General features: G+C 46.1%; 1 long non-coding RNA gene across 2 annotated transcripts; it reads left to right on the forward strand.

Moving 5' to 3' along the window:
• Positions 1–27,274: 27,274 nt before the first annotated feature.
• On the forward strand, positions 27,275–54,461 carry LOC115099470. 2 transcript variants are annotated; one of them, XR_003858786.1, is made up of 6 exons: positions 27,275–27,340; positions 41,888–41,977; positions 48,132–48,221; positions 51,580–52,493; positions 52,629–52,837; positions 54,175–54,461. It is a non-coding gene; the product is annotated as an uncharacterized LOC115099470 (long non-coding RNA). The 2 variants fall into 2 exon arrangements; XR_003858787.1 differs by lacking the exon at positions 48,132–48,221.
• The last annotated feature ends 17,628 nt before the right edge of the window (positions 54,462–72,089 follow it).

The raw sequence follows: 72,089 nt of genomic DNA on the forward strand, positions 1-72,089 counted from the left end.
TCTGCTCCACACTTCAAACATAAAGGCGACTCACTGATCCCTATTCTATGCGCCTTTTCAGTAGTTATATACATTTGCCAAATAAATTTGAAGTGCAACTCCCTCAGAGATGCATTTTCAGTTATAACCCGACTATTTCCCAAATATGATTTAACCGTACCCTGTGTGATCTCAAGCTCCTTCACACCAGCCCACTTGCCCACAATTTCTCCAAAAGCATTGGCACCCAGCAGCCCCTTACAAAGTTTAGTAAACATTGTACAAGACATTTTCATTTTCACTTGAAAACCCAGCAACCTGCTTACATGCGTTCTAATAGTGGGCGACAAGGTGTGTAGACTCATGGTTTGAACATAATGGCGGAGCTGCAGGAAGGCAAAAAAATCTCTGGATGGGAGGTCAAAGACTTGTTGCAGTTCCTGAAAACTACGTATGTGAATTGTATCCGGTTGCAATATATGCATAATATGCGTGAGGCCCTTACTAGCCCACCGCTGGAAGACAATGTGCTCGGACCCAGGGAGAAAGTGAGGATTGGAGCAGATGGGCATGAAAGCAGTCTGTGGGGCAGAAATGCCCATGATTTTGCAAAGATACCGCCACGCTTTCCTGCCCATACGCACCAGCAGTGACTGCTTGCAATGTAAGGGCAAATGCACAGCTTCCAATTGCATCAGAGACGCTGGAGAAGAACCATGGAAGCTAGCCTGTAAAAATTCCGTGGGGGAGAAATATTCAGTACCCAAAACCCAATCTCTAATATGGCGTAACATACACATCAAATTATACTGTTTGAAGTCCGGACACGCCATGCCTCCTGCTTCCTTGGCTAAGTTAAGATATCTAAAGGCCAGCCTTGCCTTCCTGCCATTCCAAATGAAAGTTCTAAGTGCCCTATGTATAGCATTAATATCTGCGTTCGTTAACCAGATCGGGAGCATTTGTAATAAATACAGCCATTTAGGCATTTCCACCATTTTCAACAAATGGATCCGGCCTCCCAAGGAAAGCGGCAAAGATTGCCAGTTAGTCAACCTCTGCCTCATTTTAACCAACAGGGGCTTTACATTGTCCTTATAAATATTGTGTAGGGAATTAGATACCTGTACCCCCAGATATTTTATGTTCCCCCGTGCCCACTTAAGAGGAAAGGGCGATCCCCAAGATTGTTGAAGGTGGCCAAAAACATCTAGGGCCTCAGATTTGTCAGTGTTGATCTTCAGACCAGTAAAGCGTCCATATTGGCGCTGCAAAGCCAGCACTCTGGGCAGCGCAATTTGAGGATGAGTCAGAAAGATTAAGATGTCATCAGCGAAGGCAGCTGTTTTAAAATCTTTACCGCCCACTGATAAGCCAGTAACCAAGGGATCAGCCGCTAGATACCTAAGCAGGGGGTCTATAGCTAAAATATATAAAAGGGGTGACAAGGGGCAACCTTGTAGTACTCCCCTCTGCGGAGTGAAGGCCTGAGACACCAGGCCATTAGCCCGTATGTGTGAGGTCGGGTTAGAATATAATAAGGAGATATAAGAGAGCAGTTCTCCATGCAACCCGAATCGTTTCAAAACTGAAAAAAGATAATCCCAGGAAACCCGGTCAAACGCTTTTTCCGAGTCAAAGCTGACCGCTATGGATGGAATATTGTGCGTCTGACAATATGAGATAGCTGCCAGGAGCTTAACAATATGGGTGCACGATGAACGCCCCTTTACAAAGCCTACTTGAGACATGGAGATGAGATTAGGAAGTACCAAGCTCAACCTGTTGGCTAACACATTAGCTAAGAGCTTTAAATTACAGTTCAGCAAAGAAATGGGACGATACGAGGCTGGCTGCTGCGGGTCTTTACCCGGCTTGGGTAGTATGGTAATATACGCTTTGTTAAAGTCTGAGGGGAACCCATGACCCTCTAAAGCATTCCTGTAAAATGAGGTCAAGGGTCCAGTAGCCCTCTCCCCCAAGATTTTATAAAAATCGTAAGTATAACCATCTGGACCTGGGGCTTTTCCAGATTTGCTCTTCCGAATAGCCTCTAATAGTTCTTGTTCAGTAATGGGGCGGTTAAGGCATTCTCTTTGGTTATCTGTGAGAGTAGGGAGCTCTAATCGTGCAAAAAATTCCTTCTCATCTACTGAGTCCCCCACCCTATCCTCCGTGTAAAGATGGGAATAAAACGTGCGAAGAACTTCACAAATCTCTTCCCCTTTAGTAGCCCATTCACCAGTGGGGGTTTTAAGTTTCTCAATGTAAGATCTACTGTGTCTCGTGCGGATCAAGTTCGCTAAAGTTTTCCCCGCTTTGTTGCCATAACGAAAAAAAGAGTGTTCCTTAACCTGGAAAGACTTCAGCGCTCTTTGTTGTAACTGCGCTTGTAGGACCCCGAGTGTTTTATGATATTGTGTCCAGTGAGCCTGGGTAGGATCCCTCACCAAAGCCTGTTTGTCCCGCTTTAATTGCTGTTCGAGTTCTATAATACTAGCTGTAAGTACTTTGTTTCTATGTCGTAGAAACGAGATTATCTCTCCCCTCATGACTACCTTTCCTGTCTGCCAGAATAGTTCTGGATCATCCTGGTGCTGCTGATTGTAAGTATTATATTGATCCCATTTATCTACCAGGTAATCCCTGAATGCCGTATTATCCTTAAGGTAAGTAGGGAACTGCCAATAGTTACTTTTCGGCACATTATCCTCCCAGTTAAGTGTAGCCCAAATTAACGAATGATCTGAAACTCCTGGAGAATCTATTCCAGTGGAGGAAACAAGAGGAAAAAAAGACGCCTCTCCCAGTATGTAATCTATTCTGGAGAGTGAGCCATGTGCCTTAGATATATGTGTATAATCTCGTTCCTCAACATGAAGGACTCTCCAGTAATCCATAAAGTTCAAATCTCGGCATAGTTGAGCAATCAAAGAGGGTTTGTTAACACGACTGGCCTGCGAGTGAGGTCTGCTCGATTTGTCTATAAGGGGATCATACACACTATTGAAGTCCCCCACTAAAAAGCGTCTCCCTGTACCAACCGTATGAAACAAATTCCCCAGGTTTGCGAAGAAAGCAGAGGAAGGAGAGTTCGGACCATAAATGTTACCTAAACAGATGTCCTTCCCATTAAGCTTCCCAGTAATTAAGATGTACCTTCCCTCAGGATCCACAATCTCTTTCGTTAGTTGAAAAGAAAGACTTTTGTGGAGCAATATGGCCACTCCCGCCTTTTTCCCCAAGGCTGCAGAATAAAAACATTGGCCTACCCAGTCCCGCTTCAATTTTTGGGATTCCATGGCAGTCAAGTGTGTTTCCTGTATACATACAATGTGGACTTTGGAGCGCTTTAGAAATTGTAAGACTTTTGTTCTCTTGATGGGGTGTCCTAACCCATTCACATTCAGACTCGCCAATTTAATGTGGTTTCTACCCATCACTATTTGGGGGGACTGCGTCACTAAGATAGAATGTAATAGACAGATGGTGAGCTCCCCAGCCTAAGTCCACCATCCATATGATTAGCCACGCCCTCAAGCTCCTAGAGGTCCCAGAGAACCTGAAACAGAACTGGTAAATCAATACAAGTAAATAGAAGGAAAAAAAAAACAAGCATCCCCTGCTGCTGAAACCCCCCCTTCCCCCTTCCCCCTTCCCCAAACCCCATATCCCTCTTTCCCATCCCTCTCCCTATCCCTACTCATTAAGCAAACTGCAATAGAATCCACTCCAATCGGTGGATGCTGCGGAGGGCACTCCTGATGCGGCATGCCCCCACCCCCCCGCACCAACATCAACTTTGTCCCATCACACAAATATAACATGTTAACCCAAAATGATGCCGTTCAAGACTAAACGATGCAACTGAGAAATCTGTCCACGTCAGCAGTCTCCTCGAAGTATTCCTCTCCTGAGCAATGGCCCAAAACTTGGCAAAGAACGGGCTCAAAAGAGAGGAGGTGTGCACATAAATCCATGTAGTCCCTGCTCGCCCAGATCTACAGTGGTCAGACTAGGTTGTTGGAAGTACCGAGCCGGAACGAAAAAGAGGAGCCAAGGAGCTCCGGTGGTCGAGGATCAACTGTGCCAAATGTCTCCAAACCAAAAACACATGCGCCTGCTCATGCAATGTCAGTTTCTGACGCGGTATTTTGCATTTTTTTTTTGTTTGTGTTTCCTGATTTTTTTTGTGTTTTGTTTTTGTTGTTCCTCCGGATTTGAGAAAGGAGTAACTCTCGCTCCTGCAGGGAAGCCAAGTCCATATACTTTAGCTAGGCATAACACAGATGATAACCACTTCTCGCCTTGAAGTAAATGGCAGCTGAGTGAGTGCTAGAAGGCGGTGTGAATATTATGCCGCAAAGCCATTATTGTGCCATGGAGATCAGAAGGTGCCTGTATCCGAAATGTGAGTTCGAAAAATCAGTAGGTAAAAGCCCACAATCACACTCTCTGGCCTCAATAAACAGGTGAGAAATAGCTGACGGCTCCTTGCTCTCAGTGTTGGAAGCGGGGTTATGTGGCCTTGGCCGCCACGTTATCAGCAGCAAGGCCAATTCCCTGGATGGTGAGGCCGGCTTGATGAGACTGCTGGGAATACAGGGTTACCACCATGTCAGGGCACCAATATATTGAATGGAGCTCAAGCTAACCTGCCTGGAGCTTGACAGCGCCTACTGACCTTAAAAAAGGAAAACAAGAGCCCGGAAACGCATTCGCAGGTTTAAAACGTGGTAAAACTGAAATCCTGATATCAGTCAACATCGGGTAAAGATAAATAGATAGAAACGCAAATTCTGCTTACATCTTGGCCATAAACTCTTTAGCAAGGGCCACATCAGTGAAAGTATGCTCCTTACCGCCATGCCGAAATTTCAGAGTCGCCGGGTACGCCATCTGGAACTGAATATTTTTATTGAAAAGGTCCGTACAGAGCGGGCTAAACAGCTTGCGTTTCTGGGCCAAGGCAGCCGAGAAGTCCTGGTACAGTCTTATTTCAGCATCCTTATACTTCAGCGTTGGTTTCGCTCTGTAGGCTTGGAATATTTTCTGCTTTTGAGACCAATTTAATAACTTAGCAATTATAAAACGGGGGCGACTATCACCATCCCTCTTCCGTCCCAGGCGATGCGCGCGCTCAATGTGGAACGTGCCGCCCAGATCTTGTAGGCCCAAGGCAGCAGGCAGCCATTCTTCCAATAGAGCTTCTAAATTCGTTTCGCCTGCTGACTCCGGGAAGCCAGAGAATCGAATATTATTTCTCCGGGCTCTATTCTCCAGGTCGTCAATTTTTTCGGATTGCGCCGCTACCGTAGTTTCTAGGGCCTGCACCTGGCTCCGCGTGGTGTGAGAGGAGTCCTCCAGCTCAGAAACCCTGTTTTCCATTTCCACCAGTCTCGGCGGGATTTCCGCAAGGGATTCTTTAAGTTCCCGAAGTTGGGTAGATATATCTTCGAACCGCCCATCCAGCGCTGCCACCACCGCATTAGTAACGGTCATAGTTAGATCCGTCGGGAGGGCCCCGGTACCAGGAGTGCTCGGAGGTGTCGGCTTGGCAGGCATATCCGCCATTTTGGGCGCCGCTGTCCCCGGTTTATCTTTCTCCTTTCTTCCTCCCTTTAAGGGCATTGTACCCACGGTTTTAAGCATAAACATGTCTATAGACATTAAAGTGTATTACCCGATATTGTTGGCCTTATTTGAGGTGCGTTTCTAGTCGATGGATGCTGATTGCGGAGGGGTGAAGCACGGAGCCAGAACAGAAACGTCCGTTCAGCTACATCACATCACGTGACCCCCCACTGTCATCTATTAACATAGCTTTGTGCATCAAAAGAAGATGAAAAATAAAAGAAATAAAACTAGAAAAAAGAAATTGGCAGCCGGACCCATCACGAAAACCGACGCCGATAAACCCGGTGTTGGTTTTCGTGACTATTGTTTGCCGCTAAAAACTGACAACGATAAACTCGGCGTCGGTTTTTCTTACTGGTGGACAGCCATGAAAACCAATACCGATAAACTCGGCATCGGTTTTCAGCGGCGAACAGTAGTCACGTAAACCAATGCCGGGTTTATCGGAGTCGGTTTTCGTGGCTGTCCGCCGGTAAAGTAAACCGTCACCGATAAACTCGGAGTTGTTTCCCTTACTGCCATACACCAGTCACAAAAACTGACGCCGAGTTTATCAGCAACAGTATTTGTGACCGGCGTACGGCAGTCATGAAAACCGATTGGGTTCGCGTTAGCAAGGAAGAGCTAGGGGTGCCCACTTTCTAGGCGACTTTATTGCATCGGCCCCATGATGTTTTGCAGTTTTCATGACACTTTCTGCTACTTTAACCCTGTACAAGTGCCTTGGGGATTTTTCCTGCAACATTTGGTGCTTTATTTTCCCTTCATGATGCCTTGAGCAGTTCATGCCACACTTGGTGTCTCTTTAACCCCATTGTGATGCCTTGAAACATTCATACCACTGTTGTTGGTGCTATTTGCCCCTCTTTTGGAGCCTTGAGGTATTCTGGTCACTCTTGTTTCTGCTTTGCTCATCTCAGGGTGATCCATATTCAGTAAGACTTTATTGGACACGTTATCTGGCTACAATTAGCCAAATAACTTGTACTGTATTGTTATGGGAGTCTCTGTTTAGTGGACCCTTGGGCCGACCTGCTGGAGACTTGGAAAGGTGGACAATGTCTCTGGTACAAAGCAGGCCGGGAGGCAGATGTTCGGGCAGGACGTAGATGCTCTTCACCCTGGAAGCTGGCACTCCCCCGGGAGGAGCCTGTAGGAGCCCAACCGCTGGGACTTAGGAGGCTTCACCCTTGGAAGCCGAAGCCCCCCCGGGAAGAGCCCATAGGGGCCTGGCCTCTGGGACTTAGGTGAGTTGTGGATCAGGACAGGTAACTGGAACCAGACTAAGACAGTAGCAATAATGTAAGTGGGTTTGGGTTCTGGAACCAGGCAGGAACTGTAGCAAGACATGGGTACTGGAACCAGGCAAGAAATGTAGCAGGATTTGGGTACTGGAACCAGGCAAGAACTGTAGCAAGCAGGCAGGCAGGAACCAAGCAGGTACTGTAGCAGGAACGGAGCGACGAAGCCAAGCAAGTCACTCCGGGGCACAGCGCAACAGGAAACCGGGAGGCTAACCTGTTGCAAGGCGAAGACTGGATGGCCGCGGCCGGCTTATCAAGGCCGTGGCGTCTGACGTCAGGATTTGGGCGGAGTCACCACTGGCAGGAAACGGCCTAGAAAAGCGCCCAAGTGGCGCGCGTGCGCGCCTAAGCGCAGGGCATCTACGGAGGAGCTCGCAGTGGCGCAGCCCCAACAGGGATGCCGCCATCCAGGCCGCAAGCTAGGCCTCAGGGAATGGGAGCAGGTCCAGGAGCCCGGAGGTAAGGGTCTGGCTGCGGTGCTCGCGGCCAGAACTGCAACATGGATATTCAATGGGATAAACGTTCTACTGAATATCCCCGATTTAAGTTAACAGTAGTCAGACAACAGTAAACATAACCAACTTCTTAGCTATGCCAGAAGCATCAGGCCTGGGTTGCATTAGGAGGCTAACGCAATCTGCGCTAAAGAGAAAAATAAATTTAAGGTACTTCAAGGATGGAGGGTTAGGGTTGGGGTGGGCAGAAAGTGCCTGTAGTGAAAAATGCAAGGACAGATGTGACCCAGGGTTCATGCCAATAAGCCCTCACCCCTTCCAAGATTTTATACCTCGCTTTGGGCATTAGAGTGATAGGGTGGGTAAAGAGTTTCCAAAATAAATAAACTCAGTCATGATCCACTTCCTCCCTGCCCCAAGAACAAACCTCTAAAAACACATAAGTGGATATCACACTTTTAAATATTACAATTAATAATCAAGATACAAATTCTGTGTCACCTCAGAAACAGCATGTTGCGTCCGTCGGTCTGAGATGGCTTCGACCTTTGTGCCTCTCCTTTCTCTTTGTTCTGCCCGCTAGCCTCGGGAAGATGGCCACCGCCGCGTCTGCATGCCGCTCTCTCTCCGGCGTCCCCGGAACGGCTATGGCAAAGCCTCACACCATGTTTCTCCTGAGGGCCTCCTAGGGTGCGCATGCGCATGCCACCCATGTCTTTATCCACGTCATGGCAGGAACCTCGGGGGCGTCCCCCTTGAGTGATGTCACGCCATCCGGGTATTTAGCCTGCCCTTGTTTGCTAGCTATTCGAGCTAGCAAGGATCGTGATTTGGATTGTGAATGGATGGAAAGACTCCGGTCTGAGCTACTCTACCGCTTCCTTGCTACCGCTGGAAGCTCTCTCTGCCCTTCGGGGTATTTCTCTAACTTGGGTACCTGCTCCTCGGGGGCCCTTTACTTTCTTTCAGATGCCTTACTGGGATCAGGTACTCGTTCTTCGAGGGCCTGCTCTCCCTGCCTTGGTGCCTGTAACCAACTACTTTTGCCTGCTGGAATCGCCACCTATACAGGTACCAACTTAGTGAGTAATCTAACTTTGTCAGTCTATCTCATCTACAGCTCTGCTGCACTGGGAATCTGCAACCGGATCTCCCTATACTATCTCTGTGAGACCAGTCTCCTCTGCCGAGGATCCCTGGACTGCTATCTCCGGATCACCTCACTTCTGCCACCTCTGGTGGAACACATCAGCTGTATAATAAAAGACAAATAACTGTGTTTGTGTGTCCAGAGTTTAGCCTAGTACTGTGACTCCTCACAGGGCTCCTCCTTGTGGGCGTGGTCACCTCCACAGTACCCAAGAATCCACTCAAACACCTCAAAACCATAACACAGACTTCCTCTGCTCTAGGTGCATTGAGAAACAATACAAAACCTTGCAGAAAATATACTTCAACTCTATAAAGCAATCTGCCTTCCCAGAACATCATTAATTACCAGACTCAAACACCAAAAATCCTACTTATGAAAAAGCAGCACTGCAAAAATTACACAGGACCTAGAACATGAATACACCTCCTCCTGATAAAACAACTGGACTGCTATAGATACTTACACAAAAACTACAGACTAGCAGAATCTCTCAGTTGAGTCACACATGAAGATCACAGACAGACTCTCATCAAACACAGAATATCTGATTACACGTTAGAAACATGCAGGCAAAAAATGAAATAAAAATGCAAAGAAGTCAATCTCTGCATGCAATGCAACACTGGAGAAAGGAAACAAATATGCATTTCCTTCTATCATGGGTGAAATACAAGAGATACACTATACAATACAAAAGGTCCATATTCCCAAGATGACTTATCCATTCACTAAAATGAAAATATATATTTTTTCAACCTTTGTTGTCTGGGCATTTTATTTTTCTAATCCAGTACCAGTCTTTTCCATCTTCCTTTTGTTTATCTTGCATAAGCACACAAAATAGTAGGGATGTGAATCGTGTCCTCGATCGTCTTAACGATCGATTTCGGCTGGGAGGGGGAGGGAATCGTATTGTTGCCGTTTGGGGGGGTAAAATATTGTGAAAAATCGTGAAAAATCTAAAAATCTAAAAATCGCAAAACCGGCACATTAAAACCCCCTAAAACCCACCCCCGACCCTTTAAATTAAATCCCCCACCCTCCCGAACCCCCCCAAATGAGTTAAATAACCTGCGGGTCCAGCGGCGGTCCGGAACGGCAGCGGTCCGGAACGGGCTCCTGCTCCTGAATCTTGTTGTCTTCAGCCGGCGCCATTTTCCAAAATGGCGCCGAAAAATGGCGGCGGCCATAGACGAACACGATTGGACGGCAGGAGGTCCTTCCGGACCCCCGCTGGACTTTTGGCAAGTCTCGTGGGGGTCAGGAGGCCCCCCACAAGCTGGCCAAAAGTTCCTGGAGGTCCAGCGGGGGTCAGGGAGCGATTTCCCACCGCGAATCGTTTTTGTACGGAAAATGGCGCCGGCAGGAGATCGACTGCAGGAGGTCGTTCAGCGAGGCGCCGGAACCCTCGCTGAACGACCTCCTGCAGTCGATCTCCTGCCGGCGCCATTTTCCGTACGAAAACGATTCGCGGCGGGAAATCGCTCCCTGACCCCCGCTGGACCTCCAGGAACTTTTGGCCAGCTTGTGGGGGGCCTCCTGACCCCCACGAGACTTGCCAAAAGTCCAGCGGGGGTCCGGAAGGACCTCCTGCCGTCCAATCGTGTTCGTCTATGGCCGCCGCCATTTTTCGGCGCCATTTTGGAAAATGGCGCCGGCTGAAGACAACAAGATTCAGGAGCAGGAGCCCGTTCCGGACCGCTGCCGTTCCGGACCGCCGCTGGACCCGCAGTTTATTTAACTCATTTGGGGGGGGGTTCGGGAGGGTGGGGGATTTAATTTAAAGGGTCGGGGGTGGGTTTTAGGGGGTTTTAGTGTGCCGGCTCACGATTCTAACGATTTATAACGATAAATCGTTAGAATCTCTATTGTATTGTGTTCCATAACGGTTTAAGACGATATTAAAATTATCGGACGATAATTTTAATCGTCCTAAAACAATTCACATCCCTACAAAATAGTCCAAATGGTGTGGAGACAAATCCAAACACTGCAATACACGCCTGCCTGAATTTTCTGTCATTCATCAAGCTATCAATATAAATTGTCAAATAGACCTCATACCTGCATGCAACACATTTGTATGGTTAAAGCCATGCAATATTTTAATCACAGGTCTAGAAATATTTCAGGCTAAGGCAATAGATTTTTTTAAAGAGTTTTTATGCAATGACATTTCCCTGTTACGCTCAGGCTTGTGAACCCTTGGCCGATGGGAGGATGGTATACCTTTCGGAGGATCCGTAGGTTCTCTCGTCGGGTGGCGAGGCAGAGCAGAAGACGGGACAAGCTGACCCTTGGCACTGGAGACTGAAGTGGTGGTGGAGACAGAAGAAGGGACGAGAAGAGGAGCTAAGTCTTCACCCCTGGAAGTCTGTGATCCCCCCAGGAGGAGCCCGTAGGGACCCAGACTGCTGGGACTTAGGTGGACCTTTGAGAGGTCAGGCGTCGGTGCAAGAGCTCACTGGAGCTTCATCCTGGAAGCCCGCAGTCCCCCTGGGAGGAGCCCGTAGGGACCCGGGCCGCTGGGACTTAGGTGGACCTTTGAAGTCGATGGTCTTTAAGGAGTCCTAGGTCGAGTGCCAGAGGGTCGTCGCTCACCAGTCTGAAGTCGTGCACCAGAGAATCACCGCTTGCCAAGCCAAAGTCAGGAACCAGAGAATCACCGTAAGCCAATCCAAAGTCAGGAACCAGAGAATCACCGTAAGCCAATCCAAAGTCAGGAACCAGGAACACCAAGACAAAACAAGACGAAGAATCCAAGCTCAAGGAACTCACCAAAGCAAGCACTTTAGACCACGTTGGAGGACGTTGCCAAGTCAAGGAATGAGCAGAGGAAGCCTTCCTTTATACTTCCCCTGCTCAGGCTGATTAGGCACAGGTGCAGCTGGTTAAAGGGATCAGGTCCCTTTAAGTCTAGGAAGAGGGCGCGGCCTCGCGCCTAAAGATGGTGGCGGCCATCTTGGATTTCCTTCGTGGGGGAAACGCTGCTGGACGCCGCGAGGAAGGAGCAGGGGCGGCTCCTCCTGCGGTGATCAGCATGGGGCACCCGTGCCGGAGCGAGGGCCTAGTATCGGGGTCCTCCCCCGGGATTCCCGCGGCGGGTCGCCGTCGCGGGTGAGGTAGGGGGTCCGCGGCTGTGGGTTCCCACGGCTGTGGAGCACAACAGTACCCCCTTCTTTAGGGCGCCTCCCCGGAGGCCTGGATTTGGCCGGATTGTCCTTGTGGAACTGCTCCAGCAGATTCCGTTCCAGGATGTTAGCCTTAGGTTCCCAGGAGTTCTCCTCTGGACCAAACAAAATTGTTCAGAGTAGTTAAATCACAAGCAGATTGTGATAAATTGCAGGAAGAACTTGTGAGACTGGAAAATTGGGCATCAAAATGGCAGATGAAATTTAATGTGGATAAGTGCTAGGTGATGCATATAGGGAAAAATAACCCAAGCCATAGTTACACAATGTTAGGTTCCATATTAGGTGCTACTACCCAAGAAAGAGATCTAGGCATCATAGTGGATAACACATTGAAATCGTTGGTTCAGTGTGCTGCGGCAGTCAAAAAAGCAAACAGAATGTTGGGAATTATTAGAAAGGGAATGGTGAATAAAACAAAAAATGTCATAATGCCTCTTTATCGTTCCATAATGAGACCCCACCTTGAATGCTGTGTACAATTCTGGTTGCCGCATCTCAAAAAAGATATAATTGCGATGGAGAAGGTACAGAGAAGGGCTACCAAAATGATAAGAGGAATGGAACAGCTCCCCTATGAGGAAAGAATAAAGAGGTTAGGACTTTTCAGCTTGGAGAAGAGATGGCTGAGGGGGTATATGATAGAGGTGTTTAAAATCATGAGAGGTCTAGAACGGGTAGATGTCAATCGGTTATTTAGTCTTTCGGATAAAAGAAAGACTAGGGGGCACTCCATGAAGTTAGCATGCGGAACATTTCAAACTAATCGGAGAAAGTTCTTTTTCACTCAACGCACAATTAAACTCTGGAATTTGTTGCCAGAGGATGTGGTTAGTGCAGTTAGTATAGCTGTGTTTAAAAAAGGATTGGATAAGTTCTTGGAGGAGAAGTCCATTACCTGCTATTAATTAAGTTGACTTAGAAATTAGGCACTGCTATTACTAGCCACTGCTATTACTAGCAACTTAGTTTTTGTGTACTTGCCAGGTTCTTATGGCCTGGATTGGCCACTGTTGGAAACAGGATGCTAGGCTTGATGGACCCTTGGTCTGACCCAGTATGGCATGTTCTTATGTTTCTTTGTTCACTATTTTTCCTGGCACTGAAGTCAGGCTAACCGGTCTGTAGTTTCCCGGATCACCCCTGGAGCCCTTTTTAAATATTGGGGTTACATTAGCTATCCTCCAGTCTTCAGGTACAATGAATGATTTTAATGATAGGTTACAAATTTTTACTAATAGGTCTGAAATTTCATTTTTGAGTTCCTTTAGAATCCTGGGGTGTATACCATCTGGTCCAGGTGATTTACTACTCTTCAATTTATCAATCAGGCCTACTACATCTTCTAGGTTCACCGTGATTTGGTTCAGTCCATCTGAATCATTACCCATGAAAACCTTCTCCGGAACTGGTATCTCCCGACATACTCTTTAGTAAACACCGAAGCAAAGAAATCATTTAGTCTTTCCACGATGGCCTTATCTTCTCTAAGTGCCCCTTTAACCGCTCGATCATCTAACGGTCCAACTGACTCCCTCACAGGCTATGTGCTTCGGATATATTTAAAAAAGTTTTTATTGTGAGTTTTTGCCTCTACGGCCAACTTCTTTTCAAATTCTCTCTTAGCCTGTCTTATCAATGTCTTACATTTAACTTGCCAACGCTTATGCATTATCCTATTTTCTTCTATTGGATCCTTCTTCCAATTTTTGAATGAAGATCCTTTGGCTAAAATAGCTTCTTTCACCTCCCATTTAGCCATGCCGGTAATCGTTTTGCCTTCTTTCCACCTTTTTTAATGTATGAAATACATTTGGATTGTGATTCTAGGATGGTATTTTTGAACAATGACCATGCCTCTTGCACACGTTTTACCTTTGTAGCTGCTCCTTTCAGTTTTTTTCTTACAATTTTTCTCATTTTATCAAAGTTTTCCTTATGAAAGTTTAGCTTGAGAGCCGTGGATTTGCTTACTGTCCCCCTTCCAGTCTATTCAGATTTGATCATATTATGATCACTATTGCCAAGCTGCCCCACCACCGTTATCTCTCTCACCAAATCCTGTCCTCCACTGAGAATTCGATCTAAAATTGCTCCCTCTCTTGTCAGTTCCTGGACCTATTGCTCCATAAAAATGTCATTTATTCCATCCAGGAACTTAATATCTCTAGCATGTACCGATGATACATTTACCCATTTAATACTGGGGTAATTGAAGTCTCCCATTATTACTGCACTATTAATTTGATTAGCTTCCCTAATTTCTCTTTACATTTCACTGTCCGTCTCAGCATCTTGACCAGGTGGACGGTAGTATACTCCTACCACTATAGTCTTCCCCAACACACAAGGGATTTCTACCCATAAAGATTCAATTGTGCATTTAGTCTCATGCAGGATGTTTATCCTGTTGGACTCTATGCCATCCTGGACATAAAGCGCCACACCGCCTCCCGGGTGCTCCTCTCTGACATTGCGATATAATTTGTACCCCGGTATAGCACTGTCCCATTGGTTGTCCTTCCACCATGTCTCTGAGATGCCAATTAAGTCTATGTCATCATTCACTGCTATACATTCTAATTCTCACATTTCACTTCTTAGACTTCTGGCATTAGCATACAAACATTTCAAAGTTTGTTTTTTGTTTGTATTTTCATTCTGCTTTTTAATTGATAGGGATAAGTTACAATTTTTTAGCTCAGCTGAGTTTTTAGTTACAGGCACTTGGACTACTTTTCTTATAATTGGAACCTCACTGTCGGGATTCCCTAATTCTAATGCATCATTAGTATCCTTTGAAGATACCTCTTTCTGAACCATGCACTGCTGAGCGACTGTCACACTAACCCGAAAAATGAATTTTTTCCGAAATTTCGGAAAAAATTCATTTGTTTTTCAGTTCTGAACTATACTGAATTAGGCAATTTCATTGAAATGTATTAATTCGGGAAAAAGGAAGCACACCCCTAGTAAATAACCAATTTACATTAACTTGTTCAAATCCTTTCATTATTTTCTATCATATCATCCCTCGGTCACCACTTCTCCAAACTGAACTGCTCTATCTTCTTTAGTCTAACCTCATAGGGCAGCCATTCTATGCCTCTTATCATTTTGGTCACCCTTTTCTGCACTTTCTCCAGTGCAGCTATATCCTTTTTTGAGCCATACTCAGTATTCAAGGTGCGGTCTCAACATGGAGTAATTCAGAGGCATTATGACATCCTGTTTTATTTTCCATTCCCTTTTTAATAATTCCTAACATTCTGTTTGCTTTTTTGATCACCACAGCACACTGGGCAAACAATTTCAATGTATTATCCATTATGAAGCCAAGATTGTTTCACTTCCTCCTGCAGCCGGAGCCATGGGAGGCCGCTTACCTCCGTGGTGGTGCCGCCGACGTCACTGCTGCCCCGTGACCCAGTAAGGCTACAGCCTGCCTTCTCCTGCTTCCGCGGCAGGAGCCGCCAACTCCGTGGGTCCTTGCAGCCCGGCCGCCATCTTGCCAATGCGGCAGGAGGCCGCCGATATTCCTTGCCCCCTCCGGGGGGAGGGGTCCTCATTCCCGCAGCAGGAAGCCGCTCCACAGCCTCCTCTTCGCAGCTGGATGCCACCGACGTCATCAGGGCCTGTCCCAAGGCCCAGCTCCTGCTCCTCTGCTGCAGTTGGCAGCATGGCCACTGTCCGGGGTCCTGCCCCTTCCCTCCTAAGGGGCAGGCCCATGGCTTCTTCTTGGATTTAAATGGCCAGCGGCTATTTCACCCCAGGTCCCACCTATAAGCTCCTTTCAGGGAGTTACCTCTCTGTTCCTACTTAAGGACTGCTTGCTCAGTTCCACTTCACCTTGGCAATTGGGTCGTACACTCCAGTGTAACTAGTTTGCCTTCCGGCGTTCCAGTGTCTTACTCTTGTGTCTCTTGTTCCAGTCTCTCTGTTCCAGCGTCTCCCATTCCAGTGTCTCCCATTCCAGTGTCTCCTGTGTCTCCTGTTCCAGTGTCTCCTGCTCCTTTGTCTCTCCACTCCTGGTAGAACCCTTCAGACTGATCTCACGGTACTGACCTTTGCCTGTTCTCTGACTACTCCTGCTCACTGTCTTACCTGACCTCTGCCTGGAACTCCGACTACTCTTGATTGCTGCCTGACCTGACCTCTGCCTGGAACTCTGACTACTCTCTGATTCCTGCCTGCCCTGACCTCTGCCTGAAACCTGACTACTCTTGATCACTGCCTGACCTGACCTCTGCCTGGAGCTCCGACTACTCTTGACTGCCACGTGGAACTTGACCTTTGGCTTGACCTGACTACACCCAGATTGACCTCAGTTACTGACCCTGCTTTGGCTGACTATTCTGGATTGATACTCTGGCCTTGATCCTCGCCATACACTCTGACTCACTCTTCTGGCCTCCAGCAACCTATGGTCTTGCCTGTCTGGACACCGACCACGCACCCTTGTTCATGGTGGGCACTCCCTTGAACTATCTCTCTAGGAGACCCTGCGAGGCCCACCTAAGACCAGGCAGCTGGGGTAACCAAGGGCTCAATCTGAGGGAACCCCGGGTTGCTATTGGCGAAGCTCCAGCTAGCCTCTGTCTCCTCCTGTGCTCTGCCTCCTGGTGGCAGGACCTCTCCAGGTCTGACCGGAGGGCCGTACCAATCCTGCACTAGGCCAAGGATCCACTACCAGTGCAACAAAGATCTTTTTCCTGGGTGGTAACTCCTACCATAGAATTAGAACCTAACATTGTGTAACTACAGCAAGGGTTATTTTTTTTCCCTATATGCATCACTTTGCACTTGTCCACATTAAATTTCATCTGCTATTTGGAAGCCCAATCTTCCAGTCTCGCAAGGTCCTCCTGCAATTCATCACAATCCGCTTGAGATTTAACTACTTTGCATAACTTTATGTCATCCGCAAATTTGATCATCTCACTCATTGTACACCTTTCCAGATCATTTATAAATATATTAAAAGGCACCGGTCCAAGTACAGATCTCTGAGGCACTCCACTGTTTATCTTTTTCCACTGTGAAAACTGACCATTTAATCCAACTCTCTGTTTCCTGTCTTTTAATCAATTTGCAATCCACAAAAGGACATCACCTCCTATCCCATGTCTTTTTAGTTTTCTTAGAAGCCTCTCATGAGGGACTTTGTCAAACGCCTTCTGAAAATTCAAATACACCACATCTACCGGTTTACCTTTGTCCACATGTTTATTCACCCCTTCAAAAAAATGTAGATTTATGAGGCAAGACTTCCCTTGGGTAAATTCATGCTAGCTGTGTCCCATCAAACCATGTCTATCTAAATGTTTTGTGATTTTATTCTTTATAACAGTTTCCATGATTTTTCCTGGCACTGAAGTTAGGCTCATCGGTCTATAGTTTCCCAGATCACCCCTGGATACCTTTTTAAATATAGGTGTTGCATTGGCCATCTTCCAATCTTCAGGTACAACAGATGATCTTAGTGATAGGTTACAATTGTTTACTAATAGGTCGGAAATTTCATTTTTTAGTTCTTTCAGAACCCCGGGATATATACCATCTAGTCCAGGTGATTTACTACTCTTCAGTTTGTCAGTCAGGCTCACCGTGATTTGGTTCAATTGATCTGAATCATCATCCATGAATACCTTCTCCGGAATGGGTATCTCTCCAAAATCCTCTTCAGTAAACACTAGGGATGTGAATCGGGCTTCGAATGATTGAAAATATCGTCGATATTTTCAAAATCGTTAGAAATCGGGGGCTCCCCCAAAACGATAGGAAAACCCCTCGATATTGTTCGTGGGGGTTCTCTTATCATTTTGGGGGAGGGCGGGAAAAATGGCACACAAAAATAACCCCTAAACCCATCCTGACCCTTTAAAATTAATCCTTTAGCTTCCCCCACCCTCTCGACCCCCCAAAAAACATTTTACATGTACCTGGTGGTCCAGAGGGGGTCCCGGGAGCGATCTCCCGCTCCCGGGCCGTAGGCTGCCACTAATCAAAATGGCGCCGATGGCCCTTTGCCCTTACCATGTGACAGGGTATCTGTGCCAATGGCTGGCCCCTGTCACATGGTAGGAGCACTGGATGGCCCGCTCCATTTTTAAAGATGGCGCCGGCCATCCAGTGCTCCCTCCACATGACAGGGGCCGGCCAATGGCACGGATACCCTGTCACATGGTAAGGGAAAAGGCCATCGGCACCATTTTTATTAGTGGCAGCCGACGGCCCGAGAGCGGGAGATCGCTCCCGGGACCCCCACTGGACTACCAGGTACCTGTAAAATGTTTTGGGGGGGGTCGGGAGGGTGGGGGAAGCTAAGGGATTAGTTTTAAAGGGTCGGGGTGGGTTTTTTGTTTATTGGCTCGGGCGCAGCCGATAAACAAAACCGCGATCGGGCCAGACAAAAAAAAAAACACAATGTGAATTGGAACTGGAATCCGAACTGATTCTGGTTCCGATTCACATCTCTAGTAAACACTGAAGCAAAGAAATCATTTAATCTTTCCATGTTGGCCTTATCTTCTCTAAGTGCCATTTTAACCCCTTGATCATCCAACAGTCCAACTGACTTCCTTGCAGACCTTCTGCTTCGGACATATTTTAATATGTTTTTATTTTGAGTTTTTGCCTCCATGGTCAACTTCTTTTTAAATTTTCTCTTAGTCTGTCTTATCAATGTCTTACATTTAACTTGCCAATGCTTATGCTTTATTCTATTTTCTTCTGATGGATCCTTCTTCCAATTTTTGAATGAAGATCTTTTGGCTAAAATAGCCTCTTTCACTTCACCTTTTAATCATGTCGGTAATTGTTTTGCCTTCCTTCCACCTTTCTTATTGCATGGAATACATCTGGTGCTTCTAGGATAGTATTTTTTTAACAATGTCCACACCTGTTGCACACATTTTACCTTTGTCACTGCACCTTTCAGTTTTTTTCTATTTTTCTCATTTTATCAAAGTTTCCCTTTTGAAAGTTTAGCACCAGAGCCATGGATTTACATACTGTCCCCCTTCCAGTCATTAATTCAAATTTGATCATATTATGATCACTATTGCCAAGCAGCCCTACCACCTTACCTCTCTCACCAAATCCTGCTATCCACTGAGAATTATATCGAAAATTGTCCCCTCTCTCATCAGCTCCTGAACCAATTGCTCCATAAAACGTTTTGCTCCTATCACCTACAAACTTGATTTCATTGCTTCTCCCTCTCTCTTATTCTTCAGTTTCAAACTCTCTTTTTATCTCACCTACTTATCATCTTTTCTTCTGCCACCCCAGCTCATATTCCTACTTTTGCATCCACTCCACAGCCCTTCCATTCCCCCAGTTCTCACTCTTTCCTCAGCTTGTTCTCCCTCCCCCCCCCCCCCCATCTTTCAGTCATTCTCTGTTCCCCGATTTACATCTGTACTCCCTCCCTCCTCTGCCCTTACCTAACGTCCTCTGCTTCTCATGGTCTCATTAACCCCAGCTTCTTGTTTCACTTATCCTCTCCCTTGCCTCTAACCCCTTTCTCCGGTCTCTTATTCTCTACCCAGTTTCCCATTCTTCTCTTTCACCCTCTCAAACCCTTCACAGGGCCATCCCTTCCCTCTGTCTCTCTCTCCCCCCCCCCCCCCCATCCTGTTCCTCTCACCCACTCCCCAGCTCTCCAGGTCATTCACACCATATTTCAAGCCCCTCTTCCTTTAGACTCCCCTTCTCATGCCTCCATCTTACCTCCACATTTTCATCTCATATCTCTTAGCCCATCTAACACACCTACTCATACACCCTATTCAATTACTGAGTTCCTGCTGACTCCCCAATCCTGCTCAGTCTCCAGATCCCCAAGTCCCCACCCATTCTCTGAATGCCTTCTCTCTCCTAGTCTCCAAGTCCCCAGTGAACCTCTGGCTGTCTTCTCCCCCCTTCCACACCCAAGTTCCCCACCCATTCTGGGAGGTCCCAATTGTTGGAGGCTGAGGTTTAACTTTCATGCTCAAAGTAAGTAATTCAAAAAAAGAATGCTCAAACCAGTTAATAGTTTGTTCCAAAAAGAAATGCTCAGTATTTATTTGAGAAACAAAACATATATGCAAAACTACAATGCAAAACTCAATGCAAAACTACAATGCAAAACTCTCATTAGTAGCAGGGCAGAGAAAAAATGAAACTGAAAAGCAGCAGACAAGGAGAGAATGAGAAATAATGTGCATCTTATGAAATCAGCTCAACCCCTTTGTCCAATCACAAGCAACTTTTAGTTGATGTTCCCAACACCTCTGTCTACACCCTGTCTGGGAGGTCCTCTTCTCTTCTTCCTGTGCCCACCAATCTGGATTCCTTGCTCTTTTTCTTACTCCATCCCTGTCCACAAACACCCACTCCTCCTCTCCATCTGGGAGTCCCCATTCTTCTCTTCCTTTCCCCCATATCCTGTCCCTTCCAGGAGCTAAGAGCCTGATCCTACCTTGCCTTTCTTACCCTCTACTCCCCCATCCTGGCTGGTGCTGTAAAACTTGAGCTTCTTCCTGCAATGCTGGCTCCTCCTTACTTCCTGTTAGGAATCCTGTGATTCATATAGCAGTGCTGTTTGAACCACAAGGGTCTCTGTACAAATCACTGCATACAACAGCTGCATGAACCACACAGGCAGTTACAAGAAGTGAGGAAGAGCCAGAACTGCAGAAAGAAGCTTCCATTTTACAATACTGTACCAGGACATGGCAGGAGAGAGGTGAGGGGGAAAGAGGCAGGGGCAGGGGTAGTATCAAATTTTAGGAGGCCCGGCCTCTCGAGGCAAGGGCCGCATAACTGGGCAGACTTGCTGCAGCCAGTGCTGGGGGGGGGGGGGAGAAGGAGGGGGGACACAGACGGCCTATGGGGCGCCCTGAATAGGTGGGGGACGGGTGGCCAATGGGGTAGTTTGGCCTGTTCAAATCACAAGCAGGAGCCAATGAGACAAGGAAGGCGGCGTCTCAGAGCTTGGGTACATTAGGGAGTAGGTCAGGATGGGGGAGCACATTTGCAGACCGGATTGCAGACTGGAATCGAGAGCACTGACCTTCACCTCAGAAGAAGCAGACCTCCACATGTTGATTTCAACCAGGGGTTCCAGTTCTGGTGCAGCAAACAATACGAAGACCATCCAACACTTCCAGCAAGGGGAAGCAGCCGTAGAAGAAGCAAGCTGATCCGAATAAACACCTGGAAGCAGCAGCCCAGGCCATTCCCCTCCTGAGGGACAACAATCCTAGCTAGCTGTGCCACCAGGTAAGTTTTTCCCAGCGCCGCAGTTGATCTGCCCTGCTTCTCTTTCACCCCTCCCCACTCATATTAGCCTCCCCTGCTCCCCCAGGCTCGGCGGCCCGGTTCCCTCCCGGGGGCCCCAGCCCTATAAGCCCTCCACATGTCGCCACATTAGCTTTACACCCCCTCCCCTGTCCGGCCCTCTAAGTCCACCCCCCGCATTCCTGGCCCCCCATAAAATAACGTTCCCCCTATCATACCCAACTCCCCGCCCCGGCAATCCCCATCACCGCATGCCCAGCCCTGCACTGCATTCCCGGCCCCCCCTCCATGTTATAAGGTTCCCCCCCTGCATGCCCTGCCCCCTGACGATCCCTAGCGTGCTCCATCCAGCCGTGCCCCATGCCCCCCCCCCCGACATCGATCACGCCGCGTCCAGCCCCCTTTTCACCGCCGGGCAGGCCGCCCTTGTGCCCACCATGCGGCCTGCCTCCCCCGGCGATATTTTCTCTGCCGGCCTCCCCCGCCACCCTACTGGTCCCTGGACGCGTGGAACACCGCCCGGCGGCTCCAGCTCACCACGCGGCTTCTGACACACGTGGCCTCAGGCCCGCGCCCCCCGTGAGTTTTCGCGCCGCTGGCCCCGCCCCGAGCTTTATCCGCTGGCCACACACCCCCAGAAAATTTGACCCCGCCAGCCCCCGCCGCGCCTCCAGGTCTCGCCGACACCCCCCCCCCCACCGCCCCCCACCTCGCGGCTGTTAACCCCCCCCACGAGATCTGCCGCCGCCGGCCACGCGCTTTTTCTCCTCCCTTCCAGGCCCGGGTCCCCACCGCCCCCCCTCCCCCCAGCATTCCCAACATTTCCCTGCGCCTCTTATCTTTTTTCCTTCAGCCCTGCCCTGCCTGCCCAGCCCCCTGCATGCTTCCCTCCCTGCCACGCCCCGAGCCTGCTTTCCCCTCCGGCGACCTCGGCTCTGACTTGGCCCCTTCTGCCCTGCCTCCCGGCCCCTCCCCTGTCTCCCAGGTGGCCGACCCGCCGCTGGCCTCGCCCCCTTGGTAAAAAATTTTTTGCTGCCAGCCACGCCCCCGGGCCTCGCAGAAGAACAAGAAACACCACAAGACGGCGTCCAGGCGACAACTGCACAGCATCAGCCACTTGGGCTCCTACGTCCATGAGCAACGCCGGTTACCAAGCATGGCCCCTACAGCAACACTGCAACAAGTTGACGACGCCAGAACCAGCTCGACAATAACAGAACACGATCTTCGTCAGGTCATGGATAAAGCACTGGCGGCGGCGGCAATCCATGGCACCGACAAGGTGAGGTCACTGCTGGCAGGGTTAACTCCAACCGGCAGCAGCCTGTCCACCTCGCAATACAACGTGGTTCCCGGCGGCCAACATCAAACTGCAGCTGTCAACACCCAGCTTCCAACGCATCATTCGAGCGTCAATGAGCAAAACCAGCACTCGCAAGGGGGACAGAACTGTGGGTACTCTGTTTTAAACGTGGGCCAGGATAATGCGCAGGTTCCTCAAAAACAGCCCACTTACCCGCCACAAATGATTAATGCACCCAGTGGTAAGGGCAGCGAAGTGTGGCTGGGGACACAAGGAGGTGCTATTGATATTTTCTCTGCCATGCAAGCATTTTTCACTAACTTTACTGGACAGGGTATTGGGGCCGCAGTACCGCCCAAACAAGTCACTACACGGGAACCGGGCCCTTCAGGTCAAGACATGGGGGAGGCCTTCCCAACAACACAAACCGGGTCAGATCCCCAGACAACAGCAACAGAAGCAGCTGAGAGTCAGGCAGGGACCACAGGGCAGGAACACGCAGTTAACGCGGCCCATACAGTTAACAACGCGACACATACACGTGTACTGTGGGCTCTATCACCGCGCATGTTTCAGAAGCAATAAAAGCGAAAATATGGCGCAGCGTGTATGCTGACATATTCGAGTTGCTTAGGAGGGACTGGGAAGTAGCCAAGCCAGAATGTCATGAAGCATGCAAGCTAACAACTAGGGATAAACCCTTCATAGCCAGAACTTTAGCTAATTGGTCGGCGGGTTTTAGGATTTTGTCTACTATCATATGCCAGAAACACCCTGAAAAATGTTGCGCCCTGTTCGCATACCAAGACGTTATTTGCAGTGCATACCGCACATATGGGGGTACGGCTTGGTTAGAATATGACGAGCAGTTCAGAAGAAATATGGCTGTGAACCTTTGCTTAGACTGGGATCGCAAAGATATCGATCTATGGCTTTTTAAAATCACTCCGTACAGACCGGCGCAGGAAGTCATCCATGGCTTCTCAGGAAACGTGTACCAGCCCAGTTCATGGTCGGCACCTCGCCAACACACATTTCGTGGGTGACCCCCATTTCGTCAGAGACTGCCCTTTCGGCATGGGTAGCGGTTCATGCAACCAGCTAGATTTAGGGGTGGCGCTCCCATCTGCCGGCTTTTCAATGTCAGTTCTTTGCAGATACGCAGGAGCCTGTAAATTCCGACACTCCTGCAAGGTATGCGGGGCAGGCCATCCTCAAACAAAATGTGCAAGGGGCGGTAACAGCCAACATCCAGAGCAGCGATAAATTTAGTAGGGCTCCAACGTCCATTAACATACAGAGTTTGCATAACATACGAAAGGATTATCAGCCTGAAGAGTCAAGGTGGCTTTATGAAGGATTTTCTCAAGGTTTCCAAATACCATTCATGGGCCCCGAAACCTCTACAGAGGCTAATAATCTTCTATCAGCAAGGAGTAAAGAGGAGGTAATAGCTCAAAAAATTAAAAAAGAATGCTGCATTAGGATTTCCCCTCTGGGGGTGGTACCCAAAAAAGAACCAGGTGAATTCAGAATGATTCATCATTTGTCCTTCCCGGAGGGTGGGTCAGTTAACAATTATCTGGATCTCGGAGCATGCTCAGTAGCCTATGCATCATTCGACCAAGCACTAGACATGGTGAGGCATTGGGGACAAGGAGCTTGGTTGGCCAAGGCGGACATTGAATCTGCCTTCCGTTTGTTACCAATACACCCAAGCTGTTTCATTTGTTGGGGTTCCAATTTCAAGGGAACTATTACTTCGACAAATGCCTCCCAATGGGCTGCTCGATCTCTTGCGCCTACTTTGAAAAGTTCAGCACATTTTTACAATGGGCAATGGAGCAGGACATCGGGAGAGAAAAATAATACACTATTTGGATGATTTTTTGTTCACCGGCCATAGGGACACACAGGCATGTGCCCAAGCCCTTAAGGCATTCATCAGCAAGGCGGACGAGCTGGGTATTCCGCTAGCCCACCAAAAAACAGAAGGGCCAGCTGAAATATTGTCTTTTCTTGGAATCGAAATCGATACCCAACAAATGGTCACACGCCTTCCTCCCAAAAAACTAGAAGCAACGTGCAACCATCCTGGTCACCGAAAACTCAAGGAAGGTCACATTAAAACAAATGCAATCGCTCATCAGTCATCTTAATTTCGCGTGCAAAATCATGCCCATGGGTCACCCATTCCTTAGAAGACTGTCCCAATCTACAGCGGGCATCCGAAAGAGCCACCATTTTATTAGAATCACCCAGGAGCTCAGGGAGGACCTGAGAGTCTGGCAGACATTCTTGTGGGAGTATAATGGGAGGACAGTATGGAGGGACCCGTTAGTGACCAATCGTGAATTACAGCTCTACACCGACGCAGCTGGCAGTATAGGATTTGGGGCCTATCTGGCGGGGAGATGGTGTGCGGAGCGGTGGCCGTCACAGTGGGAAGCCTTGGGCATTCTCAGAGATATCACCTTACTCGAGTTATTCCCCATTGTTACAGCCATACACATGTGGAGGTCATGTTTCCAGAATAGGAGAGTGGTTTTCTGGTCCGACAACATGGCGGTGGTACAGGCCATAAACTCACTCATGGCGCACTCCCCCAGGGTCATTAGGCTACTGCGGGATTTAGTATTGCTTTGCCTGTGCATTAACCTGGTCTTTAAGGCTAAACATGTCCCTGGGGGGAATATCAGCATTGCTGATGCACTTTTCCATTTCCAGTGTTCCTGTTTCAGATTCCTGGCCCTGGAGGCAGAGGATCAACCATCACACATTCCTCCTTGGATTTGGGAATTGGGGTGCCAGGGATTGACTCCATGCTGAGACTGGCTCTGGCTGAGAGTACATGGAGAGCCTATGCAAGGGGATGGAGCTTATTCCAAAAATTTACTCAAACACAGGAAACACAGTATCCGAGGCGAATTACAGAAAGAACAGTAACAGAGTTCCTAATCCACCTCAAGAACTCGGGCGTCTCCAGGGCGCAGGCAGGGCAGCACTTAGCTGCCATCGGATTTGTTACTAAGTTGTGGGACATCGGCGGCATTAGCAGCTCCTTTCTGATTAGAAAGATTTTGGAGGGTTGGCGGAGACAAGAACCAGCTAGAACAGATGCTAGAAGGCCTATCATACCTATGGTGCTGCAAGCCCTGCTAGTAGATCTCCCTAGGTTGGTATGGGATGATTTTGAGGTAAAGCTGTGGACCCTTGCCTTTGCATTAATGTTCTTTGGAGCCTTTAGGAGCAGCGAGCTGATCCCAAGGGCAAAGGTGACCACCAAGCCTTCGGAAGGGGGTCTTCCGATAGAGAACATAAGGATAGTTAGGGATGCAGTGCAGATTTTTATCAGACGAGCAAAAAATGACCAGAGGGCAATAGGTCAATGGGTTACATTATACCATGCTCTTATACAGGCCATATGCCCAGTAAGGGCCACGAAGGAATATCTAATGGTACGCCCACCAGAGAGGGGCCCATTATTTAAACACCAAGATGGAACGGCTTTATCACATTACCTCTTTATTAATGTACTGCACAAGGGATTAGCTAGGATAGGGGAGGACACGGGAGATTATCACACTCATTCCTTCAGAATAGGCACAGCATTGTTTGCCAGTGGTTTCAGTGAGGATCAAATAAAAGCAATAGGGCAATGGAAATCCGGTAAATACAGGGCATACATACGGCCCATAAAACAGGTTCCTTAGGACAACTTAACATGGCGCATCGCCACCTATCCACTTCCCCATAACCGTTCTTATTCTTATTTATCATAGACTCTCCAGCGGCGGTCGCAAAGGTGATATGGATCCTGGGGCACTCGTACATTTATTGGGCTCACATTAGAGCCAGGAAAAAGACCTCCAGTGATCAGACGGGCATACCTCACAGCAAGGCCAGCATATTCTGGCTATGCAACCGAGGGATGAGGTGGGTCCAACTAATGCCATCCATCCCGCAATGCACCTCGCAACTTCCACGGCCAGACATTATCATCTTCCATTTAGGAGGTAATGATTTTGTCTCAGTCAAAAACATTGATCTTATAATTGCTATCAAGAAGGAGTTGTCTGCAGTTAAGACCCTTTGGCCACCCGCGGTATTGGTGGGGTCTCACAATACCCCTCGATTGGTATGGAGAGATGCGAGGTCGCATAAAGGCAGCGTGAAATGCAGGCGTAAATTAAATAAGGAAGTGGATACCTGGGTGAGGGCGATATGGGGTCACGTCATCAGACATGATGATATTTCTCCCACCTGTGCAGGCATGTATAGGCCGGATGGGGTTCACCTATCCGATGTGGGCATAGATATCTTCATCCTCTCCCTGCAAACGGCCACAGCAACGCTAGTTGATTAGTGGGGGAAGGAAACAAATAAGGTGTTACTGTTTCCTACTTTGGCAGGGCCCTCACCGGTGCATAAGGAGATGTGTTGCTGCATAGGGGGGAAGTTTTTGGTGTCGGGGGAGGGGGAAGGGGAGGAGTGGAGAACCAAGGACTTTGCATAGGGGGAAAGCGTGGGGACGGCTACACGCAAAGCATGGTGCAGACCGAGATGATGGCCGGTCTGGGGGTGGCCCAGTGAAGGCCTGGCATAAGCAATAACTGGGGCCCGCAAGGCCAGGGGTGGGAGGAGGCGGCAGAACACTGCACGGAGTGGCAGTGGCCACAGAGGCATTCATGGAGTGGGATGCCAGTGGCGTACCACCTTCACGGAGCGGAAGGATGGAGGGCTGCCGTCTCCAGCAAATAGAGGGTTGGGTAAGAGCATGTAAATCTACCGGTGAGGGCATAGGCTATATATGTATTGCCAAAGGTTAAGCTTGGTCAATTATTGCTGATTGTTAATGTTTAAAGTAATGTTAATTGGCTGTGACCGTTTCTTCCACTCAATAAAGGAACATGATTTACCTTACTGTGCCTCTGTGTGGTCAAGGGTGGGAGGGGCGGGGTGCCCGGAAGCTACTGCTTGCACAAGTTAAGGGACAGCTGAAACTTGGAGCACTTCAAAGAAAACTCAAGGTATGGGTCCTGTCTGCCCAGAGCTATCGACACTCCTGATTGTCTTTATGAATATAAGAGTTAACATTTAAATTTGAGAAAAGCAATCCATAGTATTAATTAACTATGGAAATCAATATTGATACAGTCTGTCAAAATGCAGTCTATGGAGATACAGATACTTGCAGTAACCTGACACCAACTGTTTTATGGCAGCATACCTGCTTCAGGGAGTCAGTCTGTTAATCTCAACACTGGAGGACTGCCTGACCCAGTTGTTGTTTTGGAGAGATTGATGCTTTCTTTTTGTCTCTAAAATGATCAGAGAGATGGTTTGTTCTCTCTGAGAGTGAATGAGGTAGTAACTAATGGTGGCATGGGACTGTGACATCAGCAAGGAGACGAACGGAAGAACTGAGGTGAAAGCAACACTCCGCTGACTGAAAACGCTGGTAACCTATGGAGAATTGTATTCTAAATATGCAAGTCAGTGAATTATAAATTAATCTCTTGGGTGAGCCTGTAATGCTGCAGAATACAGACCACACTGAAATCATGTCAGGATACGCTGTTTAAATTCTAGCTCTACTCCACCTGAAGTGCACTGGTGTGCAGGAGAAATTAAAAGCCGGTCTGCCATCTAAATGCAGTGATTGTCAAACTGAAAGTGATGAAGTGTCTGTGCCTTGATAAGTTCCACAATATTATTAGGGCAGATGTGTAAGTTATGCTATTGAAAGCACAGTAGGGTAAGAGTAATTATGATGCCCCACAGGACTTGCTTTTACCAATGCCAGTCAATTTTAGGAAATAGAGCAGTTATAAATTACTCAAATAAATAAGTAATGGAGCAAGCCTGCCATCTGCTGTTCAAACACAAAATAAGTACTGTTAAATCCAGATGAAAGACATATACTAAAATAGGAAAATAAAGGAAAACCTGGTAATTTCCAATACAATAGGTCTCCTGTGCAATATAGTTTAAGTTCAGCAAGATATGGACTATTGATCAGATCTTACATTTTCATCTTCATATCCTTTTACTGAATCTGATTTAATCTAGTGATCAAGTGTGAGTGCTGCGGACTCAAAACCCATATATGTGGCAGCAATATCTAAGTTTAAAAATATACCAAAGGAAGAGGAGTCAGCCAAAGGTGGGATCTTTGCTAATTCCAGACTCTATATTATATCAAGAAGGAGATCCTTAATTATATGTGCCAATTACAAGAAGTAACCTTCTAGCACTAAACAAGGAATTTCAATTACTAAGATCTGAACTATCTGGCTTCATTACTACCTTACAGAAGGATTTAAAGAAACTCAAGAACCAGATAGATATGACTGAGATCCATCTAGGAGAACAGATTGACCACTCTGCCCACTCCTATGTAAGACTGAAGACATTGGAGCAAAAGATCAAGAGCTTGGATAATAGACAAGAGGATGCTGAGAACAAACAGTGGAGGTCTAATATAAGAATTATGGGAGCTCTTGAAAAAGAAGGTGCTAAACATTATATATCATCAAAGGTATCTTTCAGCTGGTAGTTGGCCCTGATACTAATCACGGTGCGAAGATTGATAGGCTATATCATGTTCTGACCAACCATTCCATAAATGCAGCAGTGCCTAGGCCCACAGTGGTTGCTTCCACTACTTTCAAGACAAATACTATTCATTTATTTATTTATTTATTTATTTATTTATTTATTATTTATTTATTTATTTATTTATTTATTTAGCATTTTTATATACCGACGTTCTCGATACAAATATCAAATCAGGTCGGTTTACATAAAACAAAACAATCGCGGTGAGGCGTTACAATAAACGGAGTTTCAGAACATGAGAATAAATATTAAATAAACAACAGTGACTCATCAAATGACGAGAATCTATATAGTAAATAACATGTAATAAAATAGATAATGGTGTAAATAACTAACTTGAAATAAAATAAATAATAAATAGAATAGTATAAAATATATATGTAAAGACAACAGTAACTCGTTATGATACGTGAAACATGTAGAGAATAACTAAGAATAAATGATGTGTTAATTTGGGATATACAGGTATCAGGGACCAATGTTTATGTGCCTGGTTATGAGTAATGCATGGGCTAAAGAATTAATGCATCCACAAGTGGAACAATCAAACAGGTGGGCTGTCAAATAATGTGGATTCATGTGGAGATAACTAAAAATAAATGATGAGCTGAACAGTGACCAATGTTTATGTGTTTAGATATCAGTAATGCATGAACTAAAGAATTAGTGCATCCACGCGGGAGGCTTTCCCTACAGGTGTGTTGTAAGTGGGTTGTCCAGATGAGGTGGCTTTCACTACAAGTGGGTTGTAAGTGGGTTGTCCAGATGAGGTGTAATCGGGCCTTGAAGAGGTGTGGGCGGTCGTGGAACTTGAGGTGTGGTCATGGAACTTGTAGTGAACTAATTTTACTCTTTTGCTCTTTGGCCCGTGTCAGAGTGTTCCTGCGATTCTGGAAATGCTTGCCGGAAGAGCCACGTTTTTAAATTTTTCTTAAAAGTTATATGACAGGTTTCTTGGCGTAGATCCGGTGGTAATGAGTTCCAGAGGGTGGGCCCAGCTGAGGAAAGTGCTCGTTTAGATCGTGAAGTTTTGATCAGGGGAGCGTATAAGGAACCTTTGTAGTTGAATCTGATAGGTCTTTGTGATGTGTGAGGTCGGAGTTGCGAGTTTAGGTTTAGGTGTGCGGTGCCCGTAATATCCTTGTGGATCATTGATAATGTCTTGAATGTGATTCTGGCTTTTATGGGTAGCCAGTGCAGACTGTAGAGAATAGGTGTTATGTGGGCTCTTTTATTTGTGTTGGTGAGTAACCTCGCGGCAGCGTTCTGCACCATCTGTAAGGGTTTTGTAGCTGTGATCGGTAGACCTAACAGGAGCGAGTTGCAGTAGTCTAATTTGGATAGAATTATAGACTGCACTACTAGACGGAAGTCACTGAAGTGGATGAGAGGTTTCAGATTTTTGAGTACTTGAAGTTTAAAATAACATTCTTTTGTTGTATTGGAGACGAAGGATTTAAGGTTGAATTGATTGTCGAGACGCACCCCTAAGTCTCTGACGGAAGGGGAGTGGTTAATGGATGATTTTGCGAATTGAGATGCGCTTTGGGAGTTGAATGCGCTTTGGGATGCGCTTTGAGATGCGCTTTGGAATGCGCTTTGAGATGCGCTTTGGGAGTTTACTAATGAGTAAAGTGAGAATCAAGAAGTATATTGTCTACAAAGGATCACAAATCAGAATCTTTGCTGACCTACAGGCCGATTCAGTAAAGTCCGTGGGAGAGCGGGCGAACGCCGGTGCACGCGATTCAGTATTTAAATTAGGCCCAGCGGTAAAAACGGGCAAAAGGAGGCGCTAGGGACACTAGCGCGTCCCTAGCACCTCCTTTTTGACAAAAGCGGCGGCTGTCAGCGGGTTTGACAGCCAACGCTCAATTTTGCCGGCGTCGATTCTCGAGCCCGGACGCCGACAAAATTGAGCATCTGGTTTTCGACCCCACAGCCGCCGGCCGACTTCCAATTTTTTTTTATTTTTTTTAACTTTTTTTACTCTTCGGGACCTCCGGCTTAATATCGCTATGAAATTTAGTCGGAGGGTGCACAGAAAAGCAGTTTTTACTGCTTTTCTGTGCACTTTCCCTTTGGGTAGGCGCTAATTTCTAAAAGTAAAATGTGCGGCTTGGCTGCGTCCAATAGCAGGCTAACAGTGCGCTCTGTCGGAGCGCACTGTACTGTATTGGACTGCTAGTGCATAACACTCTGATGAAACAGAAGCAGGTAACATTGATCATGGCTTGGCTGGTAGCTCATTCAATTAGATATCGATGGGGCTTTTCTTTTTCTTTGAACTTTACAATGGACAACAAGGATTATCACACTGGAAAATTTATGGAAGGAAGAAATAAAGGGGACTCTGGGTGTGTAGTAACAATGAATCTATCTGGAGAGAAGTGTGAGCCAAAAGAAGAAGGAAATCAAGCAAGGAATGTTTTTCTTCAAGGAATATTAAAAAAATATATAATGAGATGGAAGACTTATCTGAAGATACTCTTTCATGATGTTATAGTTTTATTCAATCTGAAAATCTGAGATTTAATATGAATAATCTTCATTTATGAATTCAGGGGAGAGTGAATACTTTCCTGATTCAGAAAGCGTTTTCTGAGTGTTTAAGAATACATGAAGGGTAGTAATGAGTGATGCGATGATTTGTCCTTCCAAGATGGGAGAGGGGAAGCAAAATCTATGTTTGGTTATTCAACGTGCTGTGTTATATTTCTAAGTTTATGGGGATAGAATGTTGGTGTAATTGAGGAGATTAATGTAGAGCAGGGTGGAGGGATGGTTTATGTGGGTTAGTTTCTTTAATGAGAGAGTATAGTTTATTCTTTTTTTTTTATCTTTATCAAATGCAAAAATAGTTGTGGGACTGGACAGGAGTTAAGAAGTTTGGTTAATGGGAAGGGTTGGGAAATACTGTATGGTGTTGGGAGGATGGAAAGAGTGTGTGTGTGTGTGTGTGTGTGTGTAAGGGGGGAGTTTTAACTCTTGTTCTTTCTTTCTAGTTTCCAAAGATAATTTGGAATTACAAACTGAAGAGAGAACAGCAATGTGTCACAATTGATACATTTGAATAATAATCTTAATCTTCTATTTCAGAGGATGATGGAGGCTATGCTTCACAGATGTTCCTTACACTATTATGGCTGGAGCTAAAACATTAATATGTGTAACTTTCAGTGTTAAGGGCCCTAACTTACCTGGTAAAAGTAGCTTTCTGTTTAGGGCAGCATATAAGCATAAAGCAGATATTATATTTATTAAGGAGATAAATTAAAAAAAAATAATAATTTTCCTCCAGCACTAAGTATTTTGGTCAGTCCTACTGGGCATCCTTTCTAAATACAAAAAGGGGATTTGGGATCTTATTTCAAAACATATTCCTTTCTCATTAGATAAGATTAAAAGAGATCCTGATGATATATTTCTATTTATTAGAGGGGAGATTGCTAACCTTTTCCTTGACATTGGCTTCTAAATAGGCCCCAAATGTAGGCCAAACAGAATTGCTGAATTATCCTGTTTTGCAGAGCGTAGTCTATTTATTTGGGGGGGGGGGGGGGGGGGGATTTTAGTCTTACAACAAATCCAGACCTTGATAAAACTGTAAAGAGTTCTTACTTTCTATAGAGAGAAGGGGATATTTTCAAAGGCTAGAGATAAATATAGGTTGACATCATTCTATCCAAACACAGTGACTACTACAGACAACCTGTAGAGATTTCTTCTGGCATTTCCCTGCCAGAGATACTAAGTTCACTATTTTCAGTACAGTGTGATAGCATGGGGTGCTCTTGGCTTCATGGAAAAGTGCTGGGGGGACAGAAAAACAGTTAGATTCCAGCTTTCAATAGAAAACCACTTTTATTTCTTACATAAACAGAAAAACAGCAAAAATCTGCTTACTTCAGCTGTACTATATCAAACGTTAGGCATTCAAATCTACAGAGTTCTGGCATAATTCCTCCTTCTGTTCTGATCCTCCTTGCTCTTTCCTGAGCTTGGGCTTTTATTCCACTTCCCTGGGAAATGGTCTGTGGCCTAGATTCCAACTTTGGGCATTTAAGATGGATTGGGCTAGATAGCTGGTCCAAATACTTTAAGGTGTTCTAGGTTCTAGTCTATACAACCCTTCACATGCTCTCCCCCTTAGTGTAACCTTCTTGAGTAAAACACCTACCTCTGTCAGGGATACTGCCTGTGAAAGAAGGATATCATTCCAGTTTTCCTTTCCAGTGCCATGCTGGGTCTGTCCCTTTCTTCTTCTAAAGGAGAGGTTTGGCCTCTAACTCAGAGACTGATTTCCCTTGTTTCATCTGTATATGTTCCTTGGAAAACTTAAGAGACCCATCTTTTGGCTGGGCTTGTCTAAAATTTACAGGGTCAACCTGCCCCACCCATTCTAGAACACCAATTAAGGACTCTTGGAATGCTTATGGGTCCTCATTTGTCCCAGAAATACTGTGGCCTCTAGGTATCTGGAAGGCTCAACCGGTGGCATCACTGTCAGGGTTAAGGTGTCTTGACATCCCTCACATATAAGTATGGGCTCTCCTTAGGAATGATCTCTGGAAATTACTTTTCTTCATGTACAGACTCAAATTAAAAACTCTGGGAAATCATGTCCCAGGATGACAGGATTTGAGACCACAGAAGTGCTCCTCCTTCTGTACAGTGGGTATCTCAGCAAGACCTGAGTGGTAGCATACTGCCAGTGGTCTCTGTGAATGCAAGCTAGAGTCACAGTACATTCATAGGCTGGGTGATCAGGTCAGCCATGTACATTAGAAGGTAGTGAGACCTGCCTCAGACCACGCCATAGATGTTCCTGCCTCTGTCCAGACGTCCATGATGTAGGCCCCGCTACTTCCATGTCTGGGCACTCAAGGCGGCTGCCATGTAAATTGGAAGGGAGCGGGGCCCCCGATCATGGACATCCGGGTGATCAGGTCAGCCATGGACATTGGAAGGTAGTGAGGCCTGCCTCAGACCACACCATTGACATCCCCCCCTCTCTCTGGACGTCCTTGATCGGAGGCCCCGCTACCTTCCACGACCGGGCGCTCAAGGCGGCTGCCATGGACGTTGGAAGGGAGCGGGGCTTCCGATCATGGACGTACGGGTGCCCGCTACCAACCCTTTCTGGACGCTCAGAGCAATGGCCATGGAGGTTTCAAGGTAGCGAGGCCTGCCTCAGACCCCCCATGGACTTCCTGCCTCTTTCCGGACGACTATGGTTGGAGGCCCCGCTACCATCCAACGTCCATGGCCATTGCCTTGAGCGTCTGGAAAGGATCGGAAGCGGGGCCTCTGATCATGGACATTCCCGCCTCTTTCAGACCGATGTCCTTCGGTCATGGGGCCGTCCATTGTGTCATTTTTTCTTTCATTTTGCTGATTTGACTCTTTGATGAATGCTCTCCATGTGCTCCTCTTCCTTTGGGGTCATTCTTTGGTTTTGCTGGATTTGACTCTTTGCTGTTTGCTCTCCACATGTGCTCCTCTTCTGTTTTGCTGATTTGGAGTCTTTACTGTATGCTTTGCATGTGCTCCTCTTCTTTGTTTTGCAGATTTTGACTCTTTGCTGTTTGCGCTCCACATGTGCTCCTCTTCTGTTTTGCTGATTTGGAGTCTTTACTACATGCTCTGCATGTGCTTCTCTTCCTTCAGGGTCATTCTGTTCTTGATTATCTCTCCATTCATTAATCCCTTTCCTCTGTTTTTTTTTCTCCTATTCAGACAATCATGCCAGGAAAACATTCCATTGCATGGGTAGAGGCAGAGTCTGGAGATTGGCAACTGCTGGAAGGCACTAGTTCAGGCTCTTGATTGATGCTGTCCATGGGCCCCTCTTGTTTCTGGTTCACAATTTTTTTCATTTATTCTGCTTTTGTCTATTTCCGTCATGCTGTCTCTACATTCATTAATCCCTATTCTAGGGATGTGCAGAGGGATGCCATACGTTGCATTCGGGATTCGGATTCATCGGGGGGCAGATACGTTGCATTCGGCAAGGGCCCCCCCCCATACGTTTATCCATTAATTCCTATTCGTTTCCCCACTAAAATTAAATTAACTACAATCCCCCACCCTCCTGACCCCCCAAAACTTACCAAAACTCCCTGGTGGATGTTTGCATGCGACCCCCATGCATGCAAACATCCAGAATGGTAGGAAGGATATAGTCATTTTTAAACAAGACCCTCACCTCTAGCATTACCGTAAGCATGACATTTAAAAATGCAAATGTGAATGGCGTGCCACACGGCATAAAACATCCATATACTTTTACAAGGCCACTACTATTAAAGGCTCACCTTGCTGATCTGCTGAAGGAGCGGATTCTGAGTTTGATGACCCCTCCAAGGTGGTCTCTGAAAACAGAAATAGCAAACGTGTCACAGCTGTGCATGCAAAGATCCAGAATGGTAGAAATGATAAATTTCTTATAGCCATTATTAAAGAAGACCTTGCTTCTTGTATGGTAACCATGACGTTTCAATTGCTAACAGCACATACCTTCCTCCGCTCGGCGGTGGGCCCTCAGGGCTCGTGGGTATTCCGGCTCCTCCTGTCTGATCCGCCTCGCCTGCTTTTTCAGTGCCTAAACCTGGCAAGAATAAAACACAAATAGGAAACACAAGTTGATATTAAACTTTTACTTTGCTTTTGAGGCAAAAAACAATTCTAACCAAACAAAACAACACCAAAATACTAAATTTAATTGAACTTGTTTTTTTTCCTGCTAGCTAGAAGAATAAGCTGTGTCATTCCTTTCAAGCAACATAAACCAGACCTTGGCCAACCACAACATAGGCCTATGAACTTACTTCCCTCAGGTACGATGACTGGGCGTTGAATTGTACCCTGAGTGCCTGCCAGGCCTCATTGGCCCGGTCCTGGTCCCGCGGGTGCCCAGAGCAGAAGTACAGGTAGGCTCATCTTCGATAATGAGAGATGCAAGCAGCCGGACATCCCCCTCAGTAAAATTCGGAAGCCTCCCACACGGCACCTTGGCAGTCAGTTGGCTGGAAAGCATTAATAAAATGGCCGTCCTGGTGTGGCGTTCCACGTGCAAGCATTCTGTGTCCTTCTCCCGGCGTCTGTACAGATGATGGACCTGCAGAGCCTCAGGGACGCCTAATTGGAGACGCCGGAAGAAGGCCTGGCACAGTGTCCTTCACCCGGCATCCATACAGGCGTCCATGTCTGCGATGGATCCGCAGAGCTGCAGGGGCGCCTAATTGTAGACGCCAGAAGAAGGCCTGGCGCGGCGTCCTTCACCCGGCATCCATACATGTGTCCATGTCTGCGATGGAATCGCGGAGCCACAGGGACACCTAATTGTAGACGCTGGAAGAAGGCCTGGTGCGGCGTCCTTCACCCCGCATCCATACAGGCGTCCATGTCTGCGATGGACCCGCGGAGCCGCAGGGACGCCTAATTGTAGACGCTGGAAGAAGGCCTGGCGAGGCGTCCTTCTCCCGGTGTCCATAGAGGCGTCCATGTCTCCGCTGGTTCACGGAGCATCATGGACGCCGAAATAATGTAAGAAGCAATAATAAAAGGAAAGGAAACAATTTATTGAGGATTAAATGGGAACACAATTTATTGATTTTATATTTCAAGAATTATAAATGATGCAATGGAAAACACAGAGAAGACAAGGGAAAATTCCAACTAAATTGTATTTGTTTCTCTATTATTTGTTATTTTAAATCAACTTCTCTGCTTGCTGGGAAATGGTTTGATGGATGTATCACAGCTCCTGAAAGAAAGACAACACAAGTTTAAACATACTGTACTGTCATAAAACGATTATATCTCAAATTTTGCAGAGCTATGTACTAGAGATGTGAATCGGAACCGGGATCGGTTCGGATTCCAGTACAGATTCATATGTGGGTTTTTTCCCATCGGGCCCGATTGTGTTTTGTTTATCGGCGCGAGTGCAGGAGATCGCTCCCGGATCCCCGCTGGACCTCCAGGGACTTTTGGCCAGCTTGGGGGGGCCTCCTGACCCCCACAAGACTTGCCAAAAGTCCAGCGGGGGTCTGGGAGCAACCTTCTGCACTCGTGCCGTATTGCTAGTATTCAAAATGGCACCAGCGCTACCTTTGCCCTCAGGGCAAAGGTAGCGCTGGTGCCATTTTGTCACAAGGTAAGGGCAAAGGATGGCCCGGAGCAGGAGATCGCTCTCAGGACCCTCACTAGACCACCAGGTACCTGTAAAAAGGTTTGGGGGGGGGGTCGGGAGGGTGGGGGAAGCTAAGGGGTTACTTTTAAAGGGTCGGGGTGGATTTAGGGGTTATTTTTGTGTGCCGCTTTTCCCGCCCTCCCCCAATACGATAAGGGAAGCCCCACGATCAATATCGTGGGGTTTTCCTATTGTTTTGGGAGAGCCCCCGATTTCTGACGATTTTGAAAATATCGACGATATTTTCAATCGTCCGAAGCCCGATTCACATCCCTACTATGTACTACAATAAAAGCACCACATCAGTATGGATAAATGAATGTATAACAGTTAAGAATAGGGATGTGAATCGTTTTTCAACGATTAAAATTATCGTCCGATAATGTTTATATCGTCTTAAATCGTTATAGAACACGATACAATAGAAATTCTAACGATTTATCGTTAAAAATCGTTAAATCGTGTTAGTGCGCACTAACTCGATTTAGTGCGCACTAACTGAAAATGATACAAATAAACACTTTCCAGGTCACTGAAGGTCAGTTAGGAATGAATATGTGTTCCTATTGGCTGGCTGCCCTCTTATCTATTGATGTTACCAAGGTTACCACTGAGGTGATGGTTGGGGGGATGGGAAATGGAACTGGAAACTAACGAACACCAACAGAAAATGAAACAAAGTGTTCACACTTCCCAGGTCAGTAAAGGTCACTTAGGAATGAATATGTATGTATGTATTCCTATTGGCTGGCTGTGCTCTTATCTATTGATGTTACCAATATGGTTGGGGGGATGTGAAATGGAAACAGTTGGAAGCTTGACAAAAAAAGTAATGTAATGATCAGCACTCACGTGACTAGAACTTGTTTGTTTATTATTTTGTTAGCAGGCACCTGAAATGCTAGTGCATGTTGAATTTGCCAATCACTGTGCATTTTAGAAAGGTGGTCCTGGCTGGAACTGTACACAGTTCAAATATATGTAATTGATTGTTGGTAAGTGTATTTTTTAAGTAGCCACACTGGCACCAGTATGTTTACTTTTCCTCCTACTTAACTCACTAGCTCAGCTTTGTAAGAAGGGCTTCTCTGCTTGTGTGTTGTTTTTGTTTGGTGTGAGGAGAGCAGAAACATCAGATCTTTATTCAATCTACTACAGTCATCTCTTACAGTGCCCTATCCCTATTAATACCAGGAGTGTTGTGATCTTCCTGCACACAGTGCCCTAAGCCTGATACCAGTCTGAGACAGCTCCCTCCCTGCATTACTAGTGAGAGGCTGGCTTCACAGACAGGGGGGAGCTGCCTGACCCTCACTCCTGACTTCCCCCATGTCCCAGCTAGTGAATGGTGTGTGGGTGAGGGGGGGGGGGGGGGAGGATGGTGAAGTCTGAGACAGCTCCCTCCCTGCATTACTAGTGAGAGGCTGGCTTCACAGACAGGGGGGAGCTGCCTGTCCCTCTCTCCTGACTTCCCCCATGTCCCAGCTAGTGAATGGTGTGTGGGTGAGGGGGGGGGGGGTGGATGGTGAAGTCTGAGACAGCTCCCTCCCTGCATTACTAGTGAGAGGCTGGCTTCACAGACAGGGGGGAGCTGCCTGACCCTCACTCCTGACTTCCCCCATGTCCCAGCTAGTGAATGGTGTGTGGGTAAGGGGGGGGGGAGGATGGTGAAGTCTGAGACAGCTCCCTCCCTGCATTACTAATGAGAGGCTGGCTTCACAGACAGGGGGGAGCTGCCTGACCCTCACTCCTCCGGGGTATTGTGATCTTCCTGCACACAGTGCCCTATCCCTGATACCAGGGGTGTTGTGATCTTCCTGCATGCAGTGCCCTATCCCTATTAATACCAGGAGTGTTGTGATCTTCCTGCATGCAGTGCCCTATCCCTATTAATACCAGGAGTGTTGTGATCTTCCTGCATGCAGTGCCCTATCCCTGATACCGGGATGTGTGCAAGAAGATCACAACACCCCCGGTATCAGGAATAGGGCACTGCGTGCAGGAAGATCACAACACCCCCAGTATCAGGAATAGGGCACTGTGTGCAGGAAGATCACAACACCCCTAGTATTAGGGATAGGGCACTGTGTGCAGGAAGATCACAACACTCCTGGTATTAATAGGGATAGGGCACTGTGTGCAGGAAGATCACAATACCCCTGGTATCAGGGTTAGGGCACAAGTTCTAGTCACATTGACTGATCACATTACTTGTTTTGTCAAGCTACCAACTGTTTCCATTTCCCATCCCCCATATACTGTCAGTAGGAAACTTGGTAACATGAATAAATAAGAGGGCAGCCAATAGGAATACATATTCATTCCTAAACTGACCTTAACTGACCTGAAAAGTGTCAAATTGTATCATTTTCAGTTAGTGCGCACTAACTCCTGTTAGTGCGCACTAACTCGAGTTAGTGCGCACTAATCGGAAAAAACGATTTTTAACGATTTTTTAACTAAAAAATCGTGCCTAAGACGATTTTCTTGCCCTGCCACACGATTTCTATCGTTAAGACGATATGGAAAACGATTCACATCCCTAGTTAAGAACTTACACGAGAAATAAGATTCGATGATCTTTCGTCGGACATCATTCCCTCTTGTGGTGTTGTCCGCTTCGGCTGCCGGTTCCACAGGTAGATCTGGCGGCAAATCTTCTGCTACCTCTGCATGCACACCAAATCTCTGATAAATGTTGTGTAGCATGCAGCAGGCAACAATTATGTTCACCACCTTTTTTGCACTGTACTGCAGGGCTTCCCCAGAGTAATCCAGACATCAGAATCATCCTTTCAGAACTCTAAAAGTCCGCTTGATAACATTTCTGGTGCTGCCATGAGCCTCATTGTAACATTTTTCTGCCGCAGTGTGTGGAGACTGGAGTGGAGTTAGCAACCAGGGCTTACAGCCATAGCCGCCATCACCTATAGGGAGAATAATCAGGAATACATCAAAAACAACTTTACAGCGCTTAACATCTTTAACACATCACATATATAAATGCACACATATTGTATACTGAACATCCCAGATATAGAATCCCAGGCCGCAGCCGATGTCACTTACCAAGTAGCCAGCCTTCACCGTACTTCCCCTCTGGGAAATGGGTCTCCATAGATGAATGTTCCAGAATGTAGGCGTCATGGCAGCTCCCAGGAAACTTCACTACAACATTTAGAATCCGAAGGTGGGCATTGCAAATGACTTGAACATTCATTGAATGGAAGCTCATGCGATTCCGGAACGAACTCTCTTCCTCCGACCTGGGGGTAAATGCAATATTGGTACGGCCTATAGCACCCAACACATTAAGCATCCCTGGAATACCCATGAACCCACTGCGGATCTGTTGCAGCTCCACTGGATCCGTAGGATACACGATGTACTTCCTCAACTGCCTCATCATGGCCTTCAAGATTCTGCCAGATGCCGTGAGAAGGAGGGCTGTGTCATACCCGCAATGACACTCACGGGGGTTTGAAAACTTCTGATACCTGGCACCGAGAAGTTTCGTCAACCCTGGCACAGCATGGTGGCGATTGGCCAGGGGCTCAAGGTTGCAGCGCAGAACTTCATAGAGGAACAGGATTGCCTGTGAGCTCAGCCGGTAGGTTCGGACTACATCTCGCTCGGACATGCCAAAGAGAGTTGTCCATGGGCGAATGATACATCCAGGTCTGCCGATGGCCCATCCTGGTCTACCGATGTTCCTGTCCTGTGCACGGATGACTCTGTCCTGCTGTGCCTGCGTGAAAAACAACACAAGAAAATCAGCATAACCTAATACATCTTGATTATTCATTTAACAAATATAGAAGCGGAGCCTCAAGGATGCCTTATTCTAGATGCCTGAGTAAGGTCAGGTGCAGCGTCCTTCTCCCGGTGTCCGAATAGGTGTCCGTGTCTCCACTGGACCCGCGGAGCCCCAGAGATGTCTAATTCTAGACGCCGGAGGAAGGTCGGGTGCAGCGTCTTTCTCCCGGTGTCTGTACAGGTGTCCGTGTCTCCGCTGAACCTGTGGAGCCTCAGAGATGCCCAGACAGATATTCAAAAACAACACTTATGTGCCGGGTTCTCCTGTTGGCTGTTGTCTCCAATAGCCCGGCTCGAATTCACTTGCAGACCATTTCTTAATCTCGTTCTCACCCGTAGAAAAAAGATCGCCAAAGACAATATATACATGTAGTTCATGATGCTGTCCGATGCTGTCCGTTGGATATTCACTGACTGTCAAGAGCACAGCACCATACTAATGCCAGGGTCAGGGTAGGTGGTAAAAATAGAGGGTAAAGACGTGGAAAATGTGCAGGTTAAAGACGTGTTATTTTGGGCGCGCATTACTGTATCGAGGGGAATAACTAATCGGTCATTAAATACCATTAAATTACCATCTACATGTGGCGGGCACTAATTGTTACGCGTCATTTTCAGCATGCGCTAAGGACGCGTTAGAGCATATACTGAATTGTGTGTCCGTCTTACGTGCCTAAAACGCGCATCTAATTCGTGTTCAAAAGTGCACAAGCCCAGCCGCGCTTTACTGTATCGGCCCGATAGTTTGCCTGGCTAGAAGCAGAACACAGGCTAATTAAACAGGCTGATGTTTCTTGTGGAACAGCTGGTCTGGTAGCTGTGCAACAAGGGCAAGCTTTGTCTGGGGGTAGTAAGCTAGGGATACAGGGACATTACAAATCCTGGCTTAAGAGTGTTACAATTCAAGCATTCTTGGTATACTGAAACATTTTTCTTCTTACAGCTACTGCATGCCCAGGATTTCTGATCTGAAAGCTGACAGTCTAGACAGTCTTGGTAATGTGGGTAATTCAATGTTTGACAGCAAGTACAGGTAAGATACCGCTGAGTATCAGGAATATTGTATAGAGCAGAAAAATAAGTTGACTCACCGAACTGATGCAGACTCCTATCCCTATATCTGGAGGTGGATGGCTTCGGCATGCTATTACAATTTTGGGCTGTAGCCTGGTGTGGTGAACACCACCTGCAGGAGTGATATAGGTCAGGCAAATGGGAGCAATAGCAGGTGATCTGGTGAAGCTGGGTAGAGTCTCTGGAGCTGGGTGCAGGATGATAGAATTCCTGGAGCTGGGTCTCGGCTGAGAAGGCCCTCTGGAACTGGGTGCTGGCTGAGAAGGGTCTCTGGGGCTGAGAACGTGGGGGTAAGGGTGAACTTCAGGAAACACTGGAACAGCATGTGAGTCCACGTGGATGTGAATGCAGATAAACGTGGTCTGTTTTATACTGGAACTGAGTGCAGGTTTGGGTGGAATCAGGATAACATGCAGGTAAGCATGAGCTGGAGGCAAGTAGGGAACCAGGGCAAGTAAGACAGACAATGACAGGACTAGACAAACCAGGACAAGAACTACACTGAACATGAAATCACAAAATGCCCGAAGGCAGCGAGGCAAGAAATTCTGGGGAAGCAGGAGAGAAATAGGGCAGCAACAGAAAGGGATTCAGGGACAGAGGGGACAAGAAGGCAGGCAAGGCTGAATGCCTACAGAGCAAGATCAGGAAAGACCCATAAGCCACAGAGCAAGGTGAGGAAGCGAATGACCGAAGGCAAGTTAAGCAAGAAATGGATGGCTAAAGCAGGGAGCCCAAAGGCACTCTATGCCATGGCATGGGCTAAGTGGAGTTAAATAGGGAGTTCTGGACATGGAGCATATAGGCGAGGAATATCGGGCCAGCCAGGGGAGAGTGCTCATGGGGGGCCTCTGCTGGTGAGGAGGCTGCACAGCAGCCATAGTCGTAACACACATAAAGTTAAATCTGCTCTCACACCCGTTTAACTTTGTGTATGTATGCTACACAGGGTTCCACACACCTGAACTTTTCAAAGCAAATTTATACACATAAATATGATTTGAAAATTTGGGTTAAAGTCTGAGAATAAAATATACAAGCAGACTTTTGCCCTTTTCAGGCCATTGAAAATAATTCTTTTAAAAGTTAGGGGGGGGGGGGTGTCAAACACACACACACAAACCAAATCCCACACAGACATATTTTTAAAGTATGTTTCATAAGCCTTTCTGGTCATATAGGGGCCGATGTAATAAGACCTGCAGCAAAACAGGTGGTAGTTAGTGCAAGTTTTGATCACGCACGGTTAAAGCTGGCGCCTCCGCGGGATGTAAAAAAAAAATTATGCAAATGAGTTGCATGCAGAAATCCGCGCACACAAGAAGAAATGTGCGTACCTAAGTGCGGTAAGGCTCTATGTAATAAGCGGCCACATCCGCGCTCAAAACCCATGCCGATAATCTGCACATAAAAGCAAGTGAGTAAATGGATCTCCCTATTATTGAAATTATGACCTTGGAAAGTAATTTTAATATTTCCAATAACTATGCTGCAGACAACATGACAAATATTTTTGCATGCTAATTCACAATGGCATAGCAGTCAGGTGCTCAGTTGGGATGCGAGTTAATTAACAATCTTGCCGCTCTTTTGGCTGTGTATCTGTCCGCCAGGGAAGTGCTTACCTAAGCTGGCCACTCATACGCCGAGAAAAGTGCTTTGCGATGCTGGCCGCTCAGTCACCCAGATAAGTGCCTAGCTAAGCTGGCCACTCGGAGCCGAGATAGGCCCCCCGAGTATCCACTGACACTTAACTTGTGCTTTGTTCATGGCAGTAAAAATCTATACTATTGGGCGCCCAGAAAGGCGCCTAGCTTACCTTGCCACTCAGGCACTGAGCTAGGCACTTAGTTGGTTGCAAATCTATATCATCGGGTGCCCAGAAAGGCACCTAGCTTTTCTTGCCATTCGAGTGCTGAGCTAGGCACTTACCACCTAACTAATTACAATTCTAGCCGCGAACATGTCTCCCTATTGAGCAAAAGTATGTCTCTGGAATTTAGGTTTATGAATGTGAATAACTGTGTTACAGAAAAAATGGCATATTATTTTCATGGATCATAATTCACACCGCATGGCAGCTATAATGGTAGGCCTTTTATTAGCGGGAAAAGCAGTGCTGCTCTATTGGCTGCATTAGTAAGCATGTGAAATGTTGCATTGGCTGTACAGGAGAGAGTGGGAAATTATAGCCCATGTTTTATTGGTTCTATACAATGGTATGTTCTTCAAAGAATTGGGATTGGTGTACATACATATTAATAAAAAGCACATCTTTATATTAGCCTGGCATGGGTGTAGTTTGGAGTTGGTGAGAGTAGGAGGTGTTCAATGGCTAGTGTCAGGTTAGGAGTTATTTTTGTGATTGCTGATTGCTTTGTTTATTGTTCATTGTGATTGCTGATTGCTTTGTTTATTGTTTATTGTTTATTGTTCATTGTTCTTACCCTTTCCCATTGTCTATTGTCTGTGATTGCAGTTTGGAAGAGCATTGGGTTGTTGTCTTGCTGACTGTGTTTTTGTCCTTTAGTCAAGAATGAGTACAGTGGCAGTTTTTGAGAATGGATTATGACAGAGAGGGAATGTCTGAGGCTAGGATGTGCATGACAGGTGGAAGAATGGATAGGAGGAGTGAGGTGTCTGTCTCAGGTGAGGTGGGAAGGCAGATGGGGCAGGAGGAGAGGGGTGTGCAAGTGGTTGAAGGTGCAGCTGGAAGTGGGAGTGCAGGGAAAAGAAGGCGAGTGGAGGAGATTAGGGATGTGCAGCAGGGACGGATTCATCCCATTAGGTATTCATATTCGTGGGGAGCCAAATCCATTGCATCCATTCTCGGGGGACCCCGATTCGTTCATTAGTTACATATGTATTCGTTTCCCCCCAAAAAACCCATCCCAACCCTTTAAATTTAATTAACTTCAACCCCCCACCCTCCTGACTCCCCCAAGACTTACCAAAAGTCCCTAGTGGTCTAGTAGGGGTCCTGGCACGATCTCCTGCACTCGGGCTGCCGGTTGCCGGTATTCAAAGTGGCGCCGATAGCCTTTGCCCTCACTATGTCACAGGGGCTACCGGTGCCATTGGTCGGCCCCTGTCACAAGGTAGGAGCAATGGACGGCTGGCACCGTCTTGTGCTCCTACCATGTGACAGGGGCCGGGGGTCCTGGAGCCATATCCTGCATGTGGGCCGTCGGCTGCCAGTATTCAAAATGGCACCGATAGCCTTTGCCCTTACTATGTCATAGGGGCTATCGGTGCCATTGTTCAGCCCCTATCACATGGTAGGAGCACAAGATGGCGCCGGCCATCCATTGCTCCTACCATGTGACAGGGGCCGACCAATGGCACCAGTAGCCCCTGTGACATAGTGAGGGCAAAGGCTATAGGCGCCATTTTGAATACCGGCAGCCGACAGCCCAAGTGCAGGAGATCGCGCCGGGACCCCCGCTGGACCACCAGGGACTTTTGGTAAGTCTTGTGGGTGTCAAGAGGGTGGGGGGTTTATTCGTTAGATACGTTGTATTCGTGGGGGTTCACCATACGTTTCGTGACCCCACGAATACAACGAATAGGGACATATATGTTGCAGACTGCCAATACGTCAAAAACGAATGCACACCCCGAGAGGAGATAGAGTACATGGTGGGGGAGAGGGAGTACTGGTCAGGGAGGTAGGGAGCCACACCAAGCTGGTCTCAGTACTGTGGAGGAGAAAAGGTGGCAGAGGGAAGCAGACTTCACAGATGAAGAAAAGGATCTACTTGCCAGGAAGGTGTGTGCAAACTACCGTGCACTCTTTGGACAGAAAACATCCACCAGGGCAAAGAACAATTTGGGAGAGTATAGCCAAAGATGTCAGCAGCCTGAATGTGGCAAACAGGTCAATGGAACAGTTAAATCATCGCTGGCATGACACCAGATTAGCTGTAAAAGCCAGGGTGGGCCAAATAGAAAGGTCACAGCGCCAGACAGGAGGAGGGCCACCAGGCAAGCTTCAGGTTACAGAAGTAGAGCATCTGATAAGGGCCACTCTACAAAGGGATTTTATCACAGGGGTCCATACAGGAGGGACAGATACAGATGCTATAGATGGAGGCTGTGAGCATAGCACAGAGGTAGAGGAGACTGCTGTAGAGGACACTAGACATGTGCATTCGTTTATAACGAATTAGGCAATTTCAATGAAATTGCCTAATTCATTGTGGTTCGGGGGACCTGAACCATGAAATGGATTTTCCCTGAGCTTCGGGGAAAATTCGTTTTTCGGGTTAGTGCGGGGAGAGGGGCACATTTATTAAAAAAAAACAAAAAAACCCACCCCAACCCTTCACATTTACTTTCTTACAACCCCCCCCACCACCACCACCACCATCCCGATCCCTCCGCAAGACTTATTAAAAATCCCTGGGGGTCCAGCGGGGTCCCATGAACGATCTCTCCCTCCATGCCGTCGGGCTGTCGGGCCTGCTATGACTCAAAATGGTGCCGATAGCCTTGCCCTTATGATGTCACAGGGGCTACCGGTGCCATTGGTCAGCCCCTATCACATGGTAGGAGCATCGTAACATCGTAAGGGCAAGGCTATCGGCACCATTTTGAGTCATAACAGGCCCGACAGTCCGACGGCATGGAGGGAGAGATCGCTCGCGGAACCCCTTTGGACCACCAGGGGCTTTTAGTAAGTCTTGGGGAGGGATCGGAATGGTGGGGGAGGGTTATAAGAAAGTAAATGTGAAGGGTTGGTGTGGGGGGTTTTTTCTGATTCGCGTTTTTTTTTCCGATTCGTGGGGGTTTTTTAAATTCATTTTTCCGGTTTCAGGTTCAGGTTCCATTTTCGTTTTTGGCGAAAAATGATCCGTGGGAAAACGAGTTTTCACACGAAGCGCCCAAATCGAAACCCGACCCGAGCCAGAAAAACAAAGCTCATCTCTAGAGGACACAGGAGCAGAGCAAGAAAATTCCACAATTGCAGCAAAGGGGTTGCAGGAGGAATCTATAATGTTTTTTAGCGAGCCCATGGGTTATTCGCAGGAGGACAATGAGTATGTACAGCTACATTTAACATTATTGAGAAATCAACCAACTCTGGGGGCAGAGGGTCACCTGTTGTTGAAGAGATCTCTGTTGTCAATCAGGAGGGGGTCATCACGTGAATCTCCAGGGACATCCATGGATGAGAACCTGGCAGCTGAACGTATCACTAGCCAGGAATAAATTCAGGCCAATGTGACATCAGGATGGAAGGTTATCCAGAATGAACTTCAGCACTTGAACAAACAAGTTAAAAAATTATGAAGGCAAGCAAGACATTCAATACAGATCCTGTGTGATGCAATCAGGAAGTTGAATGCAACTTTACAGGCTCAGCAAAACTCTGCATGCAAATGTTCAGTCACTCAAAATACTACCTCTAGCAGAGGAGGGGCAAAGGTAGAAGTGGGGTTCAGGATAGCACAAAGTAAGAAAAGAGTGCATGGTACAAAATCATAAAGAATGTTAATTTCATTGCTCGTCAATGCTGTACACGGAAAGGGGGAAACAGCTTCTGTACTTCCTTCTGGTGCTCAAAGATCTCACACCTGCAAGAATCATCTCTTTGCTGACAGCTCTCCCTTCATGCTTCTGCCTTTTTCTGGCCATGTCTTCACTCATCACTGCTGTACACAGTTTTGGACACAGAGCTACTGCACAGCCAGCCAGTGCAAATGCTTCCCTCACATGCAATTCTTGTCTTCTCCCACATGACTCCAGCCTTCTAAATCCTTGTATACTTGGGAATCTCTCCTACATGGTTCGCCTCTTCTAAACTAGTAAGTAGTGTCACTTTAAAAATAACTGTGGTATCTTCACCTCAGGACAATTTCTCCTACCTCGCCCCTAATCGTCCTCCCTCTCTTGTCTCTTGCTGATCACGCTCCCATCCACACTCCTTTTTGGCTTCCCCCCTTCCCTTCCAAGTCCCCCCTTCATCCTCTCTTGTGCAAGAGTTGCCCAGGACAATTTGTAAATTTATTTATTTATTTGAAAACGTTTCTATACCACGGCTAAGTTAAATACCATCGCAACGGTTTACATGTAGGCACAATGTTTTCATTTTTTTATTAACCTTTTGTCAGGTGGATGTCATTGCTGCTGCTCAGCGTTGGTGGATGTCTGTGTTGCTGCTAATTGCTGTTTAATGCGAAGATGTCAATCCAAATAAGAACGTAAGAATTTGCTGTATTGGGTCAGACCGATGGGCCATGAAGCTCATCATCCTGTTTCAAACAGTGACCAATCCAGGTTATAAGTACTTGGCAGGTCCCCAAACATTAAATATATCCTATGCTACTTGACCATCATCATTTTTATGTTAATGTTAAATAAACCATTTGAAGACAAAGCACCTTGTTTTACTTGATTAAAAGAAGTAACCTTCCCTATATTCTTTTAAATAGCTAAATTGGAAGAAAATAAAGAATATACTCATCATTTCTATTAACATATAATTTTTATAAAAATATTTAAACTGTACAATTTTTTTTAAAAACAAAAGGAAAGGGGTGGGTTCATCTAAGGAGAAAAACTATTTACATTAAAAAAAAAAAAAAAAGGGCGGTACAGTAGGGAGGGCAGAGACGACAGATTTAGGGCTGTTGCCGAGGCTGAAACATTCCCATGCACCTAGCTAAGGCCAGCAGAAGTCTGGTGTGATTCTGCTGGACCTCAACTACAACAAAAACCCCAAAGGCTGCCCGATTCACCATCATCTCCTCCCCCAATCTCTGGTCCTCGTGCAAACTGCTGCTGAGAAACCGGCTTATCACCTGAGCTGTTGCTGCAGGTGATGGGCCGGCTCCTCGAGCTGAGCCACCAAAGGTTGAGAGAGGAAATGCTTGGTGAGAAGGACCTCCCTCGGCCAGCAAAGGCTGCCCAGTCTGTGTCCCTGCCTCCTTACTGCCCCGGTCAGAATGAGGAGGCGGCCCTACAGGGTGGGGGAGAGGGTGCTGTGTATGCGGTGGGGAAGAATCTCCTGCTCCTCCCTAGGAGCAGCTGCAACTGCCTGGGCGGGGCCGGGGACTGGTGCTTCGGCAGTGTCCATCTCCTCATCTTCCTCCTCATCCTCTGGCGATGGGCTGCTATCATCTGTGAAAAGAACAAAACATATTGTGTCGTCATTTGCACTCAGGGCCGGATTTTAAAAGGGTTACGCGCATAAGGTACGCGCGTAACCCTTTTAAAATGCCCCTGCGCGCGCCGAGCCTATATTGCATAGGCTTCCGGCATGCGCAAAGCCCCGGGACGCGCGTAAGTCCCGGGGCCTTCTTGGGGAGGGCATGTCAGGGGGCGTGACGTGGCTGGCGCGTCATCCGTGGGCAGTGCCGGGGGCGTAGTTTCGGCCCGGGGGTGTTCCAGGAGCATGGCCGTGGCCTCTGGACCAGCCCCCCGGACCGGAACATGGCGCGCGGCAGCCGGTCCAGCGCGCGCAAAGTTACGCCTGCCTCAAGCAGGTGTAACTTGTGCGACAGAGGTAGGGGAAGTTTAGATAGGGTTGGCTGGGTGGGTTAGGGAGGGGAAGGTGGAGGGAGGCGGAAGGAAAGTTCCCTCCGAGGCCGCTCCGATTTCGGAGCGGCCTCGGAGGGAACGGGCATCGCGCGCAGGGCTCGGCGCGCGCAAATTGCACAAATGTGCACCCCCTTGCGCGCGCCGACCCCGGATTTTATAAGATACGCGCGTATCTTATAAAATCCGGCATACTTTTGTTCGCGCCTGGTGTGCAAACAAAAGTACGCGCGTGCTGTGTTTTAAAATATACCCCTCAGTGTTTAAGGACAAGGCTTTACTAGTTGAGTTGCAAGTAAAGGGAAAAGTTAATAGGTCCAATGAATCTAATCCATGGACCATTCATTTGAGTTTTAGATGAAGGGTCATAAGGTTCTACATGTGTGTGTGTGTGTATATAAATATATACCTTCAATATGGCACTCAAAATAACATTTGTTAAAACATAATATGGGTTTTGCAAGATAAGGCAGAGTTAAAATGACTTTTAGCAGTAGGCCAATGTGTGAATTCCACTGGAGACAGATATACAAATTATGGCCTACATGACCAGAAGTAAAACTTACCACTAGTCCAGGCCCACTGAGCCCGCATCTGCTCCATCCATCTTCGTTTTTTCAGCCACAGCCATCTGGCCTTCTTCTTGAGGTCCTCAATCTATAATATGAAAATGTACAAACATAAATGTAACACCGCTGTACAATTTATGCATGAATAATTTAATATAAATAAAACAATGGCTTTTTGCATAAAGCTCACAACTGCTGCTTATGGCCCAACCCTTAAAAAATATTCCAAATCACACCCCATGCATTACAACACAAATACAAGCCCCTACAGCCCCAGCCAAGGCAGAAAGTACCCACGTCATGCAAAACATTCTACCGATCCAACCCCAGGCATTAAGTACCCAGCCCAAATCCTTGTAACCCCTAACCCAGGCACTACTTACTCCATGTGGGTGTGAGGCTCCTCTATTAAACTCCACCTGAAGCCCCTCCCATGCTGGGGCCATTCTCCTAATGTTGTGCTTTTCACCAGAGCGCCTTTATAAATTGGCTTCATTAGCCACTACCAAGAATGCCAAAAGGGCAACATCCCTAATGATAAAATGGGGCTCGTGCCCTGGTGGAGGCATTGTGGCGACACACCCAAAACAACCAGGAAGTTCTGCCCTTGCGGAAGTTAGGTTTAGCATGCGCATGCACATTCACCCAAATACACACCTGAGCGCCTATCTTGGATTCTGATTAGCCAGCTTAACTAGGCTCTTTTTCCCTGCCCGAGCTCCCTGAAAAGCACATATATGAGCGCCTATCTTGGCGACCCAGCTTAGATAGCCACTCAGCTAGGTGCTTTTTCAGTGCGCTCGGGTGCACAGAAAGGATTCCTGGCTAACCTTGCCGCTCGGGCGTTGAGCTAGGCGCTCTACTGGCCATGTATGTGGATGCTGGGGATCCAATATAGGCACTCAGCCTGGAGCTAATCTGGATGATCGGGAGCCCAGAAAGGCGCCTAGCTGATCATGAATCTGGCCACGAACGCATATCCCTCTTCTGTAAAAGGATGAATCTGGAATTTAATTTTATTAATTTCAATAACTGTGTTTTTCAGAAAAAAAGGCAAATTTTGTCATGGTTGATAAATCAGGCCGCATAGCAGCTATAATGGCGGGTCTTTTAATAGCAGGAAATGCAGTGCTGCATTAGTAAGCGTGGGAAATATAGCATTGGCTGTACAGGGGAGAGTGGGATATTGTAGCACTTATTATTGGTTGTGAACAGTGGTAGGTTCTTCAAAGAATTGTGATTGTTGTACATACATGTCAATCATTAGAGGGGCCCATCTCTTTTTGGCTAAAAAGCACATCCTTCCATTAGTCTTGCGTGGGTGTAATTTGGAACGGAGATGTCCAGAATCTAGCAGCAGGATAGCAGTTATTTTTGTGATTGCTGATTGCTGTGGTTTTTGTTCAATTATTGGTCTTACCCTTTTCCCATTGTCTCTTCTTTGTGATTGCAGTTTAAAAGAGCTGGAAGTGTATTGTGGAGAAGGATTGGGCTAATAATTTACAGATCAGTTTGCTTTTGTACCATGCACTCTGTTTTTCAATTCTTGCTATTCTGATTTCCACCTTTGTCTTTGCCTCTGTACCTCTGCGAGAGAGTTTACTTTGGGTGGCTGAACCTTTGCTTGCTGAGTTTTGCTGAACTTGCAAAGTAGCATTCAATTTCCTGACTGCAGCACATAGGTTCTGGGTTGAATGCCTAGCCTGCCTTCGCATCTTTCATTGCCAGCAGAGGCCACTTCTACAGCAGAGGACCCGCTGCACCTGGAGTAGGATGATGTCTCAATGCAAGTTAAATGTAGCTGAACATTATCATTTTTTTTAATGCAAATAACCTATGGGCTTACTAAACATAATTGATTCTTCCCGCAGTCCATATGCTGCAATAGGGAAAATTTCTTGCTGTGCTTCAGTCTCCTCAACCTCTGTGCCACGCCCACAGCCTCCGTCTGCAGCATCAGTGTCTGTCTCTCCTGTATGGAGCCCTGTGATAAAGTTCATTTGTAGAGGGGCCCTCATTAGATGTTCTCCTATTTCCATTATCTCTTCCACCTACCTTCTTTGCCCTGCACTACCACCCCCAGATACACCCTAAGACTCTTGCACACCCCTCTTCTCCTGCCCTATCTGTCCTTCCTACCTCCCTGACCACTACTCTCTCTTCCATCTCCCCCTCCCCCACCCTGTACTCTATCTTCTCTATCTGGCTTTTTCCCCCCGCACTCCCACCCCCAGCTGCACCCCAAAACATACGGAGAGGGGCAAACAGCTTGTGCACTTCCTTCTGGTGCCGTTGGATCTGCATTCATCCTCCTGAATCCTCGTATACTTGGGCATCTTTCCAAGGTGGCTTGTCTCTTCTAAACACGTGAGTAGCTTCATTTTAAAAATTAGTTTGGTATCATCTCCTCTTGGGTTCCTAGAGCTGGAAGTGTATTGTGCAGAAGGTTTTGACTATAGTTTTGTTCTCTCTTGGTTTTTTTTTTTCTACTTTATGTTGCAGGTTATAATAAACTTCATGGCTTGTCCATGCTGTACACAGAAAGGGGCAAACAACTTCTGCACTTCCTTCTGGTGTTCATGGATCTCACGCCTGCAAGAATCATTACTTTGCTGACAGCTCTTCCTCCTTGCCTTTGTCTTTCTCTGGCCTGTCTTCACTCATTACTGCTGTACACGGTTTTGGACACAGAGCTGCTACACAGCCAGCAGGTGTGAATGCTTCTCTCTAGGGATGTGAATCGTGTGATCAATCGTCTTAACGATCGATTTTGGCTGAGGGGGGGGGGGGGGAATTTGATCGCAATGGTTTTTTTGGTTAAAAAATCGTTTTATCGGGGGAGGGGGGAGGGCGGGAAAACCGGCACACCAAAACAACCCTAAAACCCACCCCGACCCTTTAAAACAAATCCCCCACCCTCCCGAACCCCCCCAAAATGTTTTAAATTACCTGGGGTCCAGTGGGGGGGTCCTGGCACGATCTCCCGCTCTCGGGCCACGGCTGCATTAATAGAAATGGCGCCGGTGGCCCTTCCCTTACCATGTGACAGGGCAAAGGTAGCGCCGGCGCATTTTTGGTTCCTGGCACCCGACATCATGCGTGCAGGAGATCGCTCCCGGACCCCTGCTGGACCCCCAGGGACTTTTGGCCAGCTTGGGGGGGCCTCCTGACCCCCACAAGACTTGCCAAAAGTCCAGCGGGGGTCCGGGAGCAACCTCCTGCACGCAGGCCGTATTGCCAATATTCAAAATGGCGCCGGCGCTACCTTTGCCCTCACTATGTCATACGGGCGACGTCGGCTCCCGGACCCCTGCTGGACTTTTGGCAAGTCTTGTGGGGGTCAGGAGGCCCCCCCAAGCTGGCCAAAAGTCCCTGGGGGTCCAGCGGGGGTCCGGGAGCGATCTCCTGCACTCGTGACGTCGGGTGCCAGGAACCAAAATGGCGCCGGCGCTACCTTTGCCTTGTCATATGATAAGGGCAAAGGGCCACCGGCGCCATTTCTATTAACGCAGCAATGGCCAGAGAGCAGGAGATCGTGCCAGGACCCCCCCACTGGACCCCAGGTAATTTAAAACATTTTGGGGGGGTTCGGGAGGGTGGGGGATTTGTTTTAAAGGGTCGGGGTGGGTTTTAGGGTTGTTTTGGTGTGCCGGTTTTCCCGCCCTCCCCCCTCCCACGATTTACGATTTTTTGACGATAAATCGGGGGACTTTCTATTGTATCGCGGCTCTAACGATTTTTGACGATTTAAAATATATCTAACCATTGTTTTAAATCGTAAAAAAACGATTCACATCCCTACTTCTCTCACCCTCAAGTGCCTGCTCTGTCTTTGTTCATCACTGCTACATGTGATTAGTAGTAACAAACCCCCCACTCCTAACCCCCTTCTTTTTCTGTTGGTGTTTACTCTCCCATCCACCCCTTTTTTAATCTTCCCCACCCCTTTTCCCCTCCTTTACCAGCCCCTTCCTTCCTCTTCTGTTGTGCAAGACTTGCTCAGGACAATCCTTAAATGTTTCCATTTGTTTATTAATTTTTTATTCAGGTGGATGTCAGTGTCGCTGCTAATCGCTGCTTATTGTGAAGATGACAATTTTGGCTACTTCACCTTCTTCTGGAGCTGATGCTTCTGGTTATTGCATGCTTCGTCTTTTCGCAGAGACTGTGCCATAAGAATTGTTGTATTGGGTCAGACCGAGGGTCCATCAAGCTCTGCATCCTGTTTTCTAACCGTAACTAATCCATGTTATAAGTACCTGGCAAGTTCCCATACATTAAATAGATCAAATGCTACTAGACAATTGTCACTTTATTTTAATGTTAAATAAATCAGTTGCATATGAAGCACCTTGTTTTATTTATTTATAGGTTATGTCCATCAATTGCTAGTCACCTAAGGAGGTCCCTCTCCCAAACCATCTTCCCCCCAGTCCCCACTCCTCCTCCTCTCCCATGAAAGACTTATCCTCACACCTTTTCTGCCCAGCAACTTTTCATTATTCTTACTAGATAAACTCTCTCCCTAACCCCTTCCCTACTTCCCCCACACTCTCCCCTACTTCCTTATTACCCATCTCTCTTTTTTTATCACAATCAATCAATTTATCATAAGAGAGTTATGTCCATCATAGCACTAACCCTTCCCTTCCCAAACTGTTTAATATTCTTTTTAATATCTAAAGCCTAATGTAACGCCCCCTTGACCACTTACCTGGGTCCAGGACTGATCTGGCAGAGCCCCCCTAGGGCAGATTGCATCGGTCCTCACATTCTTGGCACCTGGTGCCTCCACCTGGGGAAGCCAGTGTTAGTGTGTGGGATTTCCCTCCCTCTACTCCAGGAAAACAAATGACACTGTGAACAAGGCTGGCAGTATGTACAAATATATACAGTTTTATTAGACAATATAGATATATACATTTTTATATGACTATGTGCATTGTTAATATGATGTCAAGCAGCACATTTATCTACTTGTGGTTAGTAATCTCAGTCTACACAACTAGATATATCTCTACAAGTTACCAAGCACATTTAATATTAAGCAATTTGGGGTTGTTGGCTCCCATAGTATACCATCATAAAAAATACAAGGGACCTCTTGCACTCCTGCTTTCTCAAGCATTATTATCCTCCACCTTTTATCCCGTCACACCCATGCAAAAAGCCACAACTGGGTGTGGGCAGTGCTGGATTGGGGGTAGGGTCCATTGTATCTAAACCAACTCCTTCTGCTCTGCTGAGAGACCTGACTCCACCTCCCAGTCTGCCGCTGGGGTCCATGACCTCCTGGGAGACCTAATTCTTCCTCCCGGTCTGCTGCTGAGGTCCATGCCCTCCTGGGGAACTCAACTCTACCTCCCAGACTTCCACTTGGGTCCACACCCTCCTGGGGGACCCAATTCTGCCTCCTCAGCTGCCGCTGTGGTCCCCTTGCTCAAGGAGGACTGTTTAATATCCAGATTTGCCAGTGAGGTCCCCTCACTCAAGGGAAGGGCCTCTCTACCCTGCTACTGTCCTTCAGTTCTCCTCTCTCAATAGGAAGGTTTTTCCTGCCTTGGGTTTATAGCTCTACGAGGCTCACGGCTGTTTTAGTGTTCAGTGGTTCTGGCCTTTTACAGTCTCAGCTTTCAGTGATTTTAGCTCTGCTAATCTCATGGCAGTCATGCGCTGTTACTCAGCCTGGATATGTCACCTTCTCTCAACCTGGCTTTTGTTTTAACTGTCATCTGACCCTGTATAGGTCACTTCTTAGCCAAAAGACCAAGAACCAGCCAAGACCATGAAGAGAGACAATGTGCATGCTCCTCTAACCTACCTGGCCATCCATCTGTTGTTTGGGATCTCTGTACCCATGTGTCTGAATATCCTTGTTAGTCAGGGTGAAAATATGTTTGCTACCTAGGACTGTTTTGCAGTAAATTTATCTCATAAATCCCTTTCTCAGTCATAGTTCTGTAATTTAGGAGTTTGAATCCTCTGATTGTTTAGTGATATTTCCTACACAATTTTCCAGCAGAAGTCCAGGGGACTGTGTCATGCAAATCCCCTAGCTGAATATCTGACTAATTTATTCAATGGTCAGTTACGTTCCTTCACACTAAGGGGTCTGATGACCTTTTCAATTTCATTCTGTGTTTCCTGGGCTAGCAGCTTATGTTACACAACTGCATTGTCATTTCCTTTTTTTTCTACAGTTCACTTAAATGCTAGCATGCTGAAACCTCTGTCTCTTGTGTATGTGGCAGGGGGTGGGGGAGTTTACTAAGAAAATAAATGATACGCTCACTGTTTCAATAAATATATAATTTTTATAAAAAATAAATTAAACTATGTAGAATATAAAAAAAAAAAGAAAGGGAGTGGGTACATCTAAGGAGATAAACTATTTAACATTTTAAAATAAAAATGGGCTAGGACAGTAGGGAGGGCAGAGACAACAGATTTAGGGGATTAGCTGAGGCTGAAACATTCCCATGCACCTAGCTAAGGCCAGCAGAAGTCTGGTGTGATTCTGCTGGGCCTCAACTAGGCATATGGCAACCTGAGCAAAATCCCCATGGGCTGCCTGATTCACCATCATCTCTGCTGCTGAGAAACTGGCTCATTACCTGCAGCAATTGCTGCAGATGATGAGCCAGCTCCTCGAGCCAAGCCACCAGAAGTTGATGGAGTTGATGCCTGGTAAGAAGGGCCTTCCCTCTCCACTCCCTCTTTCCCCTCTTTTCCATCCTCCTACCCCCCCCCCCCCCCAATAAGTTCATAAACCCCACATTGTATCTTTCCTCCCCAACTAATAAGTTTACTTTCATTATTGCCTCCTCTAATCCTTCTTCTGCCACCCCTTTCCTATCCTACCTATCCCTCCCAAAACAGTGTGAAAATATCCAGATCCCTGCACACTAGTATCAGATTTCTGATGTCCTTTAGCCCAGAGACTATCTAACACCTTCCACTCCCAGTACCAACCTCCATTCCCACTTCTACCTCCACTAAGCTCTCTCCGACCCCCTTATTTCCATCCCCCTTTCCCATCCTCCCTCCACCTCCCAAAACAATGTGGAAATCCCCATTTCCTATCACACATCATAAGAGTACTGGTGTCTAAGCCTAGAGACTACCACCCCATTCTGAAGGGAAATTAACTGCAACATGGTTGCTTAGTTTGGCAGAGGTGTGCCATGTGTGTTGCCTGCCCAGCTCTGTAAACAACTAGACCCTGGGAGATAACTTGGCAACCCCCAAAAAACCTCCCAAACCAAGAACAACAACCAATGTAGATATAGAACATTAAAAAAAACAATTAATTAAAAATATAAACTTTTATTATCATAACAGTAAACAGTATTTAGAAGAACACATTTCCAGAACTTTATGGATCAGTCCAGCGGGGAATAGTGCTGGTCAGCCAAAATTGCCTCCACTGAAGTAGAATCAATCATATGAAGAACAAACCCCGCCACTCACCCCCTGGACCCCATTCCTATAAAATTCCTTAAGCAAATCTCAAACATCATTGCCAAACCAATTGCCGACATCATCAACCTCTCGCTTGAACAAGGTATCTTCCCAGACAGACTCAAATCTGCAATCATCAAACCCATCCCCAAAAAACCCAACCTTGATATCTCTGACCCCTCCAATTTCAGACCTATCTCCAACCTCCCCTTCATTGCCAAGATCCTAGAAAAAATCATCAACAAACAACTCTCCGAACATCTGGAAAACCATAACATTCTAAACCTGGCGCAACATGGATTCAGAAAACTCCTTAGCCAGAGACACTTCTTCTATCCCTCACTGACTCCATCCTCAGAGGCCTGTATAAAGGCACATCCTTCCTCCTGATCCTCCTAGACATTTCTGCAGCATTCGATACCATCAACCACAGCACGCTGCTAACCAGACTAAAGGAGATCGGTCTATGTAACACCACACTCAAATGGTTTGACTCATATCTCTCTGGCAGATCCTACTCAGTAAGAATAAACTCATCACAATCCAAAAAAATCCCCCTCCCACACAGCGCACCCCAAGGATCATCCCTCTCTTCCACCCTGTTCAACATCTACATGCTCCCCCTCTGCAAGCTACTTTCTAATAAAGGTCTAACCTACTACATATACGCAGATGATGTACAGATTCTGCTCCCCCTTAAATCATCCCTCGAAAACACTCTGAAAGCCTGGGACACCTACCTAGCGGATATAACTCAACTCAACTCCTCGCACAACTATCACTCTCGCTCCACCATAAAAAAACAAATCTTTCACATAACAAACCATGCCACCCTTAATCTCAAACCCTTTAACACAACAACTTCCACCAACCAACAGTTAACCCTTTCAGCCAGAAACCTCGGCGTCACCATGGACGCAGAAATCAACCTCAAAAAGCACGTCAACACCATCATAAAAGATGGATTTTTCAGACTCCAGACCCTCAAAAGACTCAAACAACTCATCTTCTCACATGACTACAGAACCGTCCTCCAAACCTTAATATTCTCAAAGCTCGATTATTGCTATTCCCTCTTACTCGGCCTCCCTGCTGCCATGATCAGACCACTCCAGCTACTGCAGAATGCAGCAGCCAGATCACTCACAAACAAAAAAAAATAGACCATATCACCCCCATCCTCAAGGAACTCCATCACCTTCCGTAAACAACACAAAACACTATCAATCATCCATAAAACACTCCACTGTTACAGACTAGTTATGTTTATTACGTTTCATTGTAAGAAATAAGAAACCCCCCCCCCCTCTTATTTCAGTCCTGTTCTTCTGTAAACTGATGTGACATCACTGATCTAATGTCGGTATATAAAAATGTATACATAAATAAATAAATAATGTCATTCCCCCTCATTGTGTTGTCAATGCCTAGAGCTAGAGCGCACATCTCTGGCTCTATTTCCAGGTCTGGATTCAGTTCATGCTCAATGCCATTATGAAGGGCTATATTATGGAGCATATAACATGCTACCACAATATCAGCAACTTTTTCAGGTGAATATTATAGAGCCCCTCCTGCGTGGTCCAGACAGCTGAATCTACTTTTAAGAAGGCCAGATGTGCACTCTATTATGCCCCTTGTTTTCATATGTGCCTCTTGATATTTTATTTCTGCAGCAGTACAAGGCACTGCCAATGGCATCAGCAGCCATGACCTACATCCATAGCCAGCATCACGTGTAGAACACACACAAAAAAAATATCTTTTCTAAAGCAAAATATGATTTACCTGCCATCTTTACCCACCCCTGCAAAATAACTACTGAAGCATTTTATCTTGCACACTGGCCACCCTATAAACCCTTATCATTCTGCCTTAGATGATCATCAGTACACACTGGCACGTGGCAAATTATTAGGCATGAAAGCACCCATGTAGCATGCAGCATGTACATTGATGATTTAACTAAATCTGACTGCATACATATTAGTACATTCTGTCCAATACATATTTGCTCCGCTATCTATTATTTGGTAATACATGTCAGTTTGAAGGCTCCCAGGGTATAATGTTATAATCTTTCTCATGCATGTATACTAAAATGCAAAGCAAAAAAGTAATTCATGTGAACTCACAGGTAAATAAACAATTTAATAGTGCACACATGTAACATAAAGCACATAATACTAATTAGACTTTTATTTCCTCCTCTGCACAATTGCTTCTGTTTTTCACTGCACACCCCCATCCCCATATAGCAAATAATTAAATAGAAGTCACTTTTTTATATCTTACCAAGCAACCAGCCTTCACCATATTTCCCTTCAGTGAATTGCTGTGCCAGTGCTGACTGAGATAGGATGTAGGAATCATTGTTGCTGCCAGGGAATTTTGCCACCATGCTGAGTATACTCAAGTTAGTGTTATAGACCACTTGCACATTAAGGGAGTGGTAATGTTTCCGATTCCAGTATGCCATCTCTCTTCCATGAGGAGGGGTGAGAACCACATGGGTAAAGCCGATAGTTCCCTTCACATTTGGCATACTGGCTATGTTGAAAAACACTTTCGTCATTTGCTACCACTCCTGAAGCTGCTGTGGATATCTGATGTACTGCTTGACCCTCTTCAGCATGGCCCTCAGTACCTGGGTAAAGTGGTGCGAGAACGTGGATTGTTCCATTCCAGCCACCACAGCCACTGTGTTCTGGAAAGAACCAGTGGCCAGAAAATGAAGCGCTCTGAGAAGCTTCATCAGGCCTGGGATGGAATGTCCACATTCTATGAGGGAATCAGTTCTTCCCTAAGCTCTTCATACAGGCCCATGATAGCTCAGGAGCTCAGTCTGTAGGTCCTGATGACATCCGACTCAGGCATTCCCAGAAGCATGGTCCTTAGATGAAAAATCCGCTCCCTCCATACCCTTCTGTGGTCTGTTCCAGCCAGAATAGCTTGCTCCTTACAATCCCTTCTCTCCACCTGCTCCCTCCAGATCCTCTCTCTCCTGTCACAACTTTCTGCTGCTGTCATCCTTTGGCGAAGCCGCAGGATATACCACAGCATCAGGAACAGTGAGACACAATCAGAAATCTCAATCATAGAAATCACACCAGAGCTGAACGAACACACAGCCACATCATACCAATACAAGCAATGGAATAAATACAGTTTTTTTTAAAAAAAGGCCCCCGAGGGGCACCGTAACTTAACTCATGTCCTGACCATGATGGTAAAAACCCGCATTAAAAAACCCGCACTAGTATTAGCATGGCTCCCTGCATTGCCTATGATTAGCTAATCGCCTTCTTTGCAAGCTGTTAGCATACATTCATGTAGAAAAAAACGTGGGTCTGTAAGTGAGTTCGAATGCACTTTTTTCTCACACACAAAACCCTTATTATATCCCCATATAGGGCTTTGTGAGGGAAAACGGATGAGCAACCTGAGCACCCTGTTAAGCCCGCGGTCGTAACTTTGGAGGCCCTATGGGAATTAACTGCTGGGCTATCAGTAGCAGTGAGAACTTGTAATAATAAGATGGATGTATTAACTGCTCCCTTGAGTTCCAAAATTCAAGCTCAGGAGAATTCACTTTTAAATGTGAAGGCTTCTGTAGCTAAAGTTGAATCTGAGATCCAACAAATTAAAAGCTTTAATGTGGCTATGATTAAGGACAGAACAGCCTTATCTTGGAGGCTGGAGATGTTGGAAAATTGGAATTGTCGCTTGAATTTAAGATTGATTAATTTTCCTCGGTTATGGGAGTACTTCCAGTAATTACTTTTAAGAGGTATCTCACTGAAGTACTTCTTTTAACAGAATCTGAGATTCCTCCAATTAACAAAGTGTATTTTTTGTCTTCTGTTACTGCTGAGAATCGTATAACTGATACTGGAGCTCCCCCTTTTGATTTCCAGAATTTAACTACCTTTTTGGAATCCTCAGGTATAGAGATAATTGACCATTCTACTTTGTTAGTTTCACTCATAGCCGAGCAGGACATTAGTAAATTAATGTCTAGTTATTTTTGACATATAAATTCCCTATTTCACGGCTTTAAGATTCCTTTGTTCCCTGATATCTCTAAAGTTACTCAGGAGAGATGAAAGGGGTTTCTAATTATGAGACAAGAGACCATTTCTTTAGGAGCCACTTTCCTCTTAAGATACCCATGTAAATGTATCGTTAAGAAAGATAGTGACTGTTACATATTTTTTGCCCCAGAACAACTGAGAGACTATTTAGATTCAGATTCAACTTAAATTTTGAACTATATGGGATCCAAAATGTTAATTAAATTAAGGTAGCTCTGTACTTCAGGACAATGCTTTTTTTTCTCAATATTTTCTAGTACTCCTCATATATATTGCCCATTTGGAGAGTTGTATTAAGATTTGGTATAAGCCATAGATAATCGTATTTCTTTTTCTTTTTGAATAGTGATGTTTCATATGGTTTATACATATTTCATGAAGATCAAATACTTGTATGTATTGGAAAAGTTATAAATAAAAAAAAAACCAAAAAAAAAAAAACCCGCACTAGTATTAGCACAGCTCCCTGATTGTCTATGATTAGCTAATCGCCTCCTTTGATTGCTGTTAGTATGCATTCACGCAGAAATAAATGTGGGTCTGTAAGTGAGTTCGAATGTGCTTTTTTCTCACACACAATACCCTTATTACATCCCTGTATAGGGCTTTGTGTGGGAAAACGCTGGTACATGCACACAAGCCCGCGGCAGCTTCAGTGTACCTTATTACATTGGCCCCATAGATTCAAGACTAAAAGTTGATTTCCAATGACATTTTAAATAATCAAGGTTCACTGGCTATTAAGGAGATTAGTATAGATGTATTCCCTTTGTCCTTTTACTAAAGGCAAACTAAATGTCTGACATGGAAATGTCATATCTTATGTTTTGTTTCAGACCTGATGTGATAGTTAAACAATGTCTACATTTACCAGTCCTAGATCCTTCTTAATCTCTCCAACCGGAACCACATACTGTTCAGGACAGAAAAGCAAACACAATACACAAAGCAAACTCATGGCTTGGGATTGCCAGTTCTTTGTAAGAGGAAACATTATTTCAGAGATTTCAGAGAATAATGGCAGCAGTGACATGGAGTGTGCTTGCCACTATGTCACTGCTATTTAGTTTAGTTTATTTAACTATCTTGATATACTGCCTTTCTACATCAAACCAAAGGTGTTCACAACAAATAAGAACACACTTACAGTAAACATATAAAACAGTTATATAAAACCCCAGAAAGCATTCACATACACGAGCTACACCCTACACCAAAGAAAGTAAACCAACCCAGTCCCTAACTGCAAATTCTCAAATAAAATAGTATAGGGGCTAACCCTTTTAGAATAATCACACACAGGGAAGCCAGTACACCCTTAGGTCTTTTGGCATAATTCTGCATTCCCATAGGCATTCTTAAATATCCAGGTTTTAATCATCTTTCTAAATTTACCATATTTGGATTTCAATCTAATATCCAAATGTAAAGAATTTCTCAAAAAAGGTGCCTGATATGGGAATGGACGGCCTGATATGGGAATGGACGGCCGGCACCATCTTGTGCTCCTACCATGTAACAGGGGCCGATCAATGGCACCGGTATCCCCTGTGACATAGTAAGGTCAAAGGCTATCGGCTCTATTTTGAATACCGGCAGCCGACGGCATGAGTGCAGTAGATGGCTCCCAGACCCTCGCTGGACCACCAGGGAGTTTTGGCAAGTCTTGGAGGGTCAGGAGGGTGGAGATTTTGTTTAAATTCGCTTCTTTAGATGGCCAAATAATTCGATGAAGATTCGTTGTATTCGTGGGAATTGCGATACGTTTTGCTTCCCCACGAATACAACGAATATGGACCTATATGTTGCAGATTGCCAATACGTTGCAAATGAATACACACCCCTAAAAGGCACAGGGTAACAGTTTTTCACTGGGACTGGACTGTGAAACGATGGCCCCTATGCCCACTGAGAAGGTATCAACTTCCAGAAACACGGGCTCAAGTCTTTGAAGCACTGAGGCAGAATAAAAAGCGTCTTTCAGACAGGTAAATGTGTGAATAGCATTGGATGGCCAGTCCTTGGCATTCTCTCCTTTCTAGGTAAGTGTGATAATGGTGGTGATGAGGGTGACATAGTGGTGGATGAATTTCCTGTAGTAGTTGGCAAATCCCAGAAATCGCTGAGTTGCTTTGAGGCCCACTGGCCAGGCCAATTCATAATAGTGGAGCATTTAGAAGGGCTCATTTGCAGGCCATGCGCTGATATTATATATCCCAGGAATGGGAATCTGTTTATTCAAAAGTGCATTTCTCCAATTTGGCATAAAGGGCATGTTCCTTTAGCCACTGAAGCATGGTCTTGAGATAAGAGCAGTGAATGTAGAGACTGGGTAAGTAAATCAGGATGCCATCCAAGTATACTATGATGAGGGTATATAGTAAGACTCTGAATATGTCATTGAAAACATTTTGAAAGCTATTGGGGTATTACAGAGACTGAAGGACATCACCAGGTACTTGTAATGACCATCCTGCATATTCACAGCAGTTTTCCCCTTATCACCCACATGTATCTGTATGTGTTTATATGCCCCCCTCCCCTCAAAGATCCAGCTTAGTGAAGATGGTAAGTTCCTTGAAGCTGATCAAACAATTCTGATATTAGTGGCAGGGAGTATTTACTTTTTAATGATGATGGCATTTAAACCCCAGTAGTCAATACATGGGCATAATAAACTGTTCTTCTTGCTCAAGAAGAAGAACCCAGCCCTGGCAGGAGAAGAGGATGGTCTGATGAATTGTCTTTTGAGGTTCTCCTGATATATTCTCACATAGCCATGATCTCCAGAACCAACAAAGGGTAGACTCTACAATGGGGCAAAATCTTACCTGGCATAAAGTCAATGGTACAGTCATAGGGCCAATGAGAGGTAGCATCTCAGCCTGTTCTTTTTTATTAAGAACATCCTCAAAAGAGACGTCAGATTTGGGTAAACTTGGAAGTGTGGATAGTTCTCTGCGCCAAGCTGCCTGGGAGGAAACATAGAAAGTAGACATGTATGAAAACAGTGAGTGGTCCAGGAGAGGATCCCTCCATTTTCCCAGACCATTACTGGGCAGTGATGTTGTAGCCAGCGCAGGTTGAATAATATGGGGTTGATGGACTTCCGGAGCATGAAGAATGAGATGTGTTCTTCATGTAAAAGTTCTGCTTTTAGAATCATAGGTTCTGTCATATTGTGACTAGTGCCAGGCACTAACTCCCTTTAGGCAAATGTGATACAAACAGGGATGTTCAGCTATATTAGTGGTATATGGAACTCCTTCACTAGAGCTTCATCAATGAAGTTGCTAGCTATGCTGGAATCCAAAAAGGTCTCTGAGAAGAATCTCTTATGTCCGGAGCTTAACTGGACAGTCAAAATAATTCTTCATGGTGGAGTGGAGTGGGCATCAACCTTAGGCATGAGCATTTCCCGACTTCTTGGGGCACAAGGTAGTGTAATGGTCATTGCCTGTACAGTATAGGCACAAGTTGAGCAATCGGCGCTGGCGTTTCTCCACTTCCAAGAGTTTGGCATTATCCAGCTGCATAGGTTCCTCCTCTGAGACTGGCTGTGGCAGAGGCCAGTCAGCGGACAACATCAGTCTCTGAAACCTGGAAGCCAGGTGGCCACACTGTCTAGGCTGGTTCTGTTCTCAGGATCTTTCCTGAAAACAGATGACAACCTTCATGGCCAGGGATATATGGTGTCCAGCTTGGCGGGGGCTTCATGGCCTGCCAACATTTTCTTGATTTGGTCCGACAGACCTTGCCAAAGCAAGGCTATGTATGCCTCATCATTCCAGGAGAGCTCTGAGGCCAAGGTGCAGAATTGTACCGCATACTATTATACTATCATTGACACTTGTCTTAGGTGGAGCAGCTCAGAGGCTGCGAAAGATGCTTGAGTGGGTTCATAGAAGAGCTTCCTGAACAGAGTGAGAAATGTTTGAAGATCAGCAATACTGGGGTTGTTTCTTTCCCATAAAGGAGAGGCTCATGCCAGGGCTTGGCCTAATAGTAGGGAGATTATAAATGAAACTTTGGCTCATTCTGATGTGAAGCTGGCTAGCTGAAGCTCAAAATGAATCAGGCATTGATTAATGAAATCCCTGCAGGTCTTAGGATCACCTTCATACCAGGGTGGTAGAGGCAAAGGTAATACAGCAGCAATCTGCAAGGAGGCAGGAGCAGCGACCAGACATGGGATGGCTAAAGGTGACATAGCCATTACTAGGGATGACTGCAGCTTGTTTAATCATAGATAGATCTTGCAGGACAGCAAAAATGTGATCTTGGTTCTTCTGTTGCTGCTGAACCATCTGAGAAAGACTCTGCAGAGAGTCTGTCAGGGGAACGTCAGCTGCATACATGGCCTGAGCAAATTGTCACAGACTAGAGGGTGGGCTCGTAGCAGCTGACAGTCAGGACCTAGGCACCAGAAGAGAATCAGGAGGCAGAAGCATGGTTAGACAGGCAGGGTTGAGGCAGGCAGAGTTTGTGTAATGTCAGGAGGCAGGCTAAGGTCAGGGCAGGTGGAGTTCACAGTCAAGAGGCAAGCACCAGGTTGGAGCCGGCAAAGTACATACAAAGTCAAAGACAAGCAACAGTCATGGCAGGCAATAGACAAGGCAGAGTCAGGAATCAAGCCAGGTCACAGGAAAAAGTCATCAAAAGAACAGCCACATGCAGGAACACATGGAACTGAAACCTGTTACTCAGGTATCGGCTCTGAGGACTGAGACTCCTTTTATAGGAGAGTAGTGATGATGTCATCCCAGTGCACCCACAGGAAATCCTGAACATTGGGCCTATAAAACTACTGAGTTGGTGAGAGCTCTAGACAGAGCTGTAGGATACATCAGAGGATCAGGATGCTAAGGACTATAGGGATTCAAGATCTTGAGATATGGGATGCCAAGTGCTGTGCAGCAACCTGTGGTTGGCAGTATGTTTCAATACATATGTTTGTGTATTTGTGAACAAATGCAACACAGAGATATCTTCTTAGCAACCAAAAGTTGTTCTATATTAGAACTGGACATGATGCTAACAAGAAAACAGCACACATAAAAGATTACTACAGTAGTGATGAACTGGAGCAGCAGCAAGAGGAACACTGGTATATGGGGCTTCCTGACAGACACTTTGATACAGTCCTTAATTAAAGAACAAATTCTGGGACTGTTGTCACACTATACAATAGAATCACTGAAAACAGGAGACATTAATTGGGGCTATGGATAGAGTCTTAACCCATATCCCTGGCCACAGGATGTTCCTGAAATTTTGTGGTTTTATAAGACCTATACTTGCTAAATTCTTCCACATATAAATTTGCCTCTTTTTTATTACTTTTACTTTTGCTTTATTTATAGTCAGCTTTCTTTTTCATAGCATCACTGGCCTGGCAGAGCCTGAATCATTAGATCTGAAAAACCAAGCAGGATCAGGCTTGACTACTACCTGAATGAAGGACTACAAGGTAAATCTGAGTGCTGTAGACCAGTGGTTCTCAACCTTTTTTCGGCTAGGACACACCTGACAGATGGTTCTCACATGCGTGACACACTGAACATGTGACCGTCACGGGGAAAAATGTAAATATATATTCTGCATCCTCAGGAACCCCCTCGACACCCAAAAATGGATGCAGAGCAGAACTAGGGCATTACCCGTAGAACTCATCATACCAAAAAAGGTATTCTGCTTCTGATGACATCTCAGTAAAAGCAAAACAAACTCTCTTTACTGGTAGGCACAATATCCCTCCTTATGAAAACACAGTAATTTACCACTATAAATTTAACCAGGCCCTAAACACTAATACACCTCCTATTAGGAAAACAGAGCAAGCCAAGCTGCTATAGATAGATACCCACTCAGAAATACTTATAAAACTATACTAATAAATGTTACAAAACAGCTGATGAACAGAATAACATCCAACAAAAACTCATAAAAATGTTTAGAAATTGTCCAAATATCAATAAAATATTTCAAAACAGCAGACACATCACATAATACCCATTAAATAAAATGACAGTCAATCAAGAAAAATAAACTTTAAAAGCTTCCTTTACTTACCATCTCCAGCAACTCTCTTACTCCTTTCCCTTGCAGGCCAATAGCACTTAAAAGAAGCAGCAGTGGCTGCTGAAGCTCTGTCCTCACAGTCCTCTTCCTTAGGGCCCACAACCAGTCTCTCTCTCACACAGACCAGTAACCTCCCTAACCAGTCTCTCTTCCTGGCACACACACCAGTCACCTCCCTGACCAGTCTCTGTCTCTCCCACACACACACCAGTCACCTCCCTCACCAGTCTCTGTCTCTCCCTCCCACACACCAGTCACCTCCCTGACCAGTCTCTGTCTCTCCCACACACACAAAAGAAGAAGATTGGTAAACACCAAGGATTTTATTAGTACATCTGTTATAAAAAGCTCGACTCAGGCCGAGTTTCACTCTGTTCAGAGTTGCTTCAGGGGCTATATAAAATACAAATATAACCAATAAAAGGATTTTCCACAAATAACAAATATAAACATATATAACCATATATATATTAAAAAAACATATATAAAAAGATATATGAAAAAATAATAAATAATTAAAAAACATGCTGACCTTAAAGTAAAAAATATAAAATAAATTGAATAAAAAATGAACAGAAGGAAAACATATGAATATTGACCAATCGGATGGACAAGTGATATAAGGTAAACAGTACAGAATTGATTTAAATTTTACCTATGATTGTACAGCTGAGTGCCACCTTGCACACACACACACACACACACACACACACACACACACTTACCAGTCATCTTCCTGACCATCTCACAGAAACACATCACCTCTGACCAGTCTCTCTCTCTCTCAATCACACACATGATCTGTCACTTATATATAAGCTCACATGTACTCTGTCACTTACAACCACTCACACACATTGCCACTCATGCACCCATTGTACCATACACACACAAGCTCTCACTCACACAGCCAGGCATCCATTCTACCACATACACACACACACAAAGCTGCCACTCATGCACCCACTGTACCATACACACACAAGCTCTCCCTCACACAGCCAGGCATCCATTCTACCACATACACACACACACACACACACACACACACAAAGCTGCCACTCATGCACCCAGGCACCTATTCTACCAGACACACACACACAAAGCTGCCACTCACGCACCCAGGCACCCATTCTACCACACACACACACAAAGCTGCCACTCATGCCACCCAGGTACCCACTCTACCACACACACACACACACACACACAAAGCTGCCACTCACACACCCAGGCACCCATTCTACCACACAGACACAAAGTTGCCACTCACACATCAGGCACCCATTTTACCACACACACACACACACACACACAGACACTCACACAAAGCTGCCACTCATGCACCCAGGCACCCATTCCAACACACACACACACACACACAGAAAGCTGCCACTCACGCACCCAGGCACCCATTCTACCACACACACACACACATACACACACACAAAGCTGCCACTCATGCACCCAGGTACCCACTCTACCACACACACACACCCACACACACACAAAGCTGCCACTCACACACCCAGGCACCCATTCTACCAAACAGACACAAAGCTGCCACTCACACATCAGGCACCCATTTTACCACACACACACACACACACAGACACTCACACAAAGCTGCCACTCATGGACCCAGGCACCCATTCCAACACACACACACACACACACAGAAAGCTGCCACTCACGCACCCAGGCACCCATTCTAACACACACACACACATACACAAGCTCACATAGAGCCTCTTCTCATTGTTTGGCCCAATAAGCCTGGCCTCTGCTTATCAGTTGCCGCTGGCCTGACCTCCAGCGGTGTGCAACGTCTCTCCAGCTGCTGCCAGCCTGGCCTCTGGCAGTGCACAGTGTCTCTCCGCTCTTCGGTCCCACTGGCCTGGCCTCCGGCGGCAGTGCACAGGTCTCTCCATTCTTCAGCCGCCAGCAGCGGCGCACAGCATCTCTCCATTCTTCGACCCTGCCGGCCTGGCCTCCGGCAGCGGCAGACAGTTCTCTCCACTCTTCAGCCACCGGCAGCCTGGCCTCTGATGGTGGCACTCGGCGTCTCTCCATTCTTCAGCCCCGCCCCTGGGGAGAAGGGATGCACAAGCGGGGCAGTGGGACATTGGGAGCCGCGACACACCTGCCGGTGCTTGGCAACACACTGGTGTGTCGCAACACACCGGTTGAGAACCGCTGCTATAGACTACAGATGACAATGGTAAAAGCTCTGCAGTATTCTGCAAATACTGGACCCCCAGAAATAGGTAGAAAGAAAACAGGACCAATAACAATAATCTCCTTTCTTTTTAGCTTACTGTTTTACTTCACATACAGTAGTTTAACACTTTATTATTTATTTATTTATTTATTTATTTAGAACTTTTCTATACCGACTTTCCAGTAACAGAATTACTGATCAATTCGGTTTACATTTTGAACAATAACAGTGACAAGTAAATGTCTTACAAAGAACAGGTATAAATAACTTGGAAATAAATATATGGGGTTAATAACAAGAGATATAATATACATTGCCTAAGTAGGCAGAGTTTTGGACTGCCAAGGAGTTGAAGTTGAATTGCATAATTCTTTAGAGAATTCTTTGTGGTGTTCTTAGGTTATTCTTAGGGTATTCATAAATATAAATAAATATTCATAAATATTTAAAAAGATTTGTGGCCTCTTCAGAGTTCGACGTGATTTTACATTTAACAGAGCCCGCAAACCACCAACTTCGAGTAACAAAAAGAAGCAATGTGCATCCTTTATGGTCATTCCCTTATTTGTAAAAATATTGTTCCCAGGATTCACCCTCCTGTTCTTTAAGCTATGCTCCTGTTCTTTAAGCTACGCTCATCATTTACATGTAGCAGTGTGATGCCGTCATGAGATGCAGGTGAGAATCAACACAACCGTGACTCTGATGTACATTAATAGTGAGAAAGGCTAACTAGAAGGAACCTGAACTTTCCAAAACTTTAAACACTCCTGGCAAATCAAGAGTGAAATAAAAATAACCATGAAGATGGAGGATCTTAATAGCTTTAACTACTAACTTCATTTACTCAAATTGCTGCTGCATTAATAGGCTGATGCAATAAAGTGTGTTCAGCTGAACTCATGGTTTTACCCACACTTGAGCACACATTTTCTGCAGGTAAACATTAGACTTGATGCAGGAAGGAGTTTTACCTGCAGAAAATGTGCGTTCAGCTCAGCGCCCTCACATAGAAATTCCATGCAAATGAGGTCATTAAGTATTCCCTCCCAAGGCAGAGAGGTGCGCTGGCTGAGTGCACAATTTCTTAGTGCTAGAAACTTTACTCCGGGTCAGAGGTAAAGTTTCTAAAGCTGGATCCACCTTCAGGGTTCCCCTACTACCCGCAAGGAGAAGCGGTGGCGGCTAGACAGTGTGTTTATATTTTTAAGCCTAATTGCAGTCAGATAGCCAGCTAGGAACAGAAGAAAAGATGAGCTCCTAAACTGGGAGCACAGCAAAAGATGTACACCTAAGTTGGATGCACAACAAAAAAATGCACATCTATGTTGGGTACACAACAAAAGCTGCCCAGGTAAGTTGGGAACCCAACATAAGATGTGCATCTAAGTTGGGAGCACAAGAAAAATTATGCTCCTATATGCACGCTCCTGTTCAGCTCCTCCCCTCCCAAGTGGAAATGTGTGTTCAGCCTATGCTGACCACGCACGCATATTGACTCAGTGTGAGCACATTTTAGCTCCCAATGCCTTAGCATATGATTAGTTTATTGCATTTTGGAGATTTAAAAACAATAACCTCTGCATTAAAAGTGTGTGCTGAAGTTCAATGCAGAGACTTTTAATGCACAGATTATTGCATCCACCTGGAAGTGAAGTAAAGCCCAGAGGTAGTAAGTAATGGAACTGTGCCTCCATGCCTTAGTCTCTCCACGCTGTTCTGGCCACTGTGAAGTACTGCTTTATGATGCCAGTCCAACGGTACAGAGTGAATAAAAGGTGAGGGTCTGAGGCCAAAAGTTACGATTAGGAGAAAAGTTGTGAGAAGAGGAAAAATAACTCATTTGAGAAAAGAAAACGATTTTCAAAATGCTGTTGATGTGGTCCTGCAAGTCACTGCAATTCCAGTACCAACAAGCAATGCGGATATAGGAAAGAATGAATCATGTTGCTGTATAAATAAACTTGAGGTTATCTTAAACCCTATTTTATCTGCCCAGCATTAGCATTCTAATGCTAAGGAGCTAAGGTCTATTGTTTAGACGCTTACTCTCTGTTTGCTGTTCTATATGAAAGGTTGTGCTGTTTGATGTTTACTCTGTCATAG

Source organism: Rhinatrema bivittatum, chromosome 9, assembly GCF_901001135.1.
Source record: "Rhinatrema bivittatum chromosome 9, aRhiBiv1.1, whole genome shotgun sequence".
Taxonomy (NCBI): Eukaryota; Metazoa; Chordata; class Amphibia; order Gymnophiona; family Rhinatrematidae; genus Rhinatrema; species Rhinatrema bivittatum.